The sequence below is a fragment of the Coturnix japonica genome, chromosome 11 (genome assembly GCF_001577835.2).
Source record: "Coturnix japonica isolate 7356 chromosome 11, Coturnix japonica 2.1, whole genome shotgun sequence".
In the NCBI taxonomy this organism is placed as follows: Eukaryota; Metazoa; Chordata; class Aves; order Galliformes; family Phasianidae; genus Coturnix; species Coturnix japonica.
The window spans coordinates 2,963,111-3,034,246 of NC_029526.1; the positions used below are offsets into that span (position 1 = coordinate 2,963,111).

A 71,136-nucleotide genomic window follows, 5' to 3' on the forward strand; every position below is an offset into this window, starting at 1 on the left:
GTGCCCGCCTTAGAGGCATCCCAAAGCTTCCCGGCCCCGCCGAGCCCCCGCCGCCCCTCGGGGCGCTGCCGGGAGAGCTCCGGGGCTTCGCCTCCCACGGGCGGCTCCGGGCGTTCCGTCCCCGCAGATCATCCCCTCCGGAGCCGCCGGGATGGAGCCGCGTGGGGACCCCGTGCTGCGTTCCTCGAGGCGGCACCCGTCCCCGCCGGTGACACGGGAAGAGCGACCAAGTCGCCTAGCGAGAACCCTCCGAAAGGGCCTAATACTCTTTATTACAGGCCCTAATCCTTCAAATCCCACTTGAAACAATGTTTATCTTTTCGCAGCTTAATTTCTCCTACCCTAAGCTGCGGGTCACTGCGGCACAGCGCGCTGCTACCGCGCCGCTCGGGGCCACCCCGGGACCGCGGAGTCCCGCGATCCCACCCCGCCTCGGCCCGGCCCTGCTGCCCATCCGCTTCCCCGGGCACCACGTCCGCACCCCCAGGAGTTCCCTCCGCTGCCTTCGGTACCTTGGGTAAACATAGAGAAGTGTACTCGATATTCAAGATTGATTTCCCTGATTTATTAAGGCAGAATTCATTGGACTCTATTGACCACAAATGACTTAATGTAAATGCTGACCCCGGTGAACTTGGAAATGGCAGGTATCGGCTTGATCTATAGATGACCTCTTAATTACCGCAGTTATTAATTTAAATTATTGCCACTGCTTCTAGAAACAGGAACAAAGAAACATTCTTTCCTCATCCCTGCTTGGTTTATTAGTCCGAACACAAAGTGTTTGATGACACTTTTAATTAAACAGAAAGAATGCAGAGATGCGGTTTCCCTTTCTCGGCTGTCCCGGGGAGAGCAGCGCTGCCCGGGGCGGAGGCGGCGGCCCGAACCCACCGAGGACGCCCGACCGACCACCGCCGCCCCCCGTCCCCGCCCGGGGCAGCGCTGAGTGCCGCGGGGTCACGGAGCGGCCGGGGCGGTGCTGCCGGGGTCTGCGCGTCGTGCACCACCGCTCCGAGCGATGGAACCAGCGGGTTTGGGGGGGGAAAATAACAACAAAAGCACGACGTGGGGAAACGGGAGGAAAACTGAGTCTTGGTTTTGGTAAACACATCAATCGCGGCTATTTAACGAGCGGAAGCGCGGACGGGGCCGTTCCGCCCGCTCTACGAGCAGCGGTGCCCGCCGTGCCCGGGCCGGGGGCTCGGCGCTGGGCAGTGCCGCCTCCTGCTTCAGGGCGAGAGCCTGGCTGCAGCCCCAGCCCCGCCGCCGGCGCTCAGGAAGGGGCAGGATGCCCTGCGGGAGTGAGGGGAGGGGGAAAGGCGGAGTGAGAGGCCCGGGACGAGCAGCCCCGGGATGAGCAGCCCCGGGACGTGCCCGGCCCGGCTGGGGCAGCGCCAGGAGCGGGGCGGAGCGGGCGACCCCTCACCTACCTCACCTCCTCAGCACCGGCCTGAAGGCCGTCCGCAGCCGCTCCAGGCACGTCCCGCCCGGCTCGGCGCCTCCTGGGCCGCCCCCGCCGCCCCGCCCGAAGCCTGCACAGACACACGCAGCTCGCGGGGGCTCTGCCCGACCCGGCCCCGCCGCTCCCCGGGGCGCCGGGCACGATTCAGGGCCGCGAGCGCTCCGGAGGCGGCAGCCCCGTCCGCCCCGTCCCCCCCGCCCCCGCGGCCCCGCCGGCGCGGGTACCTTCGCCCGCCGCGTACTGGCACGGCTGCCCCAGGCCGCGGTGGGACGCGCAGCTCCGCGGGACGGGTTGGGGGCTGAAGGCGGAGCTCCGGAACGGGGCATCGGGGGTCGGGGGCAGCTCCGCCGTCGTCCCGCCGCCCTCCTCCGTGCCGCGACCCTCGGGGCTGCCTCTGCGCGTCGCGTTGGCCCCGGCCGTGCGCGCCAGCGACCAGATGCGCGGCTTCTCCGGGGGCGCGTAGGGCGGCGGAGGGGCGAGGGCGGCGGGGGCCGGAGCCGCGGTGGGGGCCCGTGAGCAGGGGAAGGCGCGGCACGGCCCGGGCACGCTGCAGGCGCTCCGCGGGCCGGGGGCTTCCTGCAGAGAGCCGGGTCGGCCGTTCGCCGCCTTCCCCGCCTCCTCCTCGTCCTCATCTTCCTCGTCCTCCTCCTCCAGGTCGTCCAGGTCGCTGAGTCGCAGCTCCTTGTCCTCCTTGCAGCTCTTTGGCTCTGCTCAACACACAGCGGGAGGGGGCCGATGGGTCTTCAGGGCAGGTGCGGGGCCCGGGGACTCTCCGCGCCGCCCGACCCGTCCTGTCCCGCCCTGCCTACCTCGGCCGTCGCTCCCCGCGCCGTACTCCCCGTCGTGCCGCGTGCCGTCCTCCTTCCTCTCTTCTCCCGCTTTGTTCTTTGGAGACCAGGTCATCTTGTTCTCCTTCTTGAGCCGCCGCCGCGCGTTGGCGAACCAGGTGGAGACCTGGGTGAGGGTCATCTTGGTGATGATGGCCAGCATGATCTTCTCGCCCTTGGTGGGGTACGGGTTCTTGCGATGCTCGTACAGCCACGTCTTCAGGGTGCTCGTCGTCTCCCGCGTGGCATTCTTGCGCCGGGCCGAAGCGGTGAAATCCACCGGCCCGTACCTGCGGGAGCGGCGTGAGGGGTGCCCGACCCTACCCCGGCCCTGCCCGCCCAACTTCCCGGCCGCCTCCCCGGGCGCTCCGGCGGCGCGGTTACCTGTCGTACTGGTACTGCCCCAGGGAGTGCTCGTACGAGTAGTAAGCGGCGGGCTGCGCGATCCCCGAGTGCAGAGTGCTGGCGCCCTCCTTGATCTCATACTGGGGGTTCTGCAAGGCAAGCGGGCAGCGGTGGGACCCCGACCCCGGCCCCATCCCCGGCCCTCGACGGCCCCGCAGGGCTGAGCCGCGCCGCCGCGGCCGTCGGGCGCTCCCTCGGTCCCTCACTCACCAGCGCGGTGTAGATGGCGGCGGGCTCGGCGCTGTAGGGCAGGTAGTTGCCGTAGCCCTGGCCGGCGGCGTACGGGGCTCCGTACATGCCCAGCGCCGCATTGAGCTCGGCGCGGCCGGGCGCCAGCAGCCGGCTCTCGTACGGGGCGCAGCACAGCGAGGCGGCGGCCGGCGCCGAGGACGCATCCGGGCCGGAGCGGGGAGCGGGCTCGCAGCAGGACGCGCCGGGGCTGCCGGGCACCAGGAACTGCGACGGAGAGACGGGGAGCGCTGAGCGGCCGCGGGGCAGCCCCGGAGCGGCGGGGGCGGGCGGGGGCGGGGGAGCTCCCGGCGCGGGGAGCGGGGACGCGCGGAGCGGAGCGGGCGGAACTCGGAGGGAACGGTCTCTCTCGAAAACGTCCAAAGATCCGCGCGGTTCCCCCCTGCCCGCCCCCCTCGGTCCGTTTGCATCGATTTCAAGGCAAGAAGTTGCGATTGCAGTTAATTCGACAATAGACAAAGCAGTAAATATGTCAGCTAACGCAATCGAAGGCACTCGATTTGGAGAAGTTGAAAGGGACGGCGAACTTCCCGATCGGGGGAGGCACACGCACCTCGCCGCGCTCGCGGCTCCCGAACCGTCCCACCCGACCCGGGTTGCGGTGCGGGGCGCCCCGGGGTCCGACGGCGGCTCCGCGGGGAGCGGCGCCCGGAGAACGCGGCGCGGAGGGACGGACCGACCGCGAGTGTGTTTGTTTGTTGCGCTTCCGAGTGAGCGGTGGAAGGGGAGCGGGGGCAGGAAGCACCGGTTTCCCAAACGCTTTTCGCTGTGCGAAGTGCGAGCTATTTGTTTAAGCCTAACACAACACGAACGAGACATAAACACACACGCACATTTTTTAAAGAAAGGCTCCAGATGTGCCCTTTAAAAAAAAAAAAAAAAAGACTCCAAGTAAGGGAAAGGGAGGAAAAAAAGGGAGGGGGAACAGACATCTGGACGGCAGCAGCGGAATCTGAACAAAAGTGAGTGCTGCTCACTCGCCTTACCTGCGAAGTGGTGCTGTAGGGGTATCCGAACTGGGAGAAAGACATAGCCGCTCCTTATTTTTGGCCCATAGACAATATTTCCCCCCCCAAGATCGATTGGAACTAAACCCCGCTTCGGGATGCACCTTCTCACACACACATTGCCACGGATGGCTTTTGCTTTTTTTTTTTTTTATGCTCAATTATAGATGATTGCACTTAAGAAAAGCAGCCCGACATGTGAGGCGGGGGGGGCTCCCTGCCTGCCTTAAACCAAAAGAAAAGCGGCTGCCCCCCGCTTCCCATCGCTCTGAATAAATATGTTTGGATAGACAGAGTTTAAAAAGCCACCCCACATGTAGAAAGAGTTTAAGCGCAAAGGGGCTTTTTTTTTCCCCCTTTTTCTTTTTTTTTTTTTCTTTTTTTCTCTTTTTTTCTTTTCTTTTTTTTTTTTTTTTCCTCTCTTTTTGAAGGAGGGGGGAAATCACGTCGGGCTCGCAAGACACGGAGCCCGCTTGGTGTATTATTTTCTGCTCTATAGGTCTCGAGCGTTCCGCGGTGGGCGAGGAGCGGGTGGCTGACGTCACGGGCTGCCGGCAGCGGCGGGCAGCGGCGGGCAGGGCAGGGGTAGGGATAGGGATACGGATAGGGATACGGATAGGGATAGGGACAGCGACGGGGAAATGCATTGGGGCAGGGGAGGCTGTACGGGTAGGGATGGGGAGAAGAGGGCAAGAGCGGGGCAGGGCCGGGGGCAGAGGCAGCGATAGGGGTAGGGGATGCGACGAGGCAGGGACCAGCAGCGCCCGCGGTGCCGTCCCATTGGGGAGGAGGCAGGCGGCGGATGGTTCGCTCTTGGTCCCGCTCCTTTTGTTTTTTAAGCAACCCGAATTTGACTCGGAGGAAAAAAAAAAGTGATAAAGGGGGAAGTCACAGCCCTGAGCGAGAGTGCCTCCCCAGGGCTCGGGCGGAGGGCAAGAGGCTCCGTCAGACTCCCGGCCGGAATCCCATTGCCGCTCCATCCCCGGTTACCCCGCAGAGAAGCGGAGCCGGGCTCGGGTCGCCGACAGCCCTACAGCCGACAGCAGGAGGGGTCGGGGCGGGCAGGGATGGACGGCCGCCCTCAGCCCGACCCTGGCCGCACCGTTGAGCGATGAACTGACGGCAGCGGCCATCGCAGGGGTTTGCCTTTGAGGCGACATCGGCGGGTGGTAAACGGGGATCCCCCTGCGGAGGGTCCGGCTGCGATTTGCTTTCGGAGGAAAACAACCAAAAATAAAAACTAAAAATGGAGTAAAGAAAAAAGGGGGAGGAAAAAAGAAAAAAAAAAAAAAAAAAGGAAAGAAAAGAAAAGAAGCAAAACCGACAACTTGTCCCCGTGCCGGCGCTGGGCCCGGCGGCCGCTCCTCCCGTCCCGCTGCCCGGTGCCGCTCCCGACGGGTGGCGCTGCCGAGCTGCGCTCCGGGCCGGGCGGGGCGATGTGCGGGTCGGGCTGCGGGGGCGGCTGGGAGCGTCCTCACGGAGCGCCCCTGGGGAGCGGTACTGCTAATTATTTAATTGCGAGAATCCCTCCGGGGGAAATTATGCTAATTATAAAGTAATAAAACCACTTGTTCTAAAGCACTTCGTTCAGCAAAATTGAGGCGTTTGTCTTTTTTTTTTTTTCTCCTTTTTTCCCCTTCATTTATTAATTTATACATGATGATGATGATTATTATTATTATTATTATTTGCCAGCGCATGTGTTGTCCGCCCAAAGAAGCAGGCATTGCGTTTGCTGACTTTAGCTGTGAAGCCAACCTGGGAGTGCATCTGACTGCTGGGCACGCTCAGCTGAGCCCAGCTCTGATCCATGGCACTGCTCCTGCAATGCTCGGCCCCGCTGAAGTGTTTTGCCGCACACTCTGTTCCTTCTGTTCCTTCCTGTGCCCAGGAGCCACCCCATGAATTGCCCTTAGGCCCCGGCAGCAAGCAGGGCTCTGCCTTTCCCCAGCTCTCAGTGAGCAGCATCTTGAGCTCAACCTGGTTCGGTGCTTTGGGAAGCAATGTGCAATTTGATTCCATTCTGCTGCCTCTCAGAGCAGCATAACTGGTGATTTGGTGCTGTAAGTGGTCACTACGGATTTCCCTCTATCCAAACTCGTGCCATCCCTGCCCTACTTGAACTGTCCCCACATGTGCCTGTACTGAGCTGTCCCAGGCAGGGCTGTGGCTGTGAGCACAGGCAGAGCCTCAGCAATCCCCTCAATTCACAAACATTCTTGAAAGAGGGGAGCACAACAGCACGCGTTTTACAACCAACACCGTTTGTTTTAGCTGTGATACCTCTTTGCTTAGAGGTAATTGGAAGGGGTGAGAGTAGCAGTGCGTGCTTTGCAGCAACGCAAACGCAGGCGCCGATAGCTGCGAAGGAAATAATAGGTTAATTGACATAAGCGTTAGAGCAGCGGCTCTGGGCAGGAAGAATAACGTTCTGAGAGGGGCAGGAACAAAGCAGCTTCAAAAACACGCAGCAGAAATGTGGCGGAGAATAAAGTCTCTTTATATTTTAGAATATGGGGGGATTCTTTTGGCTGCATCTTTTTTTTTGTACTGAGAAAATGAAAATTCTTCAAGTCCATGCATGAATAAACAAGTACAGCTGGGCAGCCTAATACATAATTTATACTGATCAGTCATTGTAGATTTAACTGAATAAAGCCAAAATGAACACTAATTGTTTTGACAAACTAAAATAGTGTATATGATGGTGCTTTGTGCAGCTCGCTGGGCACTGTCCTTATCTCAGTGGCTATTGTCAAGACCGATTTCTGCATGAGAGGCAGAAAAAGATGAAACAAATTAGGACAATATTAAGATTAATATCTTGTTGGAGATAAAGCATTTTAATTGCTTAGCATACAAGCAGAAAATAGAACTGTTTTCAGGATGGAGGGGAGAACTGGCACAGTCAAGCGTGGGACACACACTGGTGTGAGGCAAGGTGCAACTGGGAGGATAATGTGCTGCCCTGTGAGCTGGGAGAGAAACATGAGGGGCAAGGGGGCTTTTATAGAGCACCTTTGGAATACAGTGGGAATAACTCTGGTTGTCTTTGGACTTTCATCCTCCAGAAGGGAACATGAAAAAGGTGTTGCTGGCTTCTAGGAAAGCCGTGCACTTACGGCAATCTGAAGAGCCTAATGGTTTTATCTGCTGGTGCTGGATGCTCCTGGACTCTGCCAAGGTGCTGAGAGAGTCGTGGGGGGCACAGAAGGGAGGTGCAGTGACAGCCAATGGAGCCATGGGCGGTGTGGTGGCCTTGAGTGGACCTTCACTTTGCTTGGCCACTGAGGAAAAGCTTCTTTGGTAAAGGAACTATGCAGCAGGGCGACCCAACTCTCCTTTGGCACAGCTGAGCTGGATGCCAGGCTCACCTGGTGCTATTGGGCATTGCACTATGCAGTGTCTCCTTGGCCTTTCACAGCTGCTGTGCCACTGACGAGGAGGGACAGTCTGGGTGAGCGGGCTGCTTCTGAGCTGGAGGCTCTTATCTGTATTTCCATAGGTATCGTTCGTCATCTTTGTTCTGTGGCAGTGAATGACAGTTTTATTCCATTTCCTAGTCTGCTCGCTGTAATTTCCAGGATCTATGCTTTAATTAGTGTGTCGGTTACATGTGATGGTGCCTTATTTTCCATGAGTTATCACCAGCTTACGTGCACCATTAAACGTGGGGATTGGTGCTGCCGCCTTATTTACCTTCATTTGTCATTTACCAAAACCCAGCAGCGTTTGCTGCACATTAGGAAGAGCTGCTTTGATAGCTCATACCAAAAACTGAAAGCACTTAACCTGGGACACCTCATCCCAGCCCATCAAATCAGCTGTCCCCAAGGAGCCACTCCCTTAGTTCAAGCCTGAGTGAAGGGCTCAGCCTGCTGCTCCAAATACATCTGAATCTGCTCTGCTGTGCCCCTGGAGGAGGGAGCAGTGAGCAGGACCCCTGCTGTCACCCTGAGGTCCATTGGTCCCATTGCTCTGCACACAGGATGCATCCCCACACCCCCCCTATATCCCCCGTCCCCCTCCAGCCATGCTCTGGAGGTGCTGAGGGCTGGGCCAGCTGCTCAGGGAGGCAGGGACCACTGGGGAGTTCACACACAGGCAGTGCTAATCTACAATAAATCTCATAAAATCAATGAAAATATGGGAAGTATATCATTTTTAAAGAAAAAAACACATGAGACGTGGCCATTAAGGGCACAACCATTCTAATACCTGTGCCTGGTTGGAACTGCAATTAAAAACATTCCAATAATAAATCTACTCTCAGTCTCACTTAACGCTTTTAACTTTCTTGAAAGTTCAAGCTGGTATCCCAAAAATGTGCCAGGACTTTCACAATGTATTTTATAGACTCATAAATAAATATGGCAATTAATCTAAGCCATATTTCTTTCGTATCCGATGACAATTTATTATGACACTCACTCATTCGTTGCACAAAAACTCTAATGCACTTAAAATCGGATTTCAAACCAAACGTTTTATGGGAAAATATAGTATTGATCATCCATTTAAAGATATCATGTGATGATTCATAACCTGCTATAAAAAGGATCTTACGAGGACATTCAGAATGAGTTCTGTGGACCGTTCTCACCACAAAATCAAACTTATGAGCTCTGTGGTTCTCAGTGATGTTTTATGTTTCTGTTTGCAGTTTTCACCTCTAACGTTATGGTGGTTTATGGCAGACAGCAGCGCTAAAATAAAGCATTTTGCCTATCTACGTGAACATTAAATACACGGAGACTAATTTGTTAAATATATACCGGTGCTTTTCCTCAGATTTACAAGGTTGATTCCTTTCAAGGATAATTCCCACTATTTGGGCTGCATTAATGGCACGGTTTGTGCAATGCGCTTCTGCTGCCGTGTCCATCAAGGACAAAAAACGGGAAATGTCTCTTTCTGCCTTTGTAACCAATAGGTGTCTCCATCTGGGGGTGTGCAGCTCCCTGCCCTGCCCGCTCTGCTCCCATTGGGGCTGGTGCTGAGCAGCGCTGGGGCACGGGGCGATGCCCTGCACGTTCCTCTGCAGCTGCTGGTGGCAGCCGGCGTTTCATCTCCTCTCTGAGGTGCTTAACAGGGTGATGTTTTCCCCTTTGAACAGCACGCAGTCATCACCAGCCTAATTATTTTGCAGATATCTTGCCTTGATGCACAGGCTTTGGGTGGTGACACCAATGCTTGGAGAGACAGCAGAAGGAAATAAGGAGTGAAGGCTGAAGCACTTGGTTAAAGAAGAGTCTCATTTATAAATCAATTTTAATAACATATTTAAAAGCTCTCACATTTGCCTTTAATGTGTTTCCATTTCCCCCTTGGTCATTAATATTTAAACTATTTTTCTTTACTGATCTTTTTTCTATTGTGTCCTTTCTAACTCTCCTTTCTCTCTTTAATCTGCAAATAGTGAGTTTTGGAGAAATGCATAATCCATGAGAAATCCAGAGAATCTGATACGAGAAAAACCTTCAATCCCATGAAAGAAATTTCAGAGAAGTAATTGTTAGAAAGTCATTCCAAACTGTTGAACTCATTAAAGGCTGTTGGTTTTCCTGAAGTGACTTTCAGAACGAGGAGGTTCATTATGACAGTAGAAGCAGCAATCAGCAGTGACCCTTCTAAAATCTCTGTCTGCAGGCACAATTTCTTGGCCCTCTGTGTGGTTTGATTCCTGGCAGCCCAGTGGGTCTGTGGGCTTCCCTACAATGCCAATGGGGTTGGGGTTCCTTGGTCATGGACCTCAATGGTGGTCACCTGTTCAGTTGTGTTACAGAGATGGCCACAAGCCAGAGCGATGGCTCTCACATTTTTTATAGAAGATCACTTTACTCTTCAAAAATGGAGAAAGAACAGCCTGGGTTTTTCCTGTGGATTTTGTAATTGAGGTTAAAATGCAGCTGTGGTGTGAGTGACTGCAGCCGCAGGTGGGTCTAGGCCACTTGAATTGCAGGTTGCCCCCAGCTGAAGGCAATTCCATGTCTGTTGGAGAAGGGAGGAGACCCTATATAAGGGCTGCATTGAGGGGGGCAGCTTGTGCACCTGAGGCAGCAGTGTGGGACAGTAAGGATGTGGGAGCAGGACCACGTGGCTGTGGGATGGACTGTTCAAGGTGGGTGTCTCAGTACAGTGTCTCTGGTGTGCTGGGGGAGCTACTGTGGTGCATTGGGGGAAGGTGGAGGGCAACCCCTGAGGACTCACATCCATGGTAGGTATCACTGCCCACTTTGGGTGGGGAGTGCTGCTCAGTTGTGGTGCCGTGCCAGCTTAGGAAGGAGCAGGAGTGGAGCTGTGTGTCTTTTCCTCTAGAGGAAAAGGGCAAACTCCAGCAAATGTTCTGTTTGTATGGAGCAAGATGGCTCCACAGGCAACAACGTGGTGAAGCTTCTTGTGGGATGGAGCAATGGCTGCTCACCAGAGCCTCTGAGAAGGGTTTTATCCATCTAACTGCATGGCTTGGTTGTTGCTATTATTTTTAATTTGATTTACTGCTTTAGCTTTTAATTTACTGTGCTGAAGAAGAATTTATCCTTGTCTTGACTTGTGTGGGCTGTTACATTTTAAATATACATGCATTATTCTCAGTCCATTATTCACCTCTATGATTTTTAAAGAGGAGATAAAGCAAAGTATGCAAAAATGAAACAAAGATGAGAATGTGCAATGCTCTTATTTTCAGGGGAGAGATTAAGATGAAGATGTTTTCAGGCTGTTTTAACAGTTCCTAGAGAAGGGTTGCAGCCCACGTGTCTCTTTGTGTCTTCTCTCCTTTGTATAAAGTTGTATATTCTGTGGAGTAACTGAGTTGAATGCCATTGCTCTGCAATGTGGCAGCAGCCTGCTGAGATGGTGCTGCTGGAGGCAAGGCTGGGTCTGGTGCCTTCTCACCACTGCAAATCCGGGAGTGGGTAGGGGTGGTTGCTGGGGCAGTATCCAATGCTTGGATTAAAAATAAACAAGAAAAACCATGTTTGTAAGCACAGAGTGTGAGGTTCAGAGGTGTTTTGCATTGGGGTGGGAAACATGGCCCCACTGTATTGTAGGATGGCATTTTATTTGTTTTAGACAGCATCAGTCTGCTCCTGTGCTCCTGGTTTTGTTCATTGTTTGCTCTTCCAGCCTAATCTGTAGCATGGTGAAGAAGTGAGGCTGTGTTTGTTGGGGTCTTCAAGATCCACAGGAACATTGCTGGGAAGTTCTTTGATACCAAAGTGATCCGAAAAGCACAAAAGCCAGGATCCTGCTAGAATCAGACCTAGTCATTAATGCACTTTGGTGTTGCATCTGTGTGGCCCCAAACCCAGCAGGGGAGGTCTTAGCAGGGTCTGTGCTGCATGCTGCCACTGCTGTGTTGGTGTGAAATCAGGGCCTGCAAGGGAGCTGTAATTATGGAAGAGTTGCCCTCGCTATTAGCACTCTTACCCTAATAATGTTAACATATATTCTACAAATAAGTGGCTGTCACATCTCATGATGCTGACCCAGTGTGAAGGTACTGCTGTCCACTTAGGTTGGCTGTTTCTGCTGCCCTCCAGCCATGCAGCCCATCTTGCCATTAGGTCTTGGGATTTCTCTTGAGCTGTGGCTGCCTCAGGACAGTTTCTCCTCCTGTTTTCCTGCAAGTGGTGCTTGTTCTCACGGAGCTCCAGGTGCCTGTCTGCTTTTTCATAGTTGTTTTTCCTTGGGTCATTTAATTATTAAACCCAAAGATGGGATTGTTTTGGGGAAGGTGCAGGGAAGCGGAGCAGGTGACTGAGATCCTCTAATTTAGCATTAGTGTGCAGCTGCTGTTGCTAATTGCAAGCTTCACCATTAACTCATGCTGAAGTATGGGGCCATTAACCCAAGCTGGTATATTCCTCCCCCCACCCCACCCTTGGCTTCCACATGGGGCAGGAGAGCAGCAGTCTTGTAGCAAGGCTGTAACTCAATCCAGGTGTGAGGAGCTATCAGAAATAAAGTATGTGAGAGCAGAAACCATGTGCAAAATCCTGGTGTGTCTCTTGTGCTTGTGCAAAGCCAGCTCTGACTTCTGAGCCTTCTGGATGTGTGCTCACCTTCAGTCTGAGCTGGGCTCCTAGTGAGACCTGATTGGTATCACTGCATCTGCAGCTGGGTTTTGCACAGCTTCAATGAGGTCATCTTAAAATTGGTTTCCTAAAGCCATTGTGTGATTCCTTTTTTTTCCCCACATCAGCCCCTGGGAGCATTGGCTGCCAGCTTGTACCTCTCCTCAGTGCTGTGGCACTGAGCCTGGGGGCTGGAAGGTAGAAATGGAATAACACAGACAAGCAGGGACTGACACAGAGCATCATGGATCCGGGCTGCTGGTGAGAGGCACATCAAGCTGTCAGTAAATAGCTATTCTCCTGGAGCTGAGAACAGAGAAGCATGTGACATTTCAATTACCAGTGTTTGTATTTAAATGTAAATAAGTGGCTTGTTTACTCTATAATTCAACAAACCTTATAATTATGATCTTATTATGATATTTCTACAGCACTTGCAGCAGCATATGGCACTTCAATAGGCAAGCAAGGCAAGAAATGGAATTACGGATTTCTGTGATGTTTGTTTTTGTATTTGTGGCTGTTATAACCCCTTTGTTTTTAAATACCTCACTTCTTAATTTGGCAGTTTATATAATTGGAGTGAATTTACATGGAGCAGAATTCTTAGCCTTGGGGTTGGGTTACTGTCTTGTCCTCCATCTGATGTAGGGTCTTTAGGTGGAGAATCCCCACTTCAGGTGACTCAACAGTGGTGCAGTGTATTGCCCAAGCTGAGGTCATTAGGGACTGTGTGGGTCTGTGCCTTATTAGTGCATGTTACTTTGGCTTTTGCAGATGCTGCTGTTGAGAACACTGTGCTGGTAAGGCCTCAGGCTGGGGCATGCACTAAGGCTGTTGATACTTGGCAAGGAGAGCTGGCTGCCTGACTTCTGTGCCCAGTTTAATTGGGCAATGTATAATTGTATTACTTTGGCTTGCAGTGTCGGAGGCAGATATTGATGGAATAGCAGTAGATGAGCCTTGCCATCAATATTCCTTAATGTGTGTGTCAGAAATGACACCTGACAGTCACTGATGCTGGTTGTACATTATGGAGACCAACTGGTGAATGTGAACACAGTGAAGAGGTGGGTGATGCATTTGGGCTGTGGTGCCAATGATAGTGGTTCACCTCTGCTGTTGCAGGTTTGTACAATGGTACAGGTTTGTTTTTGCAGAACTAGCACTCAGTTTGTTCACCTTGTACCTCATGTCCCAAAGAATTAAGCATTTCCATGCTGCCATCCAGTTGGGCACAGCTGCAGGTGGGGCTTCCTGTGCCTACGAGGTGCAGCACTGCGTTCCAAGGCGTGGGCTCAACGATCTCAGCTCTGCAGTTGCTGTTCGTTTCAAGGCAAGTGTTGTACACAATATATGAAGTGTAGTGTAAATAATTTAACTAGCCTTTGAACATGGAAATAGCAACATGAGAAAGTAGCAAAACATAACAAGTTCCCAGCCAAACACATCACTGACTGGTTAGCCTTGCTAAAACAAACATAGTTTTTTTTTATTCCTCAAGTGAAACTGATTTAAATGCAAGGAAGAGGCTGCAGAAAGCTGTGTTTACACATTAACAGCACTGTGGTTATTTGCAGCTGCTGTAAGTTTTCCACTGACAGCTGATGGTGCAGCATGTGCTCGGGAAGGGAGCTGTGCTGGGTGCCAGGCAGTGTCCCGACCCCATGGAGGTGATGCTGTAGTGCAGGGCCATGGGGAGCCCCCAGGCCACATTCTCAGCTGCGGTGGCCTCACTACCCTCGAGCTGCTCTGGGTCTGCTCTTCCATATGCCTCATTTATTTATGTGTGTGAGATCTAGGGAAAATAATTTTTCTTTCCAAAACATACAGTATTAATTTTTACTTCCCTGCCAAATAATATCGTTCCAGACAAATGAGCCATGTTTGTGCTGCGGACTCTCTGGAGTTTATACCTCCATTTCTAATAACACACGCAGAGCCAAATCCTTGAAGCTGGTGCGCTGTTGCATCAAGAGTTTATTTAACTGGGAACCTGACTGGTGACCCAACGCCTGGCTGCAGCATGCAGGAATGGAGCTCTGCTGCAGGGCTGGGAGCACACGGAGCAGTCATGCTCAGCTCTTCCCTATTGAACATCTCCTCCTTGACTTGTTTGAGTTCTATATTATTATATATTTATTATCTAAATTATCCTAAACAAAAAAAAGCCTTAGGCACAAGATTCTCTTCTTGCACATCTTATTTTAGTCATCCACAATGTGTGCGGAAGGCAGATTTGCTATTGGAATTATCAATAAAACATAGTTTGTATGTTAAATTAGTAATCATGAAAAAGCTCCCAAGGTTTTTACTGCTTTTCCCCCCCCCCCCCTTTTTTACAATTATCACAAAGCCAGTTTTAGTTTTTTTTGCTGTGGTGGGGATGTGTGCTCCTGCAGCTCCTGCAGGGTCCCCATGGGCCTTATCATTGTCCCATGGCACCAAGGGCAGCCTGAACTAAAACCTCATAATGATGAAGCTAAAGGGCTCCAGGTGCTCTCTGGGGCGGGCTGGCTGGCAGCTGCCCATCCTGGGCTTGTCCTGCAGTGTGGTGAGGCCAGGAGGCACGGAGGTTGCCAGGCTATGCCCTCTTTCCTCCCTGCTGCAAGGCAGCCCTGCCTGTGTGCTGGATGCTGGGGTCCCTTCTGCAAAGCTTCTTTGGGTGCTGCTCTGTCTTTCTCTGAGAAACTCTCTGCTTTACTATCGAGACAGTGTTTTCTGGGAAGTTAGGTAAAAATTGAGGAGACCTTTAGAAGTGATGATGCTTTGAATATGTTAGCTGTAATTTTTTTAAAACTTTTAATGCTTTGGGGCTTTTTTTTTTTTTTTTTTTTTTTTTTAAACTCCTGGAAAACTTGGGCTGGAGACTTAATTTGTTTTGTTTGGCTGGGCCAAGTGAGAATTAGGATGTCTGGGTGTATTTTGGAGAGAAATATGAGGATTAAAGACCTGTTTTGGTGTGTAAAATTTATTGTTTATAATTCAAATGGTTATAAATGGAAATGGTTATTCCTGGCTTGGTTCGCTCGATCTGAGTGAGGCACCTGGAAGGAAGGTAGCAGGGCTGCAAGGGATGTGGTGTAGCAGTGTGAAGAGATGGCACTGAGCTCTGCTCTGCTGGCACCTGAGTGCCTTAGGCCCAGTTCAGCAGTATATATGGTATTTAACCATATCATCTAAATCCCCTTGAAGTTGTACTGATTTCTTGGGACTGTAGTGAGATTAAGTGTGGTGAGTTTGCTCAGTAGGCTCCAAGCTGGCACCTTCATGGTGGGATAAGCACCACAAACCCAGCTGTGGTCTTGGCTGTGTCAGTGCATGGTGGCTGCCCTTCCACTTCTGCCTGGCTTGCTGCAGTCAGGCTGTTATAAACCCTCTGGTGAAGTGACTGCTTCTCATCAGTGGAGCTTTGGGGATGGCTGGAGGTCTGCAGGTACTTCAGTCTGTGGCAGCTCTCAGTCTAACCAGGTGTGTTTTGGGTACCGGCTGTGTGCCTTGGTCACAGAAACATCTTTATCATGTTACCATCTGTGTAGCACTGTAAATATGGTGAAGAACTCTGCTGGGCTAGGGGTTGCAGTGACTTCTGTCTGCCCAAAGGTTGGAGAGCTTTGTGGTTTCCATAGAGCTCAAAGGCAGGAAGTGAGTCAATGGAGTATTGTACCTGCTGGCCAAAGGGTATGGAGTAACCCCAGGAAAACCAGGCGACTCTCATCTTGGGCAGCTCTTGGATGCACAGGGAGTCAGCCCAGACTGTTGGCTGTGCAGCTTGCTGCAGTTTTGAGTGGAAGTGAGGGCAATAGGAATGAGTAGCTGCCCCTCAGCAGGTCACTTCGGCCTTGTGATAGCCAGCCCAGCAGGGGTGAGTGTTGCCTCTCTTCTATAGACAAAACTTCAGGCATCCTATTGATTCAGCCTGAGATCTTATCTGTGTATTTATCTGCTGGCAAGGAGGTATGGGAATACTAGTGCTCTGTTTTAGTACAAACTCAGCTGTTTGCTGATCAGCAGTGACTATTTAAATTGACCAATCTACCTCACCCTGGCTGGAGATCAAGGGATCAGAACTTAATTTCATTCCTTGAATAAAGGTTTATATATATATATATATCTCCACATGAAAATATCAGAACATGAAAGGTTAAATCAATATGGAGTTTTACATTGCTTAAAGGGCATTTGCATCAAAGCAGCCATGAATGCAATTCACTTGTTTAATGAATTTTTTATGCTTATTTAATGAATTTCACAAAGGTTTGGTGTTTTTCATAAAATGGATAAGGACTTCCAGTTTTATGAAATAATAAAAATGGAACTGAAGTTATGAAATGAGCAATCTCATTAGTTAGGCATGATATATTCATATGAAAGTGTACATGTTTCTGAATTATTGCAAGCAGCTCTATTGCTTGAGCTGTAACTTGTTATAAGAGTATTGCAAATATGCCTTTAGTTAAGATATCAGAGAGTGACAGAAATTAGATTGATTGCTAATAATGATTTAATTAATACTTATTGCAGTTAGCATACCGTAGTTGTGTTCTTTCCTAGAAACTACATGTTTGTATTCTTCTTTGGATATCTGGTGAAGTACAGTACTATTTCTAGCCCCTTTTAGCTTAATTTTGTTTGCAGAAAATAAAAGGGTTACAAAAGAGGGTTACCTTCTGCTTTATTATGTTGATGAGCAGAGGAAAATATTACAGTGTCCTGCTATTAGTATGAAAGTGCCTTATTTTGCACCTTTCCTTGATGCTTCTGGAGTTTAATGGTATTGCATCATCTTGTTTAAAAGTTCTCCCGAGTCAGTAGTGCTTGGGATGAGAGGAGGTTGTATGAGCCCTTGGTAGCACCCCTGGTTCCACAGGCCAGGTCTGCGTGGCTGTGCATATGCTCAGGGAGATGCCCAGCTCCATTAACCAGCCTGGGAACCTTCACCATGCTGGGGTGAGGGTGAAACCTGAGGGTTTCCTGTGTCTCTCCCTTACAGACAGACCTTTGAGGTGCTTTTTTATGACATATGCCCACCCGAACCAAAGCAACTTTTGAAGTATTGGCACCAGAAAAGTGAGTGGAGGGATTCCACTACCCTCAATCTGTTGGTTGCTGCCCTCACACTCTGGGGAGGCAGAGGGCAGAAATGGTGCAGAAATGAAAGGTAAGGTGAAACTTCCAAAGTTAATGACCTTGCCTTAGAAGTACAGCACAGTGGATGCGTAAATAAGCAGTCTTTTTAAGTCTGTGCAGGAAGGCAGAGAAAGACTGGCAGGATGGGAGGAGAGTTATCTACCTTCAATGGTTATTAGTGCAAAAGGAGAAATGAAGTGTCTTCTCACCTATGAGGTGTTGTCATCCTACTCTTAGCATGCTCTGAAGCTTTCTTCTGAAAAACCACTTTCCAAATATAGGGAAAAGCCTCTGTGCCCTTTGGCAGGAGGTGAATGTGCAGGTGGAGCTGAGGGCAGGTAGCAGGCAGGGCTGCCCTCCATCTGTTCCCATCTGTGGTACAAGGGTGAGGGTCCTGTCCTTGAGCCCCTGCTGAGCACTGTGTTCCCCAGCCCTGCTGATCCATGCGGAGAATTGGAACCAGGTGAGGTGACTGTCCCTGTGCTATGCAGCAGGCAGGGTTGGTGTGAGGGCCCCTGAAGCCATGGAAGCACCTTGAGGGATGCTTGGGGATGGGAAGGGAGCTCAGGAGCTGTCCTGGGGCTCCCAGCATAGTGACAGAGCGCCCATTGTGGGCAGCAGGAGCGGGGAGCTCCCCAGCGTTATACCAGATTTAATAACTAGCTGTGATTTAATCTGTGGTGTGAAATAACATCTCTTATTATATCTAATGTAAATATTTACTTCAGAGGTTTGACTGAAAAAACATTGCCTGCCTTCAAAGCCTATCAGTTTCTCATCTGTGGCTGACAAAGAAAGCTTTGAGTGCTTAAATTCATTTACAGAAATTAAATTACAATTTTCAACACTAAAGCTTCTGTGATTCCAGACACTTTTCCTTTCCTTTTATTGTTTCTGACAGCATCTAGACTCTCAAGGTAAGTGGTCGAGTGTAGTCCTATGTAAATGTAAAACATAAAATGAAAACCGGAGGGAAGAAAAACATTTAAAGTAGGAAATTAGACCAGTTATTGAGTTCCACACTATGGTTAATGAGTGTGCAGAAAGAAAACATCTTCTTGGCCTAGTGAGCTGGAGCATTACAACTGTTGCAACACTTCTTCTGTTTTTGGAAGGAAATAAGTAATAACCTCGACACATGGGAAGTCTTCAGTTTGCATTTTTTAATGCCTCAGGGGAGTGCAGTGTTTCTGGTTTAAAATCTGTTAAAATATTCTTTAAAAGGCAGGTTTTGTTCTGAAACCAAAACAAAAATTAACATATTAAGCATGTATGTAGGTCAGGAGTGTATGGGAAGGGCTCGGCTGCTCTACCAGGACATGCTTTTTTTTGGATTTGCCCAGTGAGGGGTAGAGGGAAGACTGGAAATTACTGTCCCTTGCTGGAACACATTGTGTGTGTGCAGGATTTGTGCTGTGCTGCTCAAGTGCTGTTGGACACAGGGTATAATGGGCTGAGGGGCTGGTATGGGGCAGCTCTGCTCTGCTGAGCCCTCCTCCAGCAGTAGGGAGATGGTGCTCCTGGGGTCCTGCTGCAGCATCCTATGCTGGGTGCCTTGGCTGTGCTGCTGAGTATTTGCTCTCCTTGCTGTTACCCATACAGCCCTTTCCTTGTGTGGTTGGTGGTGAAATGCCCGGACTAGGCTGTGCTGAGCTGAGACCAGAGACCATGTAGCAGAATATTGTACAACTGGAAGATCTATGAAGTTGCTGTTGGTCCAGCTAAGGCAGAGGGCCATTTAGTCTGAATGAATGGATGCCATTTCTCACCTGGGTGAATTAGCAGTGGTTGGAGGCCTACAAACACAGCTGTGCAGCTTCTTGTACCCTGGTGAGCTTTGGGTGAGGAGCACTAGGAGCTTTGCATGCTGCTGCACTGTGCAGTTCAGCAATACTCTTACATGCTTCATGCGTACTTTTTAAATCCCTCTCATTCAAAGGTTGAGATTTTCCTTTAAATTCATCTCCTGATGCTGTTACTCAGCAAGCTCTTGAAAGGTGTGAGCAAGCTGATCAATACCTTATCTTTTTCAGGTTAATAAGTTCATTATTATTGACACAGTGTGGCTGGCTTCCTTCAGTCTGAAAAATGAATGTCCTGAGCAGGAGTAATTGGGGAAACTTTTAATGATGCTTTGATTGGAAAACATCTCAGGGCCAGGCTGGGGTTCATAGTGAGAGCTGCACTGGGGATAAATGATATGGCAGTGGCAGGGCTTTGGTGCTGGTGGCTGTGCCAGGCTGGGAGCATAGAGAGCTGATCTTTGCCTCTTTTCTTCATTTTTGGGCAGAAATTTCACCTGAGTCCTGCAGCTAAACTCCTGATGGAAGCTGCACTGCTGTGCAAAGCAGCCAGCTGGTGCCAAATTGGCATGAAGCCCCCGTCCCCTCCTTCTGCAGCTCTTTCTGTTGAGGTTTGTCACCCTGGGTTTTGGGTTGTGGTGCCCTTCCCAGCTTCCAGGCCTGGAAGCAGCTCTCAAGCCTCTTGTTATGTTTTCCTTTCCCTGGAGTTGTGAAGCTTAAAATTAAATAATTCAAGTCTGGATCAAGATTAAATAATTTGGGTCAGGCCATTGTCTCAGGTGCCCTCCAGGAAACACAGTCAGCATTTAACCTAACCAGCTTCTGTAATTCCACCAAATTCAGCTGAAACAGCAGTTTTTCCCCTAGAAGGGAACTTGAAGCTTAATAACAAGCATCCTGATTTTATTTTTTTTTTTTTTAATGCTTTTGAGAATAGTGCTGGCTCCAGTACTCAGGCTGAACCCCAGCAGCTGTGTTGGGGCTTTGGGCAGTGCTGGGATGGTGCAGCTGCCCCGAGGAAGCTGCTGCTGTCCTGCAGCACAGGGTGTGTGCTGGGACCCCCCTGCTTGGTGCCTGCAGCAGCTGAGAAGGCTCCTCATGCTGGAGTGGCGCAGTATTACTCTGCTGGTTTAAACAGCAGCATGCAGGCAGGTTTGGGAGCTGAAATGAGGAAAGATTAAAGCAGACGCAAAAATTCACTCACTGTGGAGTGATGCTGTTTTATGTGGTCAGCTTGGAGACCCCTCAGGGAGAGCACTGGAGATGCAAGAGGGGTTGGATACTCACTCCCAAGGCAGTGGGAGAAGTTCATTTCATGGCTTTGTTTGTATGACAGCCTGTGCCACCACAGACACTGAGTAAGAGCGTGGCTCCAACTGCAGGCTCACAGCACCACTCCTCACCACTCTGCTCAGGGGAGAGGCCAAGTGCTTGCAATTCTAGAATGTCAGTGTAAGAGTGCTGGGTTGTCACATGCCATTAGCTGCTGGGAGTGTGATATCTCAGGAAACGCTTCATCGTAATCCTCCAAATGAAGAAAGCTGAAGTGAACTTCAGGCTGATTGTTGGGTTTGGATATCGTGTTACAGGTCGGATCGTGAACTCAGAGTTGTAGCTACACTCAGATGGGTTTAAACTGCAGTCAGATAGCTCAGGTTCTGAAAGAATCAGCTTTCATGTTTCTTTTTACTTGCTGCTGCATCCAACTGTAGTTTGCTCCAAGAAGAAAACTTGGACCTGCGGTGCTGTGTAAGGCAGGATGTTGTTCTGTGGTATTGGGTTTGTCCCTGAGCAGTGTTTTAGTTGTTGCTGTGTTACATGGTGCAGGAGAAGCACGGGGTGTGTAAGGACTGGTGCTGTGGCTCCCTGAAGCAGCCAGTGAAAACAGCTCTGCAGCCACCCTGCTATCCAACCGCTGTCATACTGTTAGCAGAACAGAAATTACACGGTGGTGTGTCAAACCAAGTTTATTCTACTGCGATGCTCAAAGATGCTATTAAGCTGTCAGACCAGTCTGCGCTGTCCTTGGCTTTGCCTCACCAAGATTTAACGTGGTTTCAGTTCTCAAAGCCAACCCCTTCTGAGCTGACCTCTGTCCCCACCCAGGTTAATGCCCTTCAGAAAGGGTTTTGTTGCTCTAAGACGTCATGAAGGTCTCTCTGGGAGTAAAGGACTTCTTGGTTTTTTTGTTTTTTTTGTTTTTTACTATCACAGCCCATGTTGGTCCCTGTGTGGCAGGCACTGGGGGTCATTTTGCCCATGGTGTGGCAGTGAGGATGCATGCCGGGCTCTGCTGGGCAGTGGGGCTGTTGTCCCTATCTATTCAAGTTAAGCCCGGGGCTGGGGAAGTCTTCATGGGCTTCTATTAGTATATCTGCATGAGCTTAGCACAGATTCTAGTGGACATGACAGTGATATTTTTTGTTTTAGTGTTGTTGGTAATAATGAGCTTTGCCTCGTTATTGGCCAGAGACAGACTTGCTTCTTTCTAAAAGATCTGTACAGCTCAGTAGTGCTTATGCTTCTAACTATTTTTCCTTTTATTTACTTTGATAAGGGGGAAACATGACAATTCCATCACAAGTGGGATCAGAGTCCTTTTTTGCTTCACTTTCATGACATTTCACTGATTGCTTTCAGAATTCTGTTGCTTACAACACCAGTGGTGGCCCAAATGGTGTTTGTGATGGATGCGGCTGTACAGCTCATTTGCTTCTGACTGCTTTAATATAGAGACTCAGGGCTGGGCAGAGGGGTAAAGACAAATATGAATTGTTAAGATGCTTGCCTTAAATTTGTCCTAACATCTGCATGTTGTTTCGCTTCCTTCCCCACCACTTCAGAACGTGCCGGATCAGTGAGGAACAGATAGCTCAGTTCATAAAACAGAGCTTCTGTAAACGAGGCACAGTTGGAATGTGATTCTGGGGGATTTATTCCATGAAATGCAAGGGAAGGATTCATGAGTACATAAAATAACAGCCTAATCAAAGAAATAAACATGAACAAGTCTGTAATCTTCACAAAATTGGGGGGGGGGGGAGTGCTTCTGATGGACTTGCTCCTACTGTTCTCTTTGTAGCTGTTTCCAGAGCTCCAACCATCTGTTCCTTGTTGTAGGTTGTTAAGTGAAATGTGCTGCCAATACAAATAGCTCCGCTTGATGTTTGTTTGCATAAATTGTTTTGAAAGCTTCATGACGAATTTTAAGGATTACTTACAGGGGTAGGACTCTGTGGAAGAGGAAATATAAATTTGATGGTGCATGTTGGAATCCATTAATTTGTTTGGAATTTACTATAAAGGAGAACATCCTATGCAATTGTTGAAGGGGGAGGGAAACAATTTCATCTTGAGCCCATAAGGTTATGTGACGAGACGCTAACTGAGCCGCATGGCAGTAAGTGTGCTCAATCTGCTATTGCAACTCTCTGTTTGGTTGTCCTTACCCAGCAGAGCTGTTCAATATTCCAGTTCATCAAGCTTTGTAGCAATGGTATCTGGGTTTTCTCTGGTGCAGGAGCCTTGGAATCGGTCTGTTGTGTCACACACCTACAGCACTCAGGGGATAAACTCTGCTGTTCAGAATTGCTGATCTCAAGGCTGACAGAAGATAAGTAAATGAGAGCAAGAAGAAAGGGAAAGATTTGGTTAAAGGCCCCGAAGGCAGCAGCAGAGCTTATGTAGTCAGGCTCATTGACCTGGCGGTAAGCGTGATAGTTGCAGCGTGGTGGGAGCTGTCTGCAAGCCACGGGCTCAGAGCACATCACACAGGACTTATTTGTTCCTTCTCTTAGCAGAGACTTAATTCTAGAGGTTTATCTCCGGCCTTACTGTTTGGAAATGCTGACTTGCTGAAAACATAAGTTTCCTTCCCTTTGCAAATCTGAATTTGCAATGCCCAGCCAGTCAGATGCTCCTCTTGTCTTCACGAAGCTCTACAAGGAAGCCCCAACTGCACACTCACACACATGCTGCTGTGCTGCTCATCACAGCCTCGCCGTGGTAATTCTCTGGTTTTAAGTGAATTGACCTGGCTGCTTTCATCTTCAGGTAATGCAGCCCCAGTTTATAATTCAGACCAGGAGCTTATGGAGATTTAGAAAGAGGCCCAGAGCTTTGCTTTACTGTGCCAGTTAAAGCATTTATACTGATGACAGTTAAATTGTTGAGGGCTCTGTTATTCATTTACATCACAGACACTAAGGTCCTCTGACGACCTACTGCAAATGTAAGCCAGATGTACCTAAACATATCTATTGTACGTTTTACTTCATTTCAAACACTTCTCCTGACTTTCAACTCAAACCTTCTGTCTGTCTTGTCATGCTACAGTGTTTAATGATATTTTATTGCATTAGTTCACAAAACCCTTGAGTTTTTCAGTTGTCCTAAGCTAATGGACTGGATCTGTACCCATTTGCTAATACAAGATCTTTTTTAGTAGGTAGCAGAGCTATTAAACATAAATCAAGGTTTCCGATAAAATATTAGGTTTCTGCTGCATCTTACAAAAGGATAGTCTCCAGTTTTACCTGATTATTATATCTTACAAGCTATAGTTAAAGCTTGTTTGGGGATTTACTGCATTCCATACCTAGTAATTTCATACAAATCCATAATGATTATTCTGTATGTTCCTTTCATTTAGCTCATAAAAGAAACCACATAGTTTGCTAGCTGCAGAAACAAGAGCCATTCCCTATTATTTCCTTTGGAAGGATGCATTAAGAACTTTCCTTTTTTTTTAAACAAAACAACAAAAAAGAGGTATTTCTTTACTTAACCTGTGTAACAAAAATCAAACAGGCAGTAAGGAGATATCCTGCCTTAAGACAGGTCTAACGTTTGCTAGAGGGGAAAAAGGAACACTTTCTTTAATAGCACTACAATCTGGACGTATACTTCTGAAAAATAGATTAAAATAGCATGAACTTTAGAGAGATTTATAAATCTTCTTGTCAGGAGTGAAGTGAACAGGTATCTCATGCTCACCTTTGAAGCAGGGATCCTTGGTAGAAAAAGGTCTGTTTGGCATGGTCTTTTGTCCCAGGTTCAGCAGGCACGTGAGCACAGACTGGCCTTAGCGCTGCTCTTGGTGCATCCTTCCCAGGCAGCATCTCCACTCCCTGTTGCTGTTTTTAAACACATGCTCAAGTCCTTCTGAAGCACAGGTGATAGCAGTTTGACTACCCTGAGGTGCTGCTCTGAATAGTAAGGCACTGATGGGTGCAATTCAGTGCAGGCACTGAGTAGGATGTGGAGGATAATTGCTCTTTTAACTGGATTGTTTTGTATTATTGCAAGCTAAGGAATATGCATAACAACTCAATATCTTTTTTTTTTTTTTTTCCCTCGTGCAAATCTATAGGAACTTCACAAAAACTGTTTAGAATTGGTTTAAAAGTGCATGCTGTGAAATGGAGCATGGCATGGCTTATTGGCCACAAGGTTAATACACCTGACTGGAGCTGGTTGGGAACTTCTGATCAAAGACTTATTTGGAAATGTTGTGATGAAACGGTCTTAATGACAAATGGGTCTGCCCAATGGAAGTGGGGTCTGTGGTAAAGCAGAGAGCAAGGTGGGGCTGATTGCTCAAAGCAGCTGTGGGGGCATTGCCTGGGATATGACTGTCCTGGATTCCAGTTCTCTGTGTGGGACTCAGAAAACCCAGTCCTGCTCAGATCAGGCTTGTGGTTGGGCCAGTGGCTGTGATGGGGTGGATTTGCCACACTGAGGGATTGGAAGGATGAAATGTTCTGATGCTGTGTCCTGGATTGCAGCATGGAGTGAAAAACAATTTAGAAACCTTGAATGTTTCTGTGTGAAAGGGTTCTTGTTTTGCAGCTTGCAGTACAACTATTTTCTTCCTTTGGGTGTTGCTTACTGTGATTTGGAGGCAGCCCTGTGATTCTGGTGGCCATTCACTGTTCCTGTACGCCTTATGTTCTTATCAAAGAGATGCCTTAAAATGAGAGCTCATGGAAGTTAATCTATGGTGTAGTTACTGGGGAGCAGGAGATGGTCACATCTCAGTGTGGGCTTTATGGACCTGATTCCCAGACCAAGCTGTGTGTTTGCCTTTGGGTAGGCTTTTACTGAGCCAACTTGCAAGCACATCCTTGTGGTGGCTGGAGCCAGCTGGTGCTATCAGATGTCTCTGTGCTAGGTGATAACATGAGTGACCTTAGAGGCTCTGTTTCTTCCAAGGAAAACAATGTTAATTGTTGATTGTCTGTTATCATTTGAAATACAATGCTGTCCAAACACATAACTGTGTCATCCTGTATCACTAAAACAGATGCAAGCATGGTGTATTTGCTCACCAGTGGATACAAGCAGTTTTTCTTTCAACATTTCCTTAGCCAAAAAAACAACCAACCAACCCACATTTGAGCTTCACAAGTAAACCACTAGAAATAACATGGGTAGAAATGTGATCACCTTAATGTAGAAGACAAAATAACAGTTGTAGCTCAAGGTCACCCGGGCTGTTCCTGAGGCTCAGCTTGGTTTGCAGTGCAACCTGTGGCTCCTGGGCTGCTGCTCTCCCAGCTGCTGACTTGGGGTCCAGTTCAGTGGCTCTAGGGATGACCCCAGCTCTCCACTGGATGTCAGTGTTCCCCAGGAATGCAGCTGCTGGAACACTTGTTTGGCAGTAAAAAAAATAATAAAGGAAAAGGGAGGAAAGTAAAGAAAACTACAGGACTTTAGCTCATAAGAAAAGTAGTTCAGGAATGCTGGTTTTGTGACAGTTCAAATCACCCTTAATTATAATGCAAACCTCAGCAGAAAGGTTGTTTATAATAAAAGGCATCTTAGGTGACTTCTGGGCTCACGTGCCAAGGAGCTGGGTTTGGTTTCAGAGAAAACAAATGAACATTCTTCACTCATCTCCCTCCAGTCTTGGTATTTTCATGTGCACTGTTGTGACTCTGTTTTTGTCTCTGGCAGTTTTTTCAGTCGCCACAAAATAACTTTTCAAATCAATGGAATCATGAGCGTGTCACTAAATGATTACTTGCTTGCTGGGTTTCAGCCTTTGATAATTAGACTTAGCATAACGTCTGCTCTTTGCTAGAGAATGGTAGTGGGTTGGATTTGAATGGTACATTAAAAATGGCAGTAAGGAAATAAAGACCTTAAAAAAAAACAAAACAAACTGCTGCCACCTGTTGCACCACTGACAAAGGAGCACAGTGGGAAAAGAGGCACAGGGAGCATTGGGAGTTTTGCAGTGGGCACCACCTCTGTGCTCACAAGAGGGCCTTCATGGGAAGCTTTGGCTTCTTGATTCTCTTCCCTCTACTGAAATGGATGCATAGAAAGGGAGTTTCAAAGTGATTTTGTTGAGCAACCAAGTGGGATTTGTAGCGCATGTCCCACTTTTGCTTTAAGGATTCTGGTTGCGGTTGTGTTGAGTGGGAAGATGTAGTCCTGTATCTTAGAACTTGCTGCTTCTTGGTGAAAGGGTTGATTTTTAAACTGGAGTCCTGAAGATGTTTCTAGCGCTGGTGTGGGCTGTATTTCAGCCTTCTAACCCAAACCTGAGATAGGCCTTCAGCTCCCACTTGCTCAGTAATGTTACCAAGCCTTGCTTGCCTCCAAAATTGACTATTGGTTAGTTTCTTTATACTTCAGCGTCTAGGATGGGGTTTGTAACCAAACAATGCAGCTACAAAGACAAGCTCTGACTAACCTGTGAATTTACGAGGGAGCACCAGCATGACAGTCCTGGTGGTTGGAGTCATAGCTCACTTGCCTTTGGAGCCTCAAAAACAATAACAGCACACCAAGACCCCGAGGTGTGATTTTATTTATTTATTTATTTGCAACTCAGAGGACAGAAGTTCCTGTGCATCTCATTACAGGCTTTACTTTCACAAAGGCTTTTGACTTATTTTATCTCTTCAGCTTAGGTTAGATGTTCAACCAAGTTAATGCATGTCTTCTGCATTACAGATGCTCTTGCAGAGGAATGAGCTCCAGCTCTGAGGACAAGAGAGACCGGCAGTGGTAGCTGAAGCCATGAAGTGACTTGGCTGGATGTCTCCACCAGTGATGTGACTGTGCTTAGCAAGAAAGAAGCGGTGCTGGGCAGCTCTGAGAGGTGAGTAAAGTTTGGGACTGGCTGCCCCCTGCACCCATGGCTTTTCCAGAGATAGTTCTATCTAGATTTGCATTGTAGTGCTTGGATACGTATAGTGCAATGTTGAAGTAAATCCATGATCAGATGTGCTGAATAATTATAAATGTCCTGGTTTCAGAGCAGAATGTGGGCTTGAACTGTCACTTGCAGAAGCATTTCAGAGAGCAAACCACCTCTATTTGAAAGACAAGCTGAACTCTTTGAGCCTCGTAGCCAGACTGGATTAAATAAGGGGATCTTGAATAAAATTCTGCTTTAAGAACAAAATAGCTGAGACTGTTTCTCAGTTTGTCTTTAAGCAATTTCTTCAACCAAAAGCAATAGTGCAATTTGCTTTTCTTTGGAAGCCCCGTGGCCTCTGATCTCATGGAAAGCTGAACCATAGGGCTGAGTGAGAAATGCTTCTGGAAAATGGAGTTTGTGAGTTTGGACTCGGGGCTTTCCATAAATGCCTTCCAATCCATTGATTCTGTGCTTCTGTGGAATACCTGCTTTGTTTTTTGTCTTGTGCTTTGTATTCCATGGTCAAAACACAGTGGGCCAGAGGTAATGGAATTTCATGTGTCATGAAGGGAGATGAACAAAGCTGGATTACTGCTAGATTGGCTTCTCTAGTAAAGAGGAACTTGTGCCTGTGTGGTCTGTGGTGAATTTTAGCAGAGGCCATGCACTGAAAGTAGCATCATACAACACCTAGTGTGGTGGATGCAGTCTACGCGATTCTGAGTTGCATCAAAGACTGGGCTTGTGGTGCTTAGATAAAATGTAAAATTATTTGATTTACTTTCCTTAGGTCTGTAAATTATCATCTGTGAGCAAATAATGCCAGCAAACAGAATAAATATAACAAGTGGGATCCTTCCCCTATAGCCGTGGATTGTTTGACACTTAAGGCAGCTTTTGCAGATTGCTAAAATATTTTCTGAATTGGATACAGCTGAGGGAGCTGCTTGATATGAAGCTGGAAACTGACCTATCCTGCAGGGCCCATCTGCCTGTGGTCAAACATGCTGAGAATGCCCTTCCTCCCCCCAGCTTTTTTGAGGTGTTAATAACTGAAACTCTGAATGTGCCAGACCTTGAGGGATATGAGCCTGGTGAACTAGGCTGTATTCACTGACTTCCAATAGGAAGCTGAAGGATCAAACCCAAGAAGAGCACGCTGATGTAGCCTGCCTGACTGCAGGGATGGATGCTGTGTGCTGCCTGCTGGGAGGCCGGGCCGCAGCCCATCCCAGCCAGCTTCCATCAGTGGGAAATTGGCACCAGGGCTGCTAATTTTGGATGTGATTCTTCGTAAAACATAATCTTTTACCGTTTGTTCCTACAATGTGTTTTCTTTTTTGTGACCACTGCACAGTGTTTGTTTGATCACACTGAGAACCCACAGCTTATCAGGTCTTTGAGCTTTTTCCTTTTGAAAGAGATAACAGAGGAAGAGGAGATCAGAGTTGGGGGGAAGGGCACTGGGGATAAATATCCTATTTGCATCTGCCTAGTTAATCACAACTGAATAGTAAAGCCTTTTTAATTTTCAGCAGCCTTTACAATGTGAGGTGGAAATTCAGTTTAATTTTTTACTGAAGTGTTAGTTCTGGAGTTCTTTCTTCCAAGGCAGGTACTTGAGTTGCTCTACACTTGGAATTTTACAGAGTTTATACACTGAATACATGGAATGGAAACAGGCTTCAGTTCCCTGGGCCTTTCAGGACTGTTAATAGTTAAGCTTTGCTAGGTGGCTTTGCTTTTTTTCCCTTAGCAGTTCTCTCCTCTTCATCTTGAACATTTTTACTTCATGTAGTCACTAGGAAAAAAAAAAAAAAAACTTACTTTGCAAGTGACCCTTGACTACGTGGGCTCTGGTGGCTGACCCCAGGTTAAAGGATACCAAGATAGCTCCTGCCTGCTTTTTGTCAGCGCTTCCACTCCACAGGAACTCCTGGAGATGCCTTGGTGGGAATCCAGTGATAAAACTGGAACTCGTTTCTCACTTACTGAAAGGAAAACAAAACCGAGGAAAGAATGCTTCCTGCTACTCTTTGGTCAGTCGATAAGCTTAATTGGCCAGGCCTGCCTGCTGTACATTGATTGTACCTGCTAATAAAAGAGCTATTGATTGGCACTTTATTTAGCACTGCCTTGCATGGACTGTATAGTTCCTGCTAATGTTATTACTACATCAACCTTTTCCTGTTCCCCAGCTCTTTAGCACTATAAATTATGTCAAATGCCACCAGTGTTTTCAGTACTCTTGGACTTTTGGATGGATTCCTTTAAGTTTTTGACCTCCATAGTACACAGTGTGTCGTCCCTAATAGGTGCTAAAATGTTTAATAGGATGCAGGAGAAATGGAGATGCAAAGATATTATGTAAAGTACTGTAATTGTTATGCCTACTCCTTATGTTTTAATTGGATCTCGGAAATCAAAGAAATTGATGCTCTCTGACATCTATTTAATGGGACCATGATTAGTGAGCAGTTCTGGCAGATTAATAGAGATAAATACCTATATTTGGGAGCTCTTGCTGTCTTTGTAACCTTGCTATTACTTGTAGAGGTCAGTGTACAGGCCTCAAATAAGATAAAGATGGGGAGCAGTTAAATAAAAATGACTAAAAGCAAACATCTCTAGCATCCTATCTCCAAATGGATATTGAGAGAACTTAGCACAGAAAGACTGCCATGATTTAAGCTCTGCCTTTGCTACTGTAATGAAAATGCCTCAAACGTCAATAGAAGTTCAGTAGAAATAAGCAAGAACAGCTGGTCAATATTGAATTGTAAGTACAGAAAGGACAGCCAGTCTTGGGAGGGACTTCCATGGGAAGACAGCTGACTGGCATTGTGGTGGGAACCAGAGGTTCCCCAAACCCTCCTCACCTTATTCTCTTTGAAAAAGTAGATCTCACTTTCATGGACTGACACAGTTATGTAAAATAAACATTCACTTTTTGTTTGCTTTGCTGTACTTTAATGAGCTGTACAACTACTTGTGTTGGCATGGATTGGTCAGAGCTGCAAGCAGCTCTTGGGGAACTTTTCCTGAAGTATGTGACAGGAAAAAAAATGAAGCTGTCATATAAGCACACATGGTAGTTTACAAACTGAGTTGTGAATGCAGCCATAAAGAAATTCAGCAGTCTCTATTTGTAAGGCTGCTTTGATAAGGGAAAAAAAAAAATGGAAGAAATGGTATTAGCAACTTCTCCCAAGCATTCCTTTCAAAAGTGGGATTGGTGCTATTAAATCTCCAGTTTGAGAGAAACAAAATGGTACTTTCTTACATGTGGGTCCTTTGTTTTTGTGCCTCTGTATCTACTTCTTTTGGCATAAGAGCATTTGCAGTAATGCATGCTTAGGAAATTCTTGCGACCAGCCAAGAAAGTAGAGCTGCTGAAAAGTGTTACAGAACTACGCTGCAACCCACCTTCAATACAAGTATGAGGTCCCTGATAAAATCCTAACACAGGGAAGGACTCGGTCAACTTAAAGCTGTTAGGGACAATCCTGTGTGTTTTCTTGGATCAAAGGCCTTCTAATAATTGTTTCTAATGTGAACCATTGCATGAAAGTGATTAAAAAACCAAACATTTTAGATTTCTGAAAGTCTGACTAGCAGAAATCTAGATGAGCTTCAAGAATTAAAAGGAGATCCAAGAAAAAACAGTATATATATATTTTTAACAGCCCTGGAGGATTAGTCTGGAATACCAGCTTGTAAGGGTCATGGCTCCAGGCATGACAGCCCAGGACATTAGTTTCAAGGGAATCAAGGGAAACATGAGTTTTGTAGGATGGCGCTGATTTATAGCGAGTGAGGATCTGGCTCTGAGCTTCTCATGCAAACCTGGCATTGCTTGTAACTCAGCCTTATCACTTCATTTGTCCTTCTTTCATTGTAATATGTGTGTGGGGGAACATGGCTGCTGTGCTTTGCCAGTCAGCCTCTGCTGCTATAACTTTCCTGCTCCGCGTTGTGATGCTGGTGTGTTGTTCAGTGCTGCAGCTCCTGGCAGAGGGATGTTGCCCTGCATTGAGCTGCTTTTGGGGTGCAGCTGGGTTGGAGGTGAGGCCAATCTGCTGGTGGTGCTCTTGCTTGCTGTTGGTGCTGAGCATAGCTCCTTCAACCAGTGCAAGTTAGAAATCAGCAACTAATTCATAATTATTTGCCAAGGCTCAAAATGCAGCCTCACAAGTTGCATTTGGATGTACCAGTGTGTGTTTGATGGTGCTTCATACCTCACAGCGCTCCCAAGGCAAGTATTAATTGCCCCATAAAACACGCTCTGTCGTGTCTTGCGGCTCAACGTGTTACATGACTGTGCAAACTTGTTTTATAGCCATAACAGCCCACTACTGTTTCTGAGAAATGTTTTCCTTTTAACGGGGGAAAGAAAAACAACATTTAAAAAGTATTATAACAGTGACAAGGAAGAAATAATGCGATAGAATTTCCACTGGCCAGAAAAGCCCTTGCGGATTAAACACCTGCTCTAAACGGATGCACATATATTATTCATATGAAGGAGTCATCTGTCTAGAGACCACATCCATCTCCTCTGACTTGGGGGGCTCCCAGATACCTGGGGCAGCAGCAGGGTGTGTGTGGCTTTAGCTCACAGTGCTCCAGCAAGTGGGGCTCAGTGCCCAGAGCACGCCATGAGCTTCAGCCTTACTGCTTGGGTGAGCCAGGTGCTGTGGGGCTGGCTGCTCTTCATCTGAGATGTTTCCATAGTAATTACAGTGAATGCAAACAACAAAGTAGGCCTTTTGACTATGGAGAATTTTAATTGTCCTTTCCAAGTCTCCTAGTTCCCACTCCCACATCTCCAGGAATGAGATGAGAGTTGCCAGCAAGCAGATTGCAGCCTGGCCTCAAAGATTTGCACGTGGTATAGATTCACTGAGGTCAGAAAGGATTGTTTCCAACATCTAATTGTAGGGATGTGGCTGAGTCTGAGTGGGATTGGGGTCCAAACCAGGGAGAGAGTGTTGCCGTGCACACCTGACTGTGAATGCACCCTTCCCTCTAGTGCAGGTGCCTGCATTGCAGTCTCTTTCTGTGCTGGATGGAAAGGGGTGCTGTTCCCAAACTACCTAGAAGATCACCTGAGGTTACCTCCTATCCATTTCCCTTCTCATAACTACTTTTAAGGTTACTCCTTATGATTGGAGCCGGCTTACTTCATCCCGTTCCTGCCTGATTGTCTTAGAACTGTAAGTGAACTGACTTGCAGCTGGCCAGTATGGGGCTGGAAACATGCTGCTCCTCCTTAGAAGATATTTTTAGCCTGTTCCCCCTGTGCAATAAGTAGTTAATGCTGGATTTAGTACCTGCTGTGCTGTGAGCTATTATCTTTGTGATATGGGAGCGTTTTATAGCCACTTTTCACTCCATACTGCTGGCAGAATGATTTCATGATGTGTATGGATGTTGAAGATTCAGACCTCAGATTTGTCGGTGTGTTGCCAAGTATCTAACACAGGCACCCAATTAAACTATGATTTAGTTTTTCTTGGTGTGTGCTTTGCTAAATCTGGACAGTTTTTCTGCTTTTAGCTCTAAAGTGAGGAAAGATCCAAAGGTACTGAAGTGACAAGTCTCTGGCAAGGAGATCTGGCTGAAGTTTACTCACTAGAACAGCAAAATCCCAATTTTCTCTTACCAAAACTCAACTTAAAGACTGAGCTCTGGGCCAGAATTTGCACTGCTGTGAATGCTGTACAATATATACGGCTTCTGTCTATAATAAATAAGTGGTATTTTCAAGCCCTGCTGCTACACAGTATTTGGGCAGGAAATTCTCTTTGTTTGCAAGTAATAGAATGTGAAGTGAAAGGGCGCTCTAATTTATGAATAAGTAAATCTGGTCTTTACAAGAGTTAATTCTGTTATGTGTAAATAGTTTTCATTTTACAGTCATAAAATCAGTCGAAGTTGGAACCTAATTCACAAACAAATGTTATGAAGATTTACAACATGTTCCCATTGCGATCTCTTTGGGACAGTGAAGACCGTGCTTCCCTTGCCCATGTAAATTACCTGCAGTGCAATCCATTTTTGTGATTTATCAGTCTTCTCTCCCCTCGCTCACAGGCTAATGTATCTGAGCTGCAGTCAGTAACAGTCCCTTAAATCAAGGGAGAGTAAGGAGCTTTGTTAAAGTAGATTAAGAAGAAGTTTAAGGGGGCAGTTCCACAAACCACTACTCATGTCAGCATCCTCACCGCTTCCAAGAGCTCCAATTAGAGGATGAGATTTGTGCCATTAGTGCTGGGCTGTGAGGTGGGACGTGTGGAGGCTGACTCATCTCGTGCTGTTGCAGCAGTGATTCTGAGGTGATGGGCAGTGTGTGCTGGGAGAACTGACAGGACCATGGGAGGAAGCCTGAGCAGGAAAGCTACAAGGCTTAGTAGTGATGTAAAGAAGCTGCCTCCTGCTTATCAGAAATAACAGATAAGCCCATAGAATATGAAGTGTGCAATCAAATCCTGCAACTCATGGCTCATCAGTGAGCTCATGCAAAGAGAGTACCTTGCTTTATAAGAAGTGTGGAGCGTTGTTAATGTGGATGCACATAATGGCTAACCATTCCAAAAAGTTGCTCCGTTGTCCTGGATTGTTGTGTTTAAGCTTCAGCTCCCTGCTTGAATCTTGTTGGGAGCTCCCAGGTGGCATTCACTGGTAAATGTTTTCAGGGGCACAGGGTCTGTGACTTGCTGGAGTTCCAGGAGGATCCAGAATTTCAGGATGGCGTCTTGGCAATGACATGGAAACACTGAGTTTTCTTCGGTTTTGGTTTTGTTTTCTCTTTACTTGAGTAAATGCTGTAAGACTGTTTGGTTGAGCCATTTCCCTGGCAAGATATTCCTGCTTGGGCTGAGAGCCTGAGATCTAATAATGTTGAGATTTATAAAATATTACCAGTAAGGTCAAATTGGAGTGAAGAGGCAGAAGAGACCTCACTTTTATGAGTTCCTTTAAGAAGGAGGCACTTGCCAAGGCCATGAAACTCCAACATGCAGCCGTAGCTTGAAGGCATGGGGAGCCTTTGTGGCCTGAGGTCAAGGACTTAATGTCTGTTGTGAAAGTAAGACAGGAGTATAAGGCTGAACCCTGAAGAGAGCCTGAAACTACAGGGACTCCAAGTCTGTGAGGCATATGGGCTGCAAAGTATTTGGGAATGTTTGGTTCCTAAACAGGCCAAAGTAATTTTTCATGGGAACATCAGTGGGAGTAGCAGGATTCAATATATATTTAAAAACGGGCTTACGGTGGCTATACTGTTGATCTGTACTTGTTAGAGAGTGGAAGAAATTACATGGTTGTGTTGAGAGTTGCCTGTTCAGTTCTTGTCTACCTTGTGTAAATTTCAGCAAGGGCAAAAATAGGTAGCATTAAATAGGTGTCTGAGCAAAGCATAGGCATTCTTGGGGTAGGGGGGGATAGGGAGTTTAGCATGACAACTTCAGGTTTCCAATGGAGAGTCAGCTATGGTTCTGTGCTGGGGCCACAAGAGCTACATCTGTTACTCAGGCATGTAATTGTGTATGCAGGTCATCAGGAAAAGCAGCTAAAGCTTTGGCCATGCTTGCAACAAGAAATCCTATTAAATTCTTTTCTCAATTTGTTATTATTTGCCTCTATATTGTGGTTATGTTTGAAAATATACAAATGTGAATGAAGTAAGCAGATATTTCTCTGTAGGGAAAAAAAGACAAATGTATCTGTTAAACACATGTTGTAAATAATAGCAACGTGACTCTGACAACTAAGCAGTGTATTTATAATTGCCACAGTTCGGTGCAGCAGCTGAGGCTGTAATGTGCTGATCTGTGCTGGCTGGATGCAGAGCTTACTATTTAGAACTCAGATCTGAACTATGTACTCTTGGGTATAATTGGTGATAAGAGGATGTTTGGTAGGAGTTGTTCCTCCCCTGGTGGGTGAAGTTGGTAGGAAAAGTGAACAGCTCACAGGTATTCACATTGTTATGAATGAAAATAGTGACTGAGTTGAGCCAATGTTTAAATCATTGGTGTGACCGTTTAATATCGATTAAGGTAAATACTTCACCAATAGTATTGGTCAATACAATGTGTAAATCAACATGCAATGTTTTTACTGTATGCCTCATGTTTCTCTGAGTTATGTGCCTCTGGATCTGAAACAATGAACTGGAGGCTGGAAATCATTTTGGTCCTGACAAAAAGTGCTGCCTTTCTTAAAACATTTACATTTTAGATAATTGGCTGCAGCACCTGACAGCCCCACTGTAGCCTAATTGAAGCCGTGTCTCAGCAGTGCCACCATAAACTACGTTTTCTGGAGTTCATAACCAGGGCAAATTTGGGGGGAGAAGGGAGAGTGCCAAGTTTTTAAAGCTGCAATATGATACATAGAGTCTCAGTAACTGGATCGCTTTGAAAACATCTCTTTAAATAAATCATGTCACATTTAGGAAAATGTTTAGTTGTAAGAAATGTTTGGCTGGAAGTCTGAATCCAGTCAGGGCAGCTTGATCTGAGCCAAATTCATGAATACCAGCCCCCATTCATGAATATGTAATGGGTGGGAACTAACATAATTCACGTGGTTTTGCTGCTTTCAGCTCCCCATACCGGCTTCCACAGTCTTGTGCCCACACTACCTCTGCAGTGGGACTATCTCTGCAGTGGGAGTACCCTGTATCTCATGATGCTATCACACACATAACCTACCCCTTATCAAACACACCCTTCAGTATCACGTGCACAATTACGCCAAAATAGATTCAAGTCTTGAGCAGCTTGCCAATCATCATCTATGTTTTTGTACTCAGAGGTATATTCATCTGGTCTGTCCATCTCCACGGAATTGCAATTTAATGGCACTAATGATTATTGGGGGAATAACTTTTTTCACGGGGGAGAAAAATATAGACAATCTGAGCGATGGTGCAAGTGATTAAGTGGTTTGAATATTAATAAAAAGTGAAATAGTTTAGCAAGGGTTAATTGGAGGGCTTTTATTTTTCGAGGCCACTTAGCTCTAAGTATGTAAAATAGAGAAAAACCAACATAATTGAGGCTATCGGCATTGGTGAGCGTTAAAAAATAGAAATGCTGTGTCAGTTGTTGTCCTTGGAGAGCCTGCGGCACCCTCAGGCACCATCTCCACAGTCATTCCTGGCAAGTAAATAACAAAGAGAAAAATATCTTAGGCCATTGCCTGGAGAGGGGCTTAAAAATATTAAGAAAAGACAAGAACAATAAACAGTCCTCGCAGCTTTCCCTGGAGCAGGAGCAGGAAGGCTGTCAGGAAGAGCTTTTAAAATACAAACGAAAGGCGAACTTCTGGGCATGAACGAGCTGAGCTCTGGTGATGTTCAGTGACACACATCAAAGCATACCTTCTATGTGTAAATTTGCCTGACACATTTTTAAAGTGTCCGTGGGGTATTTGCTGCTGTTATCAGTTAAACCTGAGAACCCTAATTATATTACGTCTGAAATTTGAAGGCCTGTTTTATGCAGGAGGTCAGCTCGGGCTGTAATGGTCCCTTCTGGCCTTTGTGTTTATGAATGCAGTGAGCAAAGGGTCTCATCCTGCAAACAGGCAGCTGGGTGCAATAATGTACAGTAGGTGACTTCAATAACGTTAAACACAGGGCTCAGGAAAATTATATCTGTAAATATTTGGAAACTCAAACCCCAAATATCTATTCGTATTTCTTTAAACAGAAATATTTACTTCTCAAGTAGAAAGGTATGAAAGTTTTTACATGTGGTTTTTGTAAGGAATGGTTTTAGGTTACTCCCTGATTCTCCTGATCATGTCTGTTTAGACATGTGCTGTTAATGCAGCGTGAAGCCATGTAATGAAGATGTCTGTGGACTAGCAAGAAACTTTGTCTTCTGCACTGTGAATCCCTGGCTCTCAGCCTTGTTTTACAGCCTGTTAGCAAAGGCATTCGTACTCTGTCATCTCACATGTTGTACCTACAGCTTCCAACAGTTACTAAAGGGAGAGGAGGTTTTGATAGAAGCTAGTATTTTTTCACATCTAATTCTCCTCTGCTCCCATCCCAATAAAAACATGAGCCTCGCATTGGTACTTCACTCACATGCCTTGGATCTGCTCTGCAAGGGAGCTGACACTGTTCTAGCTCTCTCTGTCACCTGAGGATGTTGCTAATGACTAGGGGTTTGTAAGATGTGCCTTTCCCTTGATGCCTCTCCTAGGTTAACTGCTTTGATGCATCGGTGTCAGGAAATAGTGTCAAAAACCAATCTTCTGAAAAGCCTATTGTAGGGCTTGAAAGGGAACTCAAAACAACAGTAATACAGGAAAGTTGGGTAACAGATCTTGTCTTCTGTGGTTCAGTTTAATACACAGTCAGAGTTGAGCCTATGAGATAACTTTCTTGTTGATAAGTGTATCAAACTAAGAGTTAGTGGTTCTCTTATGAAGATTAATATTGGATATAAAGCCTAATGTATTTTCTATCTTAGGCTTTCTTGATAATTGTATGTATTTCTGTTTTAATGCATGTGTAGATCAGGAATCACTTGTTGTAGCTCCTGTTCAATCTCATAAGCTAATCAGAGTGAATGGATATTGGTTCTCCAAGGAAAACCTCAATGAGAAGGGAAATAATTCCAAAGATGGCTGTCCTGGCATGGCCCTTCCTTTGGGGTTCCTGTAGCTCAGTGTCTGTACATAGCAAATCTCTTTCTGGGAGACCTCTTTAGATGAGGGAGCAATCTCTGCTGTGGCAAGGCTTTAGGAAAGTTGGGTTTTGTAAGGCATGTGTGATACTGGAGGGTATAGCGACCTACAAATTAAATGTATCCTCTAAAGGTCAATAGTATCGGAATAATCAATACTCCAATAACACAACAAAACCATTGCAATCGCTGTCTGTTAAGAATATGCATGAAAGATATCCCATGTTCAGTGAAGTCCAATAATCTTTGCCGCAAGTTTAAAAAGTGTGGTTTTGTTGTTGGAAAGGAGGCTCTGCAGGGTGCTTAATAGGTGTTTCCATTTGTAAAGCCCTGAAGGAGAACTGGCAGCCCTTTGCCACTGCTTTGGCTTTCCTTGTCTCCCATCCATCTGAAATAGAACAGGAGGGAATGTGAGCAGAAGTTCTGACTCTAAACCATTAAAACTGCATGTGTGCTGGTGCTGCTGCACTATGGCTCTGAACTCAAACTGCTCCTCCAGTGGCTTGTAAGTAATTCTGCCCTTAACATCTAAGATACAGGAGAAAAGGGGAAGTGGAGTTAGAGTGGAAGCTGCAAATCATTGGTACCAAAGTAACGTTTTCACACACCACACCGTGGAGAATGGTTTCTGTTAGGTATGTGGATGCATTTAGGTCCTGAGCTGAACTCCAGTGATGGCTGATTATAGGAAGAGTAGTAAATGTGTTGCAGAAATTTTCATGGGAGTTTTTGGGCTTTCTTGGAGATAACTGGGGACCCAAAGCACTGCCTGGACCCAAGCAGAGTGCAGGACCAGGGATGTGAGCCTGCACCAGGGAGGAGGGTGGGGCAGAGGTTATGGAACCCTGAAGGGGGCTGAAAGACCTGAGGTCAGAAAGCACCTTGTACCAGGAAAAGTGACTCAAACTGCTTCGTCTCTGAGCTCTGGCTTGATGCCACTATCCAAGCCTAAATAATTTGTGATGGAAAGACAAAAGCTCCTTTGGCTTTCATGTTATACTGCGCCTTCTGAATTTTTTAAAGATGAATGCTAGTTGCTTTACATGTGGGTGGTTTTACATTTAATGAGGTGCTGCTAATTTTCAGTTTAGTCTATTTATTCTTAGTTGCAAGGAGCAGAAGCAGCTGCTAATTCCCCTTGGGACTGCTCACGTAGAGTACCTGCACCCACCCATGTATCCTCATAAATTGTTTCCTGAACTAAAATGAGCTCTCAGTATTCATTTACTCGCTTTTGGCAGATTTAAGTGGGAATATAAATCTGCATCTGCTTTTTGATTCACAAATGCATTTTATTCCATAAAGAATTCATGTGGCCACATATGAAAACTGCACCTCTGTTTGTGTTAAGTTATAGTCTTTCCCTTCTGTCAGATTCTCTCTCCCCTGCCCCCATTTGCCTGCTTCCATGTTGCTAAATAACGATAGTTTTAGTACTGCCAGAACAGAATATTCACTAGCAATTCTCAATTCTGACATCCTAAAGCCCTAGAGTAATATTTCAGGCCTGGATGGCACTTAAAGGCCCATAATCTTTTGCTGAATGGGTTTTGCAATACGCAAGCTGAGGCAAATTACTCAGTTTAAGGACCTGAGCTGCTCCGGGAATTCAGGGCTGGAATGCGGCGCGCGCCACTGTCTTCAATTATTTATTTATTTAGAAGATGTTTGAGCAGGAAAACCTGCAGGGATGGAGCGTTTCACATATCATTAGTTCCTGGCACTGTGGCCTTGGAAAAGCACATGCGGCCATGGCGTTGTCTGGGGCCTTCAAGCACAGTGTGGAAACCTCACCTGGCAAATGGCATCAGGGAGGAGAGCATCCACAGACCTTGCTGGGAGCGATGCTTTGGCTTGGCTTCTCATAGAAAACATTCATGGAGGGAAGCAAGTGTTTGTGGCCTGGTGCATTCCTGTTGGTTTTCTTAGGGAAGGCTCTTTGCTGGGTCTCTAATGTGACTGAAAAGAAAACGTGGCATCAGGGAGAACTTAACCACGCTCTCTCAACTAAGAAGAGTCAACGCAGAAAGATCATTCTTCATTCTTTCTAACAAATTTGCTAGGCTGTGATTGGGGTAGATCTGAGTAGGGTTAATAATTTCATGCTGTGGCTGATGGAAGATTCCAAATGGTGCTCTGATGAGCACGTTTAAGGATTCCCCTCATGGGCTGAGTCGCAATACAGTGTGGTGCATGGATATGTACGTTAGCAGCACTGTGTCCTAGATAAAATAAAACACAGCCGGTATTTTAAAGGCAGGAGGGTGACAGTCTTTGGTACTTGTTCTTGCTCAGCTTGCATTGACTTAGAAGATGCCTGAACATATTTACAGATTAAATTCTGTCTCTTTAAATTAGATTCTCTTGCACTTTAAAACACACTTTGAAGAAAGTAGTTATCTCTAACATTCATACACACACAACAGGAGGTAAATGATTGTGAAGTAACGATCCAGATTGAAATGTATGAGGCCAAATACTCAGGAAGATTTGCCATTCTGCAATCATGCTGTTTTGCACAAGACCAGAATCTGGTGCACGTTTCAAATCCCTTTGGCATTCAAACTTTATAGCTCAATAATACTATTCAATCACATTATGTATATCCATTTCATATGCTCAGTGATTTCTTCTGTTCCAGGAATTGCCTGAAATTATAGAAGTCATTCTTTCTAGCCTTATTACTCTTTGTAGTGTCGTGTCCATTCAGTGGCTTCACCTCTTCTGGTGTTGCTGCTTGCATGTGCTGGATTTCATCAGCCTACTCAGGGACTGACTCCTTGGCACACTCTGCTGCTGCTTTCTGGCAATGCCAATGTAGTTTAACTTCAGCAACCTGAAGGACCAGTTGTGCCAACAGTTTAAAGGCCCTGCTCTTATTGAACATGAAGTGTTTAAGCTTGTATGATTTTCTACCCCCTGGTAAGAAAGTGTTGGCAGCTTTCATCTTGGAGCTCAGATCATCTACTCTTTTTTCCCCAAAGTTTGCACAGACGAGGCTGGCAATGCCTGAGGTACCTTCGCTGTAGAGCTGATCAGAGTCACTCCTTGCTGGATGAGATGATAGGGCTTCTGGACAAAAGAGCTTTATCACATCTTATTTATTTTTCTGTGTATAATTTATCTTTGTAAATGTTTTTTGGCAGTGGAGCAGTTTAGATGGGATAACACAATTAATATGTTGCCATCAGATAACTGCTTTAGCTTGGTTACTTGCTTTAACAGCACGGATCTTTTGCCGTGTTTATCGGTGTGCTACAAAGAAACTAACAGTACCACTCAGAGCCAACCATGCTCCAGCTCTGCGTGTGGCTCTACAGATCCTGCTGCCAAGGCTTGCAGCTCTCCAGACTGGTGGGCTTATAGATTTCAGATTTTCTTGCACTGTTAGAGAGGTCTGGTTAATCTTTCTCTGTAAAGTATTGGCTGAAAGAACATAACCCTGATCAGAGAAATAGAAATCATGATTATAGTCAACACATTGCAGGCAATCACCATGGGTACCCTTCTCATGCTGTATAGGGACCAGAAGCTGTAGGCTTCCACTCAGTGCCTATGGCACATAGGCTTGTGGTACGAGCTGATGGGCAAGTGAGGGGCAAGGTAGGCATGAGCCAGAATGTTACATAATCTGTTTATCTACTCAGCCTGCCAGATTGTTGGGCGCTTGGAAGAGCACTCGAGGTCTTGGCCTTCCTTTTAATGGGTTGTCTAATGAAGGCTGCAGTCTGGATTACAACTGGTATGTTCATCAAGTTGTAAGACTGAAGAAATCATTCTCGACTGTGAATATCTGGAGCCTTGATTTTTATCGAGCTGGCTGTCTTCAAGCATATCTTATTGCCAAGCACTTCCCTCTACTCAGATGTAATTCACTGTTGATGTATACGTATGTCATAGCTTCTAACTAATCTCCTTTGTGCTCTGGAATAGACAGTGCTGGTGATACCAATTTAGATATACAAATGTGACTCTTGTGGATTGTGTTGTCTACATTAAAAATTGGTGTGTGTATTACTGGACATATTATTCTTGGCATTTTGGCATGGATCACTGCCTCCAGAAATATTTTGTAGGTTTTATATGCCTTTACACTGCTAAGCGGTATTATATTTCCTGTATTTGCATTGGCCTAAATGGATTGAATTCAGCTAAAACCTTGGATTTTGTTCAGCTTTCTGGTAGAAATTTATTTTTATTGAATAGCCAGATACATACAAAGTCTTGGGGAAATATATATATATATATATATATATATGTATGTATATATGCATATATGTGTATATATATGTGTATATATCTCATATATATGTGTATTTATATATATATACACATATACAAAATAAAAACTAAAAGAAAAAGAGAGGGTGTGTAAGATTGGTTGCTTATTTGCTTAAAGTATCCAAAGAAGCCTACAGCATTACAGGGTTTTGCAGTAGCCCAGGCACAAGTCCACAAAAGTACTGAAGATGAGAACTACAAGTGCTGTAAGGAAACCTTTCTGTTGAGTTTCTGAGAGCCTCTAAAATGCTTCTGTGAGAAGCTGCACCCAAGGTGAACTCAATGGATTGTGGCTTTAGGGTCCCTGAACTGATTTAACTTTTTTCTTGCAGAGGTGAAGTGCCCTCCTTATATGTTGAGAACCCTGGTCTTCCATGTTAGGACCTATTTGGGAAGTGACTTAATTTAATTTTATGGCATACATTAGCTCCACTAAACAGAACTGCACAAACTCATTCTCTCCCAGGTGATTATCTGTAGAAAAAACTCTCCTCCGTGCTTCTTGTAGATCTATTTTTGCAACAGTGAAGATCTGAAGGAAGGGTCATTTCCTTTGGGTTTGATGTATCCCAGGGTGAAAGGTAGATTGATTAGACAGAGAAAGATATGACCGCAGTGCAAAAAGTAATCTTCTTATCTTGAGAGAATGCCATTATTGTTCATTCCTAAAATAAGTCTGCTGTCATGTCAGCAGTGCCAAGAGTATCTCAGGTGATGTTTGGAGATGGTCTTGGCCGTTCTTGGAGGTCTGAAGTGTCCTGGTTGGAACTGGAACTACAAAGGTCTGTGTGACACCAGTGCAGTGATGTTGTGGTTATTGATGTGACAGATCACAGTAAAGCTCTAAGCAGTGTTTCTAAGGACGACTCTTCTGCTTCAGATTGAAAGTAATTCTGTGAAAGACTTCTTAATTTCCACACTTTTAGGAAACGGCAAGTATTATTAATAATATTAATAAAAGAAATAATGAAAATAGCTCTAGACCTAACCTCAAGGTTGACACTGCCCTGTTTCTGCTGGAGAAACACTGAAATTTTACTAACCAGAGGAAAGTCGTCATCTCGGCCCTTACATGTTCCTGATTCAGTTTCTGGTGCTCAGATCAACCAACTACAGTGTGTATTATGTAATTTTGTGTTTAGTAATTAAATGATCAACTAATGCTGTTTTATAGTATTTTTACAATCAGTGTAATTCCATATGAGAATTTCATATCACAGTTCAACAGAGTTGGTCCCCATGTTAAACATATGTCTGCTCCATTGTCAGAGGAAAGCAGATAATACCTGGGGGAAAGAGAGGGTCAAAGGAAAATGCAGATTAGCACGGGCATGGGAACCCAGCTCAGGTAGACTGTGATGTGTCTGCAAGCTAGAGAGATGTAAAGAGCTGCTGCATCTGAATGTCTATCTCTTTGCACAGCAACCTTTTTCCCACTGTGATATGGAGATCATGCACTTTTTGAGTTCAGTATTCTCTTTGGCAGTAGAATAATGAATTATATAAAAGGTAGTTTCCCTTTATTAGGTGTAAAAATTGGATCTGGTCTTCTTCCTGCAATGTAGACTTGAGTTGATCTGCTAAGGAAAAATAAGGTGTTTGTGGTTTTTGTTTTCTTTTGGGTTTTTTTTGTTGCTGTTTTCAAATAGGTGGTTCACAGGTTTTCCATTCCAAGTGTAAGCTTTATCCCACAAAAGCTAAGTCTTAGCAGAGATATACACTAGTGTGGGTGAAAGTGTTATTCGTGAAGTCTACACATCTGAAAGACTAGGAGGTAAGTCATCATCAAAATACACCTGTTTAATATTGGAGTTGCAATTGTCCTATAAGCCAAATGATTCTGATGGGGGGGGAAATATTGTTTTGCTGAAGTGAGTGAGACTACCTGCCAATTTTCTAACCCAGGACAAGGGAAAGATGAAAAGTTTTAGTAAGAGGAAGGCATTACACATGTTCCTTGTTCTCGCATGTTTTCTTGCTCCATTATATATATATATATATATATGTATGTATGTGAAAATATACTATATATATATACTTATATTAAGATTGACATGGAAGATAAAGTTGTCTTATTAAAATCATGGCAATTGGTTGCCCCTCAGCTGGTGATGGATTTATTAACCAGTAGGTCCTGTGTGCTTTTAGGTTACCAGAACTGGGTAAGAAGAATGACACAGACAGTGTTCACCATCATAGGTTCAAAGGATCCATCAAAGTTAACTTCAGATATTTAATGAGAACCACCTTGACATGCAAACGTAGCCTTCCAGACCCCTTTCCAGCAAGGCATCAGTGTGTATTCCCAAATATATGGCTTGGGGTTATAGAGAGCTAACAGAAAAGGATTCTGAATGTAAAAGAAAATGAAATGCTAGAAACTTTTCTGCATGCATTTATTATTCCAACTTCTGTTTTTGGTCTTCTCCTTATGAGTCATTGTATTAATCAAATCACTGACAATGTTTTGGCTTCAGTTTCTCTCTTAATAGCATAAGCAGGATGGCCATAAATTAACAAGGGGGTACCTGGAACATGCAGAAATCTTTATTTACAGAAGCTGGTAATCTGCAATTACTCAGTGCAGCATAGAGTATTTTTATAGTTGGTCTCATTAATCTAATTCCACGTGTCAGAGTCATAGCATCATCTGGAGTACTCTACCTCATTAGTGACACTTTATTAAAGTCTATTATGAAGTTGAAAATGGTGCTTTGAAATACCTTAGTTATAGGAATTAGACTTAAAAATACATATCTGTCTGTCTTTGCTTGTGCATGTGTATGAGTGGGAGAGAATGAGCCATCTGCAAAGGAAAGCAAATTGCTTTAGGAGCTACATCTCTTTTCAATGAATAGTAATTTAAAGACAGGACCTCTTTAGGGGCTTTAGAAATGAGGCCCTGAATCTGTTTTGATCTGGATTCTTTACAGCCAACAAAAGGGTTAACTGCCTGGAAGAAGGTAGGCATTGCAGAGCACATTTTGCCTATGAGATAAAGATCATATGAAAATTTACATGTTAATGGAACATTTAAGGGAAAAAATTGCTCTTTGTCAATTGATTGTATAAATATTTTATCTAGTGTAATATTAGAGGAAGGCAAGCGTGAAGGCATTCAGTTTGAATAGTTTTTGAGAAGAAAATTAGGACATTATTGTTGAAGAAATAATATAAAATAGGGAGTTACAAGCACTTGATCTAAACTGTAAAAACCTTTCATGCACTCTGGCAGAAAGAGCAGATTAAATCCATAATGAAATGGGTAACTTTAGGCCTGCATAAATTTCCAGGCAGTCTCAGTTTCCCAGGAATCTCTCTCTGCTAGATTAATGGCTAGCAGCCTGCCACATAATGAAGTAGTTTGCCTTGGCAATGTGCTCATGAATTTATTATGGTGTCCACAAGTGTGCTATATGGCCTAGACATCTTTATAAATCCTGGATTTAGAGCTGCAGCGATGAGCCATTTCGGTCCTAATGGTGAGGTTGATTTATCGCTGTGGTCCTTCACTCCACCCTCCCACCCCTCCCTGACAGTTATAAAAGGAAAATACAGGTCATATCATTGATGGAAATGAAATGTGAAGGTAATTAGATAATGCCAAATGGATATGGGAAAAGGTGCACTGCTGAAATTTTAAATATGTTGGTAATTTTTTCCTTGGAGCAATTATATCAGGTTGATTTATTTTTACAGTTTATAATCACTTAACTACCTGTGGCTGATTTTAACCAGAGCTTGTGCCTTTGGAGACAAGAAGCTTTTCGGGCCGTGATTGTTTATTGTAAATTCATTTATCTCAAAATACCTAATTTATTATGCAATTTACACAAGTCACAGCTCATTGCTGATGGGGATAATGATTACCCATTGGTTCCTTGCAAACTCTTCTCCGTGGCTTTATAAAATAATCAACAGTAAAAGCTGCAAGGACTTAAGGAGTTCTCTGTATTGAAATTAAAACATGGGTTTTTGTTTTTTTCACTTGAGGGCACCAGGAAACAGTAGAAAACAAATTGTTTAGAGATGTTAAAAAGTCAGTGCACAAATGGTGCAGAAATTTAGTGTGTCAGGTACTTCTGTTTGTGCTGCTCAGGGCTTTTCATGTGAATTTGGGTGTTTCTGAAAGAAACTTCGGTGATGCAAAATTCTGAGCAAACTGAGCACCAAAACCAAAGGCATTGCTGTGCAAGCAAAGGTGTGGTGTGTCACTGAATTCCTCCACATGGGGGAAAAAAGGCACTCACTGACATTCGTCAACACTTCGCTGGATGTTTCTGGAGGCCAAACAGAGGATGTGAGCACAGTGAGGCGGTGGGTGATGCGTTTCATGAGTGCAGCATGTTCATCACTGGTGAAAATGCATAGTGGTAATGGTGGCTACCTTGAGGAATAGTCCTTTGATGCTGAGAATATACTCTGTTGAATAGGGGTATTGTGCTCTTTGTTTTTGTTGTAGTGTCTATGGAAATAAATAGGAGACATTACTTTTGGAGTGACTTATGTAGAACCACCTGGCTTTAATGTCATTAATTGCTTTTATGGCAGACAAGTGCCTCTCATTGCTGGGCCTCACGATGGGAGGAAGGCTGGGAAAGCTGTTCATGGCTTGTGGCACCCAGTTACCACTGTGGGATGGGGTGACCATACAGCCCGAGAGCAACTTCTTGTATGAATACTTCTTTCCATTGATGGTGAGTTCTTAGGACAATATTATAACGTGTGCTTATGCTGAGTTGTTCTTTTGTCCCTTGAAAATGCAGTTAATGTGAAACTTTTATGGCTGGGCTGTGGAGTATTTTTTGTTGCCTGGTAATTTCTGAGAAAAGAAAATTGTTAAGTGCCTCACAACTGAGGTTATTGTTTGTGGGGGTTTTTTATCCCTGGAGGAGAGTAAAGCTTTACTTTAAAATGTGGGTTTAGTGAAGATGTCTTGGTGTAAAAGATGAAAATATGAGGATATAATTGTTGCGGTGGTCTCCTGCAGCAGCGGGGATTAGATTTCCAGCTGGGGTATGAAACTCTTGAAGTTTAGAGGGAGTTTAAAATATGAGTTTTCACTGTAAGATGAAAAAATGCGACTATATTGGAACTCTTATCAAAATAGTTTTAAAAAGAAAAAAGAAGAGTTTTGCATGTTCTGTTGTGTAAATGAGTTACTCTCAAATTCTTAGCATCAAACATTCAAGGCTGGAAGAAACAATCCTGCATGTTCCTATAGAAAATTAGATAATGATGTCTATTGGATCAGACATTTGTTTTGTAAGTTTCCAGACATTGGTGTTGGCTGGCCACTCTCCATGCATGGCATAGGCAAAGCTGCTGCCATCGTTTGCTTTCTGCCCACGAATAAGTTGCCTTTCCTGGAGCAGCTGGGCCTGGCTCTTGGCAAGATTTTGGGTAGAACAAGTTGGCTTCTGCTGGGAGCTGCAGCTGGTCATTGTGCGCCATGGCTCCTGGTGCTGCGGCCCTTATTTACATCCCATGGGAATCCTCTGAGCCAAAAACGTTTGCTTCTTCCCTTGTTGTTCATGGGTAGGCCTCTCCATCCAGGCTGTGGCAGCACTGTTTATGATTTATGTTCTTATGCTGTAGCACTTGATTTTTTTAAATTTTTTTTTGTCGTGATAAGACTTTCAGGCATAAAATGGTGCACAGAGTCCAGGGGAGGAACAGCCAGGGGAGCCTGATTGCTTGTGTCCTCAGCAGCAGATTTCACTAGTGGATGTCTCTTATACTTCCAAGTATTCAGGTGGTATGTGGCCATATAAAGTCCATTTTAGTTGATGCTTCCCAAGTAACGTGTTATGAAGTGGTTCTAAGGCAGCTAAATAACTCTAGAAAACATCTGCTGCCTGTATCTTCGCTTTTCAGGGACTGCAGTAATAATGTCTAAAAATTTCATTTAGCTGAAGTTTGAGATTTAAAAGATAAGTACTGTTCAGTTGACTAATCAAATAGTCATAAAAGCTCTTTTCTGAACTATAATTACATTTATTCACTTCTGGGTTTGATTTATTTTTTATTTTAATTGTCAGCGCTGCTACACTATGATGCTAATAGAAATGTTATTGCAGCCAATATGGGCTAAAATGATGTCTGATGATTATTAATGAGAGTAATAAGAAGGTATCTTCATATAAAGTCAGCATTAAAGGAGTAATTCATTTTACCTGATATAATTGGATTGTAGCATTTAAATAGCCTGGGACTTCCTCTTAATTGTGATTAGTTGTGGCTTCTTCCTTTTAGTACAGTATTTAACTCTTCCTCCACTGCTACTTTGGTTTCTTTTACGAAGTAATTAAATGTGAATTGCTTGGTGCCTTTTAATAAATATATCCAAGTGTTCAGTAGCTGCTAAATGGCATAGCTGACAGCTGGACATACTTAGGTACAGTACCTATTGCTGGGCTGTGGAGCTATCGCTTCACAATAACATTTTAAATGGTACATAATTATACAAATGCAGCAAGTGTTGCTTTGGTTGCAAGAATCACAGCAGGGGTCCTTGCTGGGAGTGACTGTGAAGCTGAATTTTGAGAGAACCACACAAAAGGAAGGTAATTATCTTACCTAGGGATGGGCAGAGAATCCACAGCGGCTCATCTGAACCAGTGTTCCAGATGAGCTTTGCTGAGCTGGTGCTGTGCCAGGCTGAGTCCCTTTCTACTTGAGATGTCTCCTTTGGGGTGACCACCCCAGTTATTACAGGGGAGCCATCCTGTTCTCCAGTACTGCACTGGTTTTGCTTTCTCAGAACTGCCTGCTTGAAGCTGGCCCAATGTAGCCATTATCTGCCTGGTTTCTGGTAGATGAATTCAGTTTGAGGAGTTGGCCTTTTCCAAATGAGCAAAATCTGTTCTGCCACCACAGCCCCAAACAGTGTGGCAGGAGAGGGGGAGAATGTTGCATTTCAGCTCCACAGGTTTTAAGCATTTGAAACAAAACCTTCTTTCACCCTTCTATTAATTTAACTACGTTTTGAAGAGCTCCAGTGATTCAGGATTTAAAATGATGGCCGCTTGGGAGCTGCGGTATAAAAGTTACCTGTATTTATGACACTCTACTGCAAGAAATGAGCATCTATCAGGAGAATAGTAACACTGATACATAGAAGGGCTCTCTGAGGACAAGTTAGAGCCATTTATCCCTTACTGAGAAATGCACATATTTCTTACTTACCCATTGCAGGGCACCTGCAGAGGCGCTCAGAGTCTGGCTGCTGCCACAAGCTCCTAGCTAATATACAGTGATTTACTTCTCCTCTGGAGTGCATGAGGATAGATCAGAACCTGCTGATCCATCTTGGTGGTCTCTGCTGTATGTGTACCTCAGCTACCTGTTAAACTAGCCGGGGTTAGGTGAAACGTAGGTGTGAGTGTCATTGCAGGCAATGCTGGTGCCAGTTCTGTGTCTGAGGAAAGTAAGCATGAGTTGTTTATCTTAAGTAATCCTCCTCTTTCAAAAGAACCCCACTCATTCCGTTGTCAATATATATGTATGTATATATATATATTTAATTTAGTTTCATTTCTTGAACAGCCTAAATAACAAATAGAGTGTTACTTCTCAGGCTGTTTTGAAAACATATCACAGGCTTCTTCCTTTTCTTACCCTCTAATCTGAATACAAGCATATCTCCTTTATTGGGCCCCATTTACACACCCTGCATAATAAATACTAGCATAGGTAGGGCTTTGCATCATCAAAGAAACATGTTCCATGAAATACCGTGAGTATATAATATATATCACCACCTCCAGAATACAACTGCCACTTCTCTCCCTTCCTGCCCTGTATTTTGTCAAGCATACATTGTATATTAATGTAACACTTCAAAAATAATAGATTGTTTCTGGTTCGCTCGGCTGTGCTGCGTTATCTCATTTGGAGAAGCATATGCACGCCCTTTAATCTGCCATTAACATTCTGCTCACCCTTGCCCTGCTCCATCCCGGGTGCCTGTGCCTGTACCTGCGGGTCGGGGCTCGGGGCCCCCATTACCCTCCTGTTTTCCCCCTGTGTAAATGGATGCGGGGGGCTGCCCTCCCCTGCAGGGCTCCTTCTGCAGCAGATGCATTGCCAATCCTCTTATTGTACAGATATTGATCCCACCTCCCCATAATGAACTGTAACAACAACTCTATTATTCGCAGGTACCCGATTGGCTGAGGATAATATGAAATTAGCTGGCGTGCATCGGGCCTGTCAGTATCGATTTCCCTACCCAGATTACTTGTTACAAAAGAATAGAGCTGTCTGCACCGTAATTGAACAAGTTAACTCCTTGTCTCATAAAATGTAAGCCCATATTGATTGCCTACTGCAGTATGCAGAAGGAGGAAAGTTATAATGGTATTTAATCGCCATGGTGCTGAGAGGCCCCTTTTTTTATTTATTTTTTTTGCAAACCAAGTGACAGCTGCTGAGAAAAGGCTCGAGGCTCCCTTGCAAACAGGGAAAGCAGCAGGATTTCTTGGAGTGATACATAATGAGGGGCTGTGGTGAATAAAGGAAACTGCTTGCTGTGGTCGCCTTGCTCGTAGCACTTCTGCCATTGCTAACTGCAGTAATTTTTATTGTAATTGCTTCGTGAATGAGTGGCAGAGCGTTCTTGGGTTCGGGCTGGTTTCCTTCAGAGCTGCTGTGTCTTCAGAACAAAAGTTGTAGGGATTTCCTTCTCTTGCTCACCAAGAGGTACAGCCCCAAATACAAAGCTCTAAGTGTTTCTGGAGGGCCCAGCAGGAAAGGGAAGGGACAGCAAAGACATTTTGGGGACCCACAGGGCAACTTGTGCCCTCCTAGTGAGGCTGGATGTCTGCAGTTTGGGAACAGCTGGCTCTTGTGCTGCCAGATTTTGTTGTGTAATTGTTTGGTTTTACTCATCTCCAGCACTTAGTTTGAAGTTTTGTGTCTGGTCACCTCTGAATGTGTGGATAGCTTTTATTGCTCTAATTCTTGTCTGTTGTATTCCCTTGAGTTCTGTTTATGTTGTCTTTTCTCCCTGAAATGCAACAAGAACTAAATACATTGCCTTCTGCTGCTCATTTTTACAATATTACTATCTTTCTTCCACCCTGCTTTAACCCAGTAAATCTGAAAGCTTCTCCCTACTGCTCTTACAAGCCTTTCTGACCTCCTTGAACTTGCTCTTCTGGACCTCAAAGCACTACTAGTGTGGCCCTAATCCAAGAGAAGCAGCGGTTTGTCTTCACTTGCCTTCTTTGAGCTTTCCCGTCAGCTCAATTGGATGGATTTTCTAGAGTTGCCTCATACATTTCTCTTCTGTCCCTTTCCAACCAAGTCCACAGTCTTGCCTGCAGGTGCTACTGGTTTCATCCCAAATTTGTTTGCCAAAATATTTTAAGAAAATTTACTGGAGAAGATGTATTTATGTTCTCACGTATATCAAAGAAAAAAGCATGTGTAGTACTCCCGAAGGCTTTTTGACACATCTCTGAATGCTGTATTAGTTTTATTGCCTTAATGCTGGGTTTTGTACACTGAATGCATAACTCAGCATGAGGCCATGAAGGCAGACTGTGTTGGTAGAATCACTAGCGATGATGCCCTTGCTGTTTTCCATGAACCTTTGAGAGAAGACCATCACCACTCCACTTCCCCATTCTTCTCCATGCACCTATCCTATAAGAAAAATGGGTCCAGCACAAATGTGCAAGAAGCTGAGAGTTCACACCTGAAAATCTTCAGCTGTTTTTCCCTCATCCTCAGTGTGCATCCCTACCTTTCTGTCTGGCCGCTCCAGTACTAAGCAGAATGGGATCCAGCTGATGGCCAGAACTATATGGTGCTACTACAGCTCAAATAATAAATAAAAATGAATGCGGGGGGTAAAAATGAGGCTAGGATGTGACCCTAGTGCAACTTAATAAATAATGCATAGAATATCTGCCAATCAAAAAGGGGAAAAAAATCCAAAACGTAGTTTGCAAGTAATTATTCCATAAGAATATATCCAGAAGAACTTGGTAGACATAAAGCTTTCTCAGTATGCTCCCTCAACCAGGAGGCTTTGGAGGTCCTCTGGCAGAGTGCTGAGTGTGCCCTGTGATCTTCTCTCATAGCACTCAACAGCTACACTGTCCTTCTATTTTATACCTAAATAATTTTTTCCTTTGGAAAACATTTCTTTTTCCTTAAGCATAATTATTATTATTATTTAATTTGCTATAGAAAAATTGCTTGGGTTCATTCCTGTTTGTGTATGGTTTTGGATGATAGGATAGGTATATAAAATAGGCAAGTACAGTTCAGAAGGCCTTAGAAATATTTAATATACAGGCTGAGTGTAATAACAAAGAAAGGCTCTGTCAGGCAAACAGCTTGTGTTAAGAAGAATTACAGCGCTGAGAACCCCTCGGGGTAGTAGGTCGCTCTCATTCTCTTATATATCAGTTCCTTCAGACTGCAAGACCTCTGGCACAGATATTTTGTTATCTGTATGTGTCGAGTGCCCAGAACTGAGCAATCCAGCTGGAACCTTTGGGTGCTACTACTGGAAATAATAGCAGGGAATCATCCTTTTCTACAGATAATCCTGATATGCTGCTTACCTTGCACTGCTGAAATCAATGAAAGTTTAACAGCTGACGTGAGATAAAAATCCACTGTAATTAGGCTTATGATAAAAATGCTCTTTGAAATCAAAGTTGCTTTCCAAAAGTGAACTGAGTTGAGAAATATTATGTTAACCTTTTAAAAACCTGTGTCCTTTTGAATCACTCTGTCTTTCAGTGTAATTTATAATCGCTCTGTCTTGCAGTGTAATATGTAATTCCTACTGACCACATCAAACCTCACCAGGCTTGGTGTTGGGTAGGGTAGAAAGTTCTAGGTGTCATGCAGTCTTTCCTCCTACCCAGGACTCATCCCAGCCAGATTATTGAAGTGGTTTTATTCTTTTATTCTATATTCAGATTCTGCTTTGGCTGTTCCACTGGTTTACTACTCAAATAGTTCATAGTTCAGCAGAATGGGAAGGTTTTGCCTTCCTGAAACTTTGCTGGATACAGGAGAGATTCCCAGCATTTGCCATAATGGCTTCAACATAGGATGCCATGGTTTTGTTCTGCATTAGGTGTGTAAAAGTGACATCTGGATTTGCTATTCCCAATTAAGAAAGCAATATTGACTAAAAATAATGAGAGAGGGGGAAAAAAAGTGACAAGTTCTGCTATAATCTTAAATACAAACTGTTACTTTGATACCCAAGGAAGTCAGGATTCATGTGGTGATTGAAATCAGTGATGGAACATCCATTGACATCATACTGTTGGAGCTGGGAAGTGAAGGCAGTGAATATCATGGGCACAAAGTGGGCCTATGATATAGGCTAACTATTCTGATTTTTCTCTGCTTAAAAAGCCTAAAACTATTATATTTAAAATGTTTTTTGAATGGAAGTAACACATCCATTCCTCATACACCACTCCCATTCAGCTGCTTGCAGCAGTGTGAAATGTTTCTGTATTTCTAATTGCCTTTCAGACATGCCCTGCCCTCACAGACCCTGATGATCTCAGCTTTTTGGTAATTTGTGTGTGTATGTCTTACTCTTGCCAGCAGGATTTCTTATGCTCTCCCAGTTCTGATTGTATGTGAGGGGTTTTCCAGTCTCTGTGACAGGCAAGCTCCCTGTTTACCTATTGTGAGTGCTCAGATCTATGTGCAATTGTATATCAAATAACCTTGCCCCTAAGCAGATGAGTATTTATTTCAGTCAGTTACCCCTTATAATTACTATATTGAACCTAGTTGTCTATAAAATGGATGGCTTGCTTATGCAGTTTACCAAAATAGTTCATTAGGGGTTAAACAAAATGAAATCCCATTTGCAAAGAGTATAATAAATTGTTTCATCTGTGAGTTTAGCTGTTCTCCCTAATGCAGACATGGATGTTACAGTGGTTCTCCCTTGATAGGGTTATGGGTTAATGAAATGCTTTTTCTGTTGCTTATTTTCCTCTCTTCTGTGCTGAGTGATAAGTAGCTAACCAACGAAGCTTGTAATTACAATCTTACAGAAACCGGGCCGATCTGTATATAAATCTCACCATCCAATTACAAGATGTAATAATTTTGCACTCAAGCTGGTAATGAGGTCTAATACTTGTGCATGTGATAATCCCCTCTGGATGCCGGCTTGATCAGATGTTGGCTTTGTAATTAGACGGGCAGAAAATCATTATTTCATGTTCAGGAAAAAATTAGGTTGGTGGGAAGTTAATTTTCTCTCCGCTCTCTGAAGCGTAGACAAGAATTTAATGATTTAATCATGATTGTTAGCTCTTTTGCAATCAATTTGTAATGATTGTGTAGCAACTCTCTTCAAGGGAAACTGCATCAGGGAGGAGTATGCAAACAACTGTCTAGGAGGGCTGATTATAAATAGTATCACATGTCTCTAAAGCCCATTGAAATCTTCTTAATGGTGACGTAGTGATTCTCACGTTGCATCTGGGCAGTCTCAAGGAAGGAGACCTGGATCTCCTTGGCTTTTCTTTGTACATGGGTCATCTGGCTGTCCCTGAGTGCTACTGGAAAGCAGGACATGTAGAGTAGTGCTAAAGACGTGATGGGGATGGGCTGCGTTAGCTACTCTTGTGCACCACCTGCACTAAACAAGCTACATATATATATTCTTAGGAGTGGAGGACTGGGGGAAGTTTAATGAGTGGGAAATATACCAAAAAAATACCAAGAAAACTCAATGAAGCAAAACATTTTAATCATTTCAAATCTATTTATGAATTTGGATTGAATGCAACTCAGAAAGTAACCAGAAAGAGAAGAACTGGTCAGGCACTGCAACAAATGCCAAGGGAGTTGCTCAGAGGATAAAGTTGTGCGGCAGACCAGCTTACTTAGTTTGGCTCAGCATGCTGAGAAGGAAAACACCTTGGGCCGAGCTTTATACGTATTAAAGTCCAGTCAGATCTGACATCAGCTTTATTGGGTGTTGCTGCCAAGCAGGTTCAGGCTGAGCCTGGTTCATCGTGCTCACAAGTAGGCTTTGCTCTGCACATCTACAGCCTTAGGAGAAGGGATGGGGCAGCCCCTTTCTCATCAGCTCTGCAAAGTTTGCTTTTCCGTTTGATTTTGGTTTCTCTGTGGAGTGTTCAAGGTATTATTGTATTTTCAAGGCAGTCTAAAACTTGAATTGTAATTTCAGAGAAAGGGGAGGTATGGTATTGACTTCTGCTTGAACCATATTTTTCTATTGCTGATTTTGTATCGTGCTAGTTTTGCCATATATGGCAGAACGTGCTTCAAATGCATGACAGTGCAGTGATTAAGAGCACAAACTCTATTCAGGAGCAGTCCCCCATTCAATCCCATGCTGTATCTTTTCTTCTCACCAAATTTTTCTAATGATATTTTATTTTTATAACTCTTAGCCTTGTCGGGAGAGGACTCAGAATAATGGTCAAATAATGCTTAATTCCCTGATGTAGGTCCATGATGATTTGCTTTTTGTCATATTTCTTCTGGGACTGAAGCCTTTTCAGTTGAAATCATTATTATTTCGGATAAAGGTCAACGAGGCTAAACAGCTGTTGGTGATCTAATTACAGGGTTTGCAGGGAACCACTTTAAGTTTGTCTCTCTTCAGATTCATTCTAATTGCTATTACTTCTCAGCTAAGCCAATATTCATGTAAATGTATACGGGGGTCTGTGGGTGGAGGTGTCCATGTGCGAGGCTCTTGGCTAATCCTTACTTAGCAAGTCCTATAAGATCTGTGCATATTCGTGGGAGCTTTGTCTTTTGAAATATGAAGGAAGAGCAGAAGTACTGGCCATAGCATATAAAAACGAGTGCATGTAGACGATGCCTTGTGTTACAGAAGTTACCTATGAAATCATAGGAAAGAAACCAAAGAGTCTTCAGAGTCTATATCCTTCACTTACTGTGATTTGTCAAGCCTTCCTTTACATGAGTAGAACAGCTAGCGTTGTTTTCAGTGTTCAGAAAATGGGGATCTTCTTTGAAAACAAATAATTACAAAGAGGTTTATATATATTACAAGATTCGAGTGATGCCACAAAGATAAAGTCCCTCCCTTTCTTTGTACTTGCATTGTTCTCTTTGTGAGCTTGATGCGTGGGGAATGAGAGGGAAGGCAGCAAGTGCACCCCTCATAAAATATACAGCGAGCCGAGCACACAGAAGAGTCTCTATGAATCTCTTTTTTTGACTGACTGGCTAAATTACAGTTTCATTGTTCTCAATCCCTGAGGACTTTTCCAGAGATGTTGTAACTAAAGCTGCACATGTTGTGGAGCTCTTCCAACCTGTCCCTAGCAGCGACAGACACAACTAATTTACCTAGTTTAGTTAGCCTCCCAAGGAGCAATGTAATTACCTTTGGAAAAGCACCATTGTCATTGGGGAAATATGGCATTTTGCATTATTTCTGCTGGGCAAACATATGGCGGTTTAAAGCAGCTATGGTGTCCAGCAGTGCTTGTGTGGCCTTTGAGCTGCTGTGTATTTGGAAAGCAGATGCCAGGAAAAGCAGGAAAGAAGGATTGTAGAATCTTTGTCTACATGGCTTTGTCTGTAAGGACCTTGAAGGCCATCCAGTTCCAACCCCCTGCCATGGGCAGGTTTGCCCCCCACCAGATTGGGTTGCCCAAGGCCCCCATCTGGCCTCACCTCGAACACCTCCAAGAAGGGTGTTTCCTTTCTTGTATGGCTCTGGGAAGTTCATGGCCATGGAGATGCTTCTCTGCAATAAATCCTCTCTAGAAAAACCCCTCACAGCACCAGGAGGTGGGGGCTCCTCTCTGCGGGACCCCCAGCACACAGAGCCTGCTGAGTTAATGGTAAGAGGTCCAGCCATTGGGAGAGGGGTCCCTGGTGGTTATTTTGATTCTGCTCCATTAGGGCTACATATAGAAACAACTGCAGTGTATCTTCAGTGTCATTATTATGACATTAGAGCTGCTGCTTCTCTCCTATAGAACTTCCTGGGAACATAAGGGAAATGCTGTGGGCCTTGTGCTTCACAATATCAGCATTTGTTTGATGTATTTTTCAGGCATTATTTGGTCTCAGGCACAATGAGGGCTTTTAGTTATTTAAAAGACCTAGAACAGCAACAATTGTATTTAGATAGACAGCAGAACTTCATTAATTCATGCTAATGACTTTAAGAGACTTGTTTTATGATAATACTTCATGATGTTCAAGTAAATGACAGTAGTATATTTTGTGAAAATAATGAAGTCTTAGTAATGTGAGACCACTTTACAGCTCACTGCTATTAAATCTTTGCTGAGAAGTAGGGAGAGATGTCTATTTTTTGCACAAAATCATAAAGTTGGCTGGCAACGTGTAGTTTATTAGGCAGTGTAAAAGGGAGAATGTCTGTGCTCCCCAACCACTTCCCAGCTCTCCATTTCAGCTTCCCCACCCACAGCAGTCCCTGTCTACCTGTGCAGGTGGAGCTGGGAGCTCTGCCGCATGGAGCTTCTTCCTTCCTCAAGTGTTCATTTCAGTGAGTTGCTCAGGGGCTGCCTTATTTCTTGTTATGAAAATAAAATGGAGCTACTCGAGTATACTGTGTATGCTTTGTTCTGGACAGCAGGCTGAGCAGTAGTTGGCCAAAGGAGACCTGGGAGCACGGGGTGAGCTGTGCACTGGGTCTGGCTGAGGCTGCGTGGTGCCACTGCCGCAGGGGAATTGCTGTAATTAACTGCATTTGCGGCCAATTGCCTTTTTAAAACCACTGTGACTCTGCAACTGAAAAAGTTTTCAGTATTTTTTTCATTTGCATGATTGTTCCTATAGTAAGCTGTTCTCTGGTTGTGTGCTGTGTGGCTGTGCTGGTAATCGTGGGCTGGGTTTTTCTCCTTTCTCCATAGCTGTGCTGTCAGCTTTTTGTAATGGGCGCCCACTGGCTTTGTGGCCATCTCTTCTCTCAAAATTGACTGTATTCTGCTCTCTGCTGCGCGAGGCTTTGAAGATTTTTGGCGTCACTTGTTCGTAGGCTGCATGTTAGGGTCAAGCTTTTGAGTTTCCTAATCACTCAGTTCTGGCATAGTCCCGTTGCCACTAAAGCCTCTTTTCATGCCTATTTAATGCCTCAGAAGTGCTTTCAAGTGGTCTTTGATAAATCATAGTAAGTGTTATTCCAGTCGCTCAATAGCAGTACCTGCTGGAGTCTTTTTTAGCTCCCAAGGCAGCCGTTCCCCCTTGCCTTATTTTACCAGTGACAGTAATTCATTCCACTTGAGCTGACTAGCTTATTTCACATTTATTTGCACATTATGAGCAGTGTCACTCTACTTACCCTCCAGACAGTAAATGGTTTGAAAAATGCAACTGTAACAAATATTAGGCATGGGGAGGGGAATAGGAAAATGGAACCTTTGCATTCTGAGCCCAAATAAAAACATAATGAATAAATAATATTTTGAAATTATCTCAATCATCGTGTGTATGCAAAATCAAAGGTGCTGCATAAACTTGCATTATCCCTTTGAGAATACTTTTCTCTTTCCCGCCAGCTAGTTTAGCTTCCCTAGTGTGGAGTTAAATAAAATATTACCCATCAGGTCAGGAAAATAATTAGTCCAGTATTATTGCCTCCTTCCTAAGCAATCAAACTTGACCCATATGTATTATGCATGTTTGCACCCTGCACATCTGAGAAGTGGGATGTGCATAAATACAGGCAAGTCTGGGCTCTGTGTTTGCATACCAAGATAGTGCTCCTGCTCCCCTCTGCAGAGAAGGCAAGCTGAAAAATTACTGGAGCAAAAGCAAGCCATTTTTTGGTGTGTGTATCCAGAAATAATTACCTTCAGGTAATCTTTTGCTGGCTGTGGCAAGTAGTTATGAAAGTGCCATAAGTTAATATGATGGCTAGTTTTCCCTGTACATGCCAAATTGCAGAAGTACAAATAATGGCGGTGCTCCCAGGAATGTAGAAGTGTGTTGTGCTTCAGCCCTGTGATGGGGCAGGAAAGAGAACCTCCAATGGGAGGGAAAAAAGCTCAGCACCTGCACGAGACTGGAAAGTCCTCAGGAAGAGGATGTAAAGGATGGCCTTGTGCAGTTCTTGTAAGGGAGGATAATGCAACATTCTTTCTTTCTGTTCATTAAAAGTAATATTGTTAGCACTTTGAAATCCAAATAAATAAGATGTCTCAAATTATTATTACTAGTATTTGGTCAAGGGCATGCAGAGCCGGGCCTGTTAGTCTCCGTGTTCTGCAGTGATGGTCAGGCTGGAGATTCTGAGCCGTGGACACAGAAGGAGCAGAGGAGGCAGGGGAAGTTCCTGCTCCATGCTGACCAGGTTGGACTTTTCAGAGGAGAGATTTCCCTGTGTGTGAGCTGTGAGCCCCTTCATTTCTGCAGCCATCTCATTTTCTTTCTGCTTGCAGATCAGGTGAAAAGCCTTTTTCTCTGGGGACACCACAGAAGAGTGATGGTTGCAGGCTAAACCAGTTCTTTAAAGTACTGAAACACTTCTTGACGTGTTGGAGTGGTCATTTTGAGTCTTGAGATATTTTCAGACTTATTCAGTATAGTTTGCTGCATCTGTCCCAATTCAGCATCCTCTGAACGTGTGTAGCAGGATGGCAGCTAGGATACAGGGTAAACCTTTTCAGATTAAACTGAGTTAATGGAACTGTCTTGGAAGAGCCTTTTGTTTGTCCAAGGATCACCCCTCGTCACCCCTACAGTACTGACCTCAGCCCATCTCTGTGCTGTTTAGTGCAAGAGCTTTAGCTGAACTGTGAGCAGTCTTACTTAAGACAGTATTTTTGCGTTTTCTGGCATTCACGTATTATTTTTTATTTATTAGATGGATTGGCAAAAATACAGGCTTTCATATAAGGTATTCTTGATTCTCTCTACAACAGTGTTAGGTGATGCAGCTGTTAGATTAATGTGGCAACGCATAGGGAATCAGATTGGCCACTTGCTGTATACTTTGAATTTTCATTGCCAGGTCATTGTGGATAGACAGATGGCTCTGACAGGCCTGATAATACAAGGCAGTGCTAACAAATACGGTGGGTGGTTGTTGTTGCTGGAGGACAGGGTGATGGCGGTAAGCTCAGTTCTGCCTTCTTTGAGAACTTCTCTGCTTGCTGCTCACATGGGAATCTAACTGGGTGTGACCCCAGAGCCATGGCTGAACTCTGCTGATGCTGTTTGCTCTCCAAAGACCCCCAGGATCTGCCCTCAGACCTGGTGGGTCTCACTGTACTCCATGTTATGTCTCTGCTCTCCCCCATATGAATGCATTTCTGACACTACTCCGCCATCCGTGCTGTTCTGCCTCTTGGTGCAGCAATGCTGTGGTTCTGCCTGACTGGCCCTGCAGGCCCCCAGTGCTGAGGGCGGCTGTGTCCAGCTCCCCCCATCTCTCTCCCATCTCCTCCACCATCTGTGAGGTGTTGGTGTATTAAGGAGAGCCAGGAGAGGAGCACAGGATTTGATTTACTCAGCTTGGATATTCCTGTCAATACTGATGTAGATCATCCCTCTGCTTTCTTGCTCTTCTCCGTGTGGCTGTATCCTTTGACTGCCTCGTTCTGCGCTGTTCTAAGTTGTTGTTTCTGTTTCCGTGCTTTTGGTGCTGTCAGCTGTGAATGCACACCATGTTGTTGCCCTTGTGGCTACAGCACGTTATCTTTGGTTGGAGGATCTCAGGAATTGTTTTATTTCATTTTGGCTGTATGATAATTAAACAGGGCTGCATCTTTGAGTTGGGTAGAATTTAGAGCTTGAGCATCTTCTGTCCTATGTTTTTAAGAAGAAAACTGAATTATGAATAGACTGGAGACAGTTGCTTGAAGAAAAGACTCCCTCCAAAGCCTAGTTGAGTGTATCTGCCATGGCTTGGAGCAGGGCTGTGTCCCTTGTTTAGCCCCAGACCTCTTGCCATGACTACAGCAAGTCCTGCAGCAGCTCCTCTGCTTTAAGCAGGGGGAGGGAAGGCACACTTATGTATTCCTCAGCTGAAGGTGGTGTTGTGGAGTGAAATGCTCTTAAGAACTGTGGCGTGCCCATTTGTAGCATGAATGAAACAGGAGGAGAGGACATCTGCCAATAAGCACCTGAATCTGTATTGGACGTAATTATATATCTAAGAGTTTAATTCTTAAACTGTTGACAAATGAGTAGGGATTTAGCAGAATGGATTTGGTTTGCTGAGGTCCCATAGGCACTGCTGCAGAACCTACAGTGAGGGGGTGCCCACAGCCACCCCATGTATGGGTGTTTCCAGGGCTTACCTCCACCTCCCTGGGACAGATGTTGTCCAGTATGTAACTGTGAGGTGTGGTGATAATTTCTGTACCTGTGTGCTCTAGTGGAAATGTGTATCTTCAGATGTATGTTAATGCTGACGTGGTGCTCAGAAGTGGATGGAACTGAGAGGAAGGCAGTGGAGCAAACTGCAGTGTTGAACAGCCTCAGGAGGGGCTTTGCTTCTCTTTCATACATCCTTCCCTGCAGCACACACACCTCTCGGCTGTCATCTTTTGGAGCCTACAAGCAAATGTGCACACAAATATATGAAATATTTCTTTAGGGTATTTCCCATAAGGTTTAATTTTTCACAGCTCTGTAAGATCTCTCGTGCCAGTTCTGTTTTAGTAACTTTTATTGTGCCTTAAAAGCAGAGTTGTGAATAACTGTTAAGAAAACTCTCCTTGTCCTTTTTAAGGAAAAATCTTTGGTTGTTAATGACAGCACAGGGAGTTGTTACAACTCTTGGATCCAAAAGTAACTTTAGAAACTTCTAATAGTTGCTTTTTAAAGCAGAGGAAACAATTGCTGCTTCCCTTTCTTTTCATTGCTGGTTCTTTTCCTCTGCTTTCCCCTTCCCACCTCTGAAGTGTTTATTCTCATGCAGAAATTATAGCTGTTACAGATCCTGCAAGCTGCGTGCTCCTAATCCCAGCACTGTTTTTCTCTCATCTTGCTCACATATCCCTGTGCAGTTTGTATGCTATTTGTTAATTCCAATTTCATCGTCTGTGGACATCTTTTGAACTCAGTAATCACCCAAAAGCCAACGTTTGGCTGTGCAACTTACTATTACATCTGCATCCTGAGCTGCTGCCTCAGATGTTGCAGACATCTCCATGTACCGTTTCTCTTCGTTTGAACCTTTTCCCCCAGCACAGCTCAGCCCTGCTGGTCTCTTGTTTCCCTGAAGCTCAATGCCAGCGGGCTGAGATGGAGCCTCAATCCAGAGGAAAGAGTGACAGATACAAACACAAAAAATAATTAGCTTCTTGTTTGCCATTTCCAAACATAATACCGCACTTCAAACAAGACATTGCTGTTCCATAGATCACAGTGATTGAGTGAAGATTAAATTGTTGTCTTATTATTTATCTCTAGTAGGTCCCCGTATGAGCCGAGCTCCGAGCACTGAAAATAAAAAGTCCTTGCTGTGAGTGCTGTGCACGCTAAAGACAGACAAGCAGACAGAGATATAGCACAGAAGAGCAGTAATAAGAATATGCAAGTTAGATGCAAGTTAATGTGATGAGCATAGTAGCATTGCTTTTGTAAAGGATTTGAAGTCTGGATAGTGAATTGGTATGGGTCATGTGTGAGTAGCCTTGGTGGGGTGGCTGTAGGCTGCAGTCCTTCCAGTGCAGAAATGACGGGGTGAGGAGCTAACAAATGGGCAGACAGCAGCAGGGTCATGAGTGGAGATGTAGATTAAATCTTCCACTGTGGAAAGTAATTTGCGAGGTAGAGCAAAAGATTCCTGGGGGTGAATGCAGTGAGGGTACTGTACCTTCGCCCCTCAAAGTACACGGATGCTTCTCTGCTTTTTGAGCAGAGTACAAGCTCTGATGGCAGCACATCTTCCTCCTTCATGGTATTTGTTGCTATGAAGCATTTCTTCCTTCTCTAATAAGATAAGCAAAGGAAAAGGAGGAACGCTCCAGAAGGAATACCTTTACTCCTGCAAAGTGTGCCACTCCCCAGTGCAGAGTTTCATTTGATATTAAATCAGATGAGCAAAGAATGTACTGTGAAGGGATTGCTGCAGAAATCCCTGAATTTCACAGATTTCTTTGGGATTTTTCAAATGCTGAAGCCTAATGAAAATGTTTTGAAGAACAAAGTAACTGCCTTTTTTTTCGTATATACATATGAAGGTATTTTCCAGATGTGACAGAAATCCCAGAATGCTGTGCCTGCTTTGTTTGTTTTCTTTCTTCTTCTTGTGGTTTCCAGTCAAACTGCTTAAAATGGCCCTTATAATTGTGTTATTGGAGTGGCCCAAAGTCAGCAGGGGAGGGTGGCAGAGAGGGAAAGGAGTGCTCAGGATCCAAGTGCACAAAGGCTCTATTTGTGCTGCGGGCAGCAGAGGGAAGGGATGTGCCCACCTTTACCCCAAAATGTTGCAGACTTTCTGCAAGCCACTTGCTGGTAAACTATAAATACTGAAGGGTACAAACCCATTGCTTGCAGCGCCTCTACTTTAGTTCTGTTTGTAACTGCAATAACTGGTGGTGTTGGTGTGGTCAGGCGGTGCTGCAGAAGCAGTGGGCAGGTGATGATGCAGGGCATCTCTGGCCACACTTGGCTGTGGCTTCGTCTCAACCACCCGGTGCGTTATCTGAGTTGGTCTTTGGGAAGAAACACATTAATGCTCTCTTATTTGGTGCCGTTCTATTACCTATTCATCAAAAATATTGCTTTTGTGCATTTTTCATTATAAGATTCAACATTACCAATGTTAATAAAGAGAGAACTCCTTTTCTTTTCTTAGAAATAGAATATGTAAAGACATTGCCTCTTTGATGTTTCTAAGCCAATACAATATGTATTTGAATGAAGATAAAAGTCATTCTTTTAACAGAAGATCATCCAAGTCATTTCTGATGAAACTCAAGAGGAGTTGTGTGTTGGTTTATTTTATGAGGTACTCAGAAATTAGGATTAAAAAATGGAGAGCTCCTCTCCAGAAGTACCAGCTAACGGCAGTTAGGCCTGTGTTGTTAAGGCTGCAGCTCCTTTCAGGTTAGATATCAGAAACATTTCTCATCAGAAGGAGCAGTCAGGCAGTGGTGCAGTTGCCCAGGGAAGTGTGGGGGTCACCATCCCTGTAGGTGTCCCAGAGCCGTGGGGATGCGGCACTGAGGGAGTGGGCAGTGGGCTGATGGTTGGACTTTGATGACCTTACTGGTCTTTCCCAAACTTAATGATTCTGTGATTATATTTCTGCAGGCCTGGGAGCCGTCTGCCTGCTCAGTGCCTGCTAGTCAGACTGCAGGCAGGCATTTGGGGGCTGCCATATACTGCAGGCTTGTGTTGCTTGCTGGGTTCCTCCTCTGGGAGCTGCTAGTGTGCATTTTCCATAGAGGATTGGACAGTGCATGGATTTTTGTTTAAGAGCTGCTGTAAATTCAGAGCAAACAAGTTTTATGGGGTTTCTGAAGCCTTGGGATCAGGATCGTTCTTGAATATCTTCCCAGCTCACTACTGTCTGGCTGTTCAGATGCTCCATAGAGTAACTGCTGGAGTGGTGCTGTTTGGTATTTTGGTGGGGCTCTGATAGCAGAGGCAGCTCATGCAGAGCTCCTGCTGGTGCACCAGGATTTGTCCTGTCCAGGTGCAAGGCTGTCTGTGGACTAGAGCAGAGCCTTGGGTTGCTTCCCTGCTTTACAGGGCTCAAGAGCAGCTCCATGCTGTGCAAAACCAGCTTCCTGGGAGTGCTGCAGAATTGCTGGGTCTGAATTTCAGATGATCTAAACCTCGGGCTGCAGTGAGAGTTTGGGCTTCTGTTGACTGTCGGGGTGCCTGGGGACAGCTGCAGGCTGTTCAAAACAGGGAAATTGATTTTGCAGGGCTGGTGCTTTGGTTTGCTGTTGTTGGGCTTGTTTTTTTTTTTCCTGAAGTTTGAGATGAACTTATGAAAATGGATGTATTGCTATCGAGAGAATAAAGCTTTCTTTTCTCTCAGTGCAATTACGTCTTCTTGAGGTGGACTGGATGTCAGCAGCCAGACATAATAACCCCTTCCCTCCTGTGCCCTGCTCACAGTGATCTGCCCATATCCCCCTGGCACACAAGCTTGCAGCAGGATACCTGAATGTATAGGGAACATCTCCTCCAAATCCATAGGGTTGACAGAGCAAATCTGGCTGCTGTACCACACAATATTCAGGCTTCCTTGTGCTTCCCAGTGCCTCTGCCCAAAAAGTGATCAAACTGCAAAGTGCTCTGGCCACGCTGCCCCTGTAGGTCCAAAAATCTGTGCATGGAAGATGGGAAATGTATGTTTTGCTTCTAAAACAGACCCTCGGTAATGCCAAGAATGCAGTCATCGTTTGGGGAAGTTTAGATACAACACTGAATGTTTATCTAGGAAATGCATTGCTGCAGCTCTGCGCAGGAACAACCTACTGTTCTGCATCTTGCATAAATCAAACGTGCCTGCCATGTGTTAAATTATTACATAATAAACCATGTTGTAATTACAAAACTTTAGTTGTTCCATTTATGGTCTGTATGGTTTATTGTAGTATTGGTTGGACTTGAAAGCTGAGGCTCTGAATTTATGAAGTCCACTAAAATATTATATTCCCCATCCCTTTCTCCAGCTGATCAAATGACTAAATCAATCGCTGGGGCAATGCCAATGGCATTAGGATCAATGGAACTGTGAAATTTATTGTACATTTTTGTTGCTGTATAAAATTAGATTGCAGAGTTTATGAATGTTTATTCTGAGCGCTGGATTTCTGGTTTGCAGTGCAGAGCAGGTGCATCAGAGCCAGGCTGAGAGCAGGAGCAGCCCCAGAGGGGAGGCAGTCTCAGTGCAGCATGGGGGCAATGGCAGACTGGCAGACTCTTCTGCAGAGACACTCAGTGTCTCTGTGAGCTGTGATCCTTACTAAACTGCACACAGTGCTTTCACTAGGAGAAGATTTGCTTGGTCATCAGGAAGGGAGATGCTATGTCTAAAAACAGCTTTATTAGAAAAGGCCCAGTGAGGCCTTCGGTCTTCCTGTGTGTCAGAGCTGTGCATGTCCGGGATGGAGGACTGCATCCAGGTTGCTACATCTGCTGGCCAGATCGGTGGTTGATATTCAAGAGGAATGTTTCAATCCTGGCCTGGCAGATAACCTCAGGCAAGGTGTTTTAAATTGCTCCAGAAAGCCAAGATAAATGCACAGTCCCACAGCAAGCTCCCTGGCAGAGCAAAGAGGAACAAGTGGTCATATGGTGGGAGCAGCACGTGCCCACCAGCCGTTGCCAGAGCCCCTGGTGGGGCCCTGCATAGCACTGATGCTTTCGGTGCCTCTTTAGGAAGGCAGAAGTAGGGATCTGCAGGAGAGCAGAACAGCACTGACTGCGCAGAGTGCTCTGAAAGGATCAAGTAAAGGAAATACTTTCCTTCTGATCTTTGATCACCATTAATTTGGGCTGTTCTGCTCTAACAAGAGTAGGTACAGCTTCTTCATGCAGCACGTGGCTTGTGGGCTGGCAGTGCCCATCATGTGAATGTTTTTTACAGTACAGAAATATCTGTCCTCGCAAGCTGTAAAACCAAGTGAGTACTTTTCCTTTGAGAGTCCCAAACTCCTGCTGGGGGCCGCAGGGATTTGGAGGTATTATTTCAGCCAGCAGAGGAGTTGAGTCACTTTTCCATTCTCATAAGGTAAACAGTAGGTCAAGAGCAGATCCAGAATAACTGCTGCTTAGTCTGCTCCAGTTCTATAAAATGCTAATAGTGTTATCAATTGATTTATTAGTGGTGGTGCTTTTTCACGAGTACTCTAGTGAGTGGTTACTGTCAAGGAACGTGCCAATGAGTCAAGTGGTTGCTTGAGTTCCCAGCTGGGATCTTCTGTCCATGTAGGGTGGCTGAGCTTTGTCAGAGTGCATTGGGTGCCCACCAGCACCTCTCCCCAGGCTGTGCAGCACACAGTGGGGATGGTGGCACTGCTTTGTGTTGGATCCCAGCCCTCCTCTGCATGCCTCAGACCAGCCCACCTGCCCTTGGCTTCCAGCAGGGCAGGGGAGGTGATATCTGTGCTCCATTAGAACTCAGCTAATACTCCTTGCAAATGTATTTCGCGACTCCTTTGATTGGAGAATCTCTCCAATGCTTCAATAATTTAGAATAGTTAAGCTTCACAGAGCCTCATTTCTTTCATGGGATATGAAGATCCTTCCCTTTGTGGTGCTAACCTGAAAACAAAAGTCTGCGTCTTCTCATTTTGGTTAAAAAATAAATAACTTTTGTGAGGTGGAGGGATAGAAGGGATAGAAGATATATTTTAAAAGAAGTGCTATTTGCGACAAATCTTTCTGTATAGCTCTCAATTTTTACTTTATCAGAACTTTTCTGCAAGGTTGGGTGTGTCTTTATGGCTGATATAGTTACCATTATGTAAGTGGAAACTTCAGTGAATGGGGAAAATATGCGACTTCTACCAGCTGTGACAGTAACATAAAGGGACAGTGCTGAGATATTTCTTTTTTGGTTTGGTCCTTCTTGAATGTAATGTCTTTATTTTTAAAATGGCATTGAAAAGTCTTGCTGAAATATTTATATAGCACAGTTATAGCGTAAAGGGAAGGACCAGAAAAAGGAGTTCTTGAGAGTCAGCTCTTAAAACAGAGAATGCACATTTCCATTTATCTTTCAACAATGAAGCTTGCTTTTCAGAGGTGCTTTCTGCTAAATCCAGTCAGAGCTCTGCTTTGCTGAAATCTGATTTTCGGACATCTTTATTTGAAAGCATTAGCTTTGCCACTCATTTGAACGAAGGGCAGCGAGCTACCCAGAAACAGTCAATGATGTGGATGACAAGGCTGTTTGTGTACAGCGTGTCAGGGAACTCAATCCTGAGTCTCTTATGCCTTAAAATATTCCTTTGTATTTTGGCAGTAGACTTTAGTTGAATGTTTCCGTGTTTCTTTTTCATTTCTTGTTTCTGCTTTTCTCTCAAAAAGCAGACAGACAGACATTGGGAACTCTCTACAGTTTTGATATCATGTGTTTGTCTGCAGGTAGTATTCCACAAAAAAAGTAACACGTCATTTAGGTGCCTACGTGCCACATTCCAGGTGTAGTTATCAATTTGGGACCCTTGTTGAGCTGAGAATGCACAAAAAACTGCATCACAGGCAGCAGGGAGAAAGCCAGCTTGCAGCCTGCGGGGTCCTCTGCAAGCAAAGTCACTGCACATCTCAGATGCTGTTTTGAGACGATTGCTCCCCAGAATGGGGTTCTTTGGTGTTGGTGGAGCACCTGCACTCTAGGTACTGCAGCACTCACAGGTCACCCTGGAGCAGTTCCTTGGAGCAACTTCATCTTAGGATCACTGCGTGGTGCCTCCTTGGTAATGCTGACTGAGGATGTGGGCCGTGAATGTCTATCACACACCAAAGCAGAGACGTGAGCTGATTGGTGTGTGGCTCTGTCAGTGCGTGATCTGCGGTTACAGGATGCTGGAGTGTATAACACAAGCATCACAGTAACAGAAAACCAATGTATTACATGGTAAAGATTAGTTTATTGATGGAGCACAGGTCTGTGCAGAGCTGTGGGGATAGCTCCTCCATGGTGTACCAGTAAGTATTCTACAATGTAATAATTTAAAACCATTAGCAGCATGTTGTTGTCGTCTTTCATTTTAATTGTCTTATGTCTTGTGCGGTATGTTCGTTAGCACTGGCACATATGCCAGACTTTAAAGAGTCTATTGTGGAATGTTTGTCACAAACAACCAGGACTAAAAGGCTTGAGGGCATGAAATAAACATGCATTTACATTAAAAAATAATTGCTGGAGGGCTTTGCTTCATGTTTTTCTTTGTCTTGGAGGAAAGATGAACTCTGTTCTGTGGTTGGCAGGAACAGAAAGATCCAGGCACGAGTCCTCAGGCACGCCGTGATCTGCTGAGGGGTCAGGGTGGGAGTGAGAGCCCATCCTGAGCCACCCACCTCTCCTGCTCCAGTTCCTTAATGCTCCCTGTGGACGAGCACGGCAAACTTGTCGGGCCAGGAATCCTTGTTCAGCTGCCTGACATATGGTACCACATCATCTCTGTTTCATTTTGGCAGCGCCAAAACCCAACAGCCTTGAACAGCAGCCTCAAAATGTAATAGGATGAACACACAACGCCACAACAAAGCTGCTGTGTGGGGTGTGTAAATCTGTCCGTCAGTTAACAAATGCCTTGTAATTATTTGTTTTCAAGCAGTCCCTCTTCTGATCATCAGTTGGTTGGTTGGTTGGATGGCTTTTGTGTCATTTCTTGTTCCATTTCTAGAAATAGACCTTTGTTTCTGGCTGCCAGGGTGCTGCATGTGCAGAAAGCCTGTTTCCAGCATCCCAGTGCTGTTTTGCTGACCTCTTCCTCCCTCCATAGGGAAGCACAAGTTAACAGAAAGATTACAGTAAATTTGTTCTATGGTAAACTTACATCAGGAGAAGAAGCAGAAGGCACTTCCACAAACCAGTAATGACTGCATGTCACTGCAGTGTGGCTCGTATATCATGGGGGATGACAAAGTGGTTTGAAGTGCGTAAAAACATCAAAGGCCCCTTGTTTATTCAAGGTCACGGACAGATGGGATCTGGTGTATGGCAAGCCTGTATGAAAGCTATGGTCGTTTGGAAACGGGAATGGATGAAACCAAAATTGGAACAATATGTAGCCACAAAGACAGCACACTGCATGAAAAAAAAAAAAAAAAAAAAAAAAGATTATTAGATCAGCATGAGTCAACTAAATTATTTTTATCCCAATCAATCTCAAATGAGACAGTTAATATTGGGAAACTGTGTTGGTTTTTTGGGCTTTTTTTTTCCACAGAAATAACTCATTTCATTTATGGTGCTTAGAAAGCTTTTAGTTTGTGTTTTCTTTGGAGACTGCTTTGTTTTGCATCTCATAGGGAATGAGTCGAGGCTGCTATTTAAAGGTAACGTGACTTTAATATTTTGACTTTCCTCCTGTAAGGGGGCTTTCTAATAACATTGGTAATATGTAATCAGAAATAACTGTTTCTGAGACTCTCACCCTTGGACATATTCTCAGCATTCTCACTGTGTGAATACCGAAGATGTTTTAATCACAAAATGAAACATTCCGTGTTTGTTTTCATCACAGAAATATTGCAGCGGGCTTCTTTATCCTCCCTTTCCTCCTCCTGGAATTACATCCCTGCACTTAACCCGACAATTAAAAACAGCTTGTTTGGGGTTTTTTTGGTTGTTTGCTTTGGTGGAACATCCAGATATAAACTCCATTTTCTACCTCACCTTTATTTCCAAAAGAAAAACACAGCCAGATTCTCAAAAAATGGTAAGCATCTCTTTGTGGTTGAATGGTTTAATGGTTTGGCTTAGGTTTGCTCCAGCACAAGTGTCAATAATTATAAGGATTTCTTTTCCCAACATTTACCAGTCTCCTGCTACAGGGAAAACTTTACTGCTCTCAATTTGTTGCTCATCACAATTCATGCTTTTCTCTTTATTGTTTTCCTTACTTGAAGTCAGCTTAAAGTTTGTTTCAGCTTCCTATCAACGTACACTGTTCACTCCATCCACAAGGGACTAAAGGGGGAATAGGGAGTGCAGAGGAGAAAGAAGGCATCTACCTGCGTGTGCTCAGCTCCAAGCCAGCTGCAGGATCACTGTCTGCAAACGCTGCTTTGCATGCAGGATAATTTCCGGTACAGTTTACAGAGTGACTTTTAAAATCTAGCTCCAGCCCTCTGGTTTGCTGTAGATACAAATCACTGTTGTTAACTTAAATATTCCCTGATAGTTTTACAACTACTGAGTGAAGCTCCAACCCATTCATCCATCAGTCTGTGCTGCTGCTTCAGGCTGAGCACTGTACCGTCTGTGGAGATGTTTCCCCATTTGAGCTTTCCCGTGTTTAGCAAATACTTCCCATAAACTTGTCAGACCTCTAATTAATGCAGCAGACCATTAGGCACGTCAAATTACATTGTTCTTTGTATATGTTGCAGTTTCCT

General features: G+C 44.8%; 1 protein-coding gene and 1 long non-coding RNA gene across 3 annotated transcripts; one reads left to right on the forward strand and one right to left on the reverse strand.

Annotated features, from left to right (window-relative positions):
- Positions 1–527: 527 nt before the first annotated feature.
- On the reverse strand, positions 528–7,196 carry IRX6 (iroquois homeobox 6). The gene is made up of 8 exons (XM_032447137.1): positions 7,076–7,196; positions 4,944–5,163; positions 2,908–3,742; positions 2,677–2,786; positions 2,275–2,582; positions 1,690–2,172; positions 1,434–1,535; positions 528–1,296 (listed from the first exon to the last, which is right to left on the reverse strand). Exons 1-7 carry the CDS (start codon positions 7,194–7,196, stop codon positions 1,435–1,437), a joined length of 2,178 nt encoding a protein of 725 aa, XP_032303028.1. The 3' UTR covers positions 528–1,296; position 1,434.
- A 2,807-nt stretch (positions 7,197–10,003) lies between these two features.
- On the forward strand, positions 10,004–42,060 carry LOC107319199. Of its 2 annotated transcripts, none has more exons than XR_001557674.2 (3): positions 10,004–10,074; positions 26,929–27,076; positions 41,475–42,060. It is a non-coding gene; the product is annotated as an uncharacterized LOC107319199 (long non-coding RNA). The 2 variants fall into 2 exon arrangements; XR_001557675.2 differs by lacking the exon at positions 41,475–42,060 and adding an exon at positions 27,234–28,083.
- The last annotated feature ends 29,076 nt before the right edge of the window (positions 42,061–71,136 follow it).

Excerpts from the sequence above, each read along its gene's own strand:
- IRX6 (XM_032447137.1), bottom strand. The coding sequence starts at position 7,196 with ATGGCTCCATTGGCTGTCACTGCACCTCCCTTCTGTGCCCCCCACGAC. Across the intron at positions 5,164-7,075 it reads ATTAGGCTCTTCAGATTGCC|CAAATCGCAGCCGGACCCTC; the intron begins GTAAGTGCACGG and ends TTCCTCCGAAAG. Across the intron at positions 3,743-4,943 it reads CGGCTCCGCTTCTCTGCGGG|GCTTAAACAAATAGCTCGCA; the intron begins GTAACCGGGGAT and ends GTGTTGTGTTAG.